Genomic DNA, 72,089 nt, shown 5'->3' with positions numbered 1-72,089 from the left:
TAACATCTCAGCTTTCAGTTTCATCATTTTACCAGGGAGGCCTCCCAGAACCTGAGTCCAGAAGAGTTCCTTCCATTGTATATTCCTCTAGCACTACCTATTACCTCTTTTGTAAGACTAACAGCCCTCAAAATTTTTCATTCAGTGATGTCTTCCTCATTGCATTTTAAGTTCAACATGAGCAGGACTTTGTCATGTTCACCTCTATCACATCATAAATATAGCAAAGAGTAAAACTATTGCAACATGACTAATGTATTGAACGATGCTTCAGCTTTCTTCTTACGTTCAATCACAGGTCATACGACTAAAGAACTTCCTTTTTAATCTCCTTTTCTATTCTCAATTAATTTCCTCTGCCTGCATCACCTCAAATCTCTGGGGTGAAATCCACTAATGAATTCCTTTTGCAGCTTAAGCCAATTCCAATCTTGAGCCAATCTCAGGTGAAGAAGCCTGTAAATTATCACTCTCAGTCCTCTCTTGTACTACTAGGTCTCATGAACTCTTCATTAACAACTCCAGCTTCTCTGTTAGCCCAAAAGCCTTTTGCTGCCTAGAAAACCCATGATTCATGCCTCAGGAAACAGCCTTCAAATCACAACATGTTCTGTATCTGGCTGGCCAACTCCCTGCAACTTATTTCTGCCTAGATGCTCCCTCATTCATTTCAATACGCTGTTCGGCCTGCTACCCCAGTTTCCCACTTAGAACAATGGCACACAGGACAGGAGCACATTGGCACATCAGAATGACTTATGTACTGCTCATTGTGTTGCAGAAGAGACCTCTGTGGGGGCAATAGAACAGATTTTCCTCTCACGTCACTGTAGTTGTGGTTTCCCTAAGCACCTACACTGTTTTACCTCATCTTAGGTAGACAATAATCCATGTAACTGACTGTGTATCCTAATTTTAAAAAATATTTCTGCCCACATTATTCTGCAGTTTTTATCTTGCTTACGTATTTTTGGAATGTTACTATTTTTCAAAAATTAATTTGGGATCAACCAACATTTCTTATTCTGCTGCTGTTCTAGAGAAAATCATTTTCCTCATTTCTGAACAAGAGAAAATGAAATACAGCTCTAAACAAATGCCACTGTAAACCAAGGTGGAGCCTTTGCACTTTCAGGCCACCATGATAACCTGGAGATTAGATTTTTCTGTGTCTTTACATCAATAATAAAGCCAAGCTTCTCCAGGGGTATCCACTAGGCTTGTCTCAATGGCTCAATACAGGTCCTTTTGTGAATGATTACCTCACCCTCATGGAAACACACTCTTGTTACAGAAACTCAGAATGATTCTATTTTTTCTTTTATATTTGTATATGTTTTTCCAATACCTCTGAAAAAAATGATCCAAAAAAAAATACAAATTTTAATTGTAGCCAGTCAATTCAGGAAGGACAAAGGTCAAAAACTTTCAAAGAAACCTTCAACCCCAACACACTAAACTTTGGGAGCACAGGTTGGCATCCAGAGGTAAACATTTGCTATAACTGATAACAGGAGAAGGATCCATTTATTCACCTGTTATCAATTACAGGCATTGTATTTAAAGATCAGATGTTTTATATTTATTTCTTCAAATTTCATTCATGGTGCCATAAGTGAAGGTATGTCTGTCCACCCTGAATATATTTTCACTCCCTCATCTCAGTCATTCCGAACAATTCACACACTAAGATTACCCATGCTAAATGGGGATTCTTTTTTACTAGCCAATGTAGTACCTCAAATCCTTCCTTCCTTCCCCCTATTTCATCAGCAGGCAATTCTTTTGATACTTTTGTCAAGGGGAAATTGTGTGACTCAGAGATCTAGTCCCCAAGAGAAACTAATAATGGGCTGGGTATTGTCTGTCTCAGCAGCATCAGTGGGTCCCTCTCCTGTGCAGCTAATTAGCTTCCTTTCCAATATGAAGAATCTTATATATAGCTTTGTCTTTGGGGTATTACATAAATGAAGATTAAGCTATCTGAATTTCTCCTTCTCCTAAAAATGCACATCCTATGCCTGAAAAGACAGGTAAAAGAGATGCTTTTAATTACAAAACTTTCCCTGTCGTGGTTGCTTCTCTCTATCCTTCTAAACTCCCTTTCAATTTCTTCTCTTCTGTAACATATTTGTGCCCAAAATCTTCTGCTTTCTGAAATATTTTATCTTTTTCTTCCACACTATCTCTTATTTTCAAATTTTAATCATTAAATTATATTATGTCTTATAAAACTAATCCCACATATAAACCCCTATGATAATTTCAGTTTGTCCCTAGTATGAAGTTCTTTAAAGATGTGTAGTTTTCTAACTTTCATGCTCTCCAATTCATTATAAACTTCATTTTCCACTCTGAAAAGGAGATGTCTGATCTCATCTATTTCCATCCTATTTGAAAACCAGATTTAGTTTTAAACCAGAGGAAGGGAATCTCAAGTCTTTACCTCCCACAGTCTGGTGTGATTCTCTCTCTTTTGGTATTACCTTCCTCCACATTGGAACACTCCAGCCAATGCATAGGCTGAGAGGCTATCTCAGATTCAGAAAGATTTGGCCTCATCCCAGGGGAGGGTACAGAGGAGCTGATGGCTATGAATTCTGAAATGGAACTGTTCCAGGTTGAAGAAATAAGAAAGGGAATTGGGAAGAGCAATGCCCAGTGAAAAAGAAGAAATAATATTTTAGGAAGTGAATGCTAATTTTATTTTAAACAAAATAAGAACTCAGGGAATAAGAGGGTTCTTCCAATAGGTTAGAGTGATCCTGTCAAACATATATGCTTCTAGATTTTTTTAAAGACTGTTTCTACCAAGAAAGCATAGACCACTATTGAGAAAGATCATTAAACTGGAATTTAGGAGATCTGCCTTCTGATTCTGACTTCTTGAATGTATTGTTAGCCATTTAACCACACTGTGTTGTTTCTCATTCTACCTGTAGAATCTCAAAGTTCTTTCCCACTTCTATACAAAACTATAATTCTGAACATCCTTTTTGTTTAATATAAGTCTGCATTTCCTGTTTGAAGATATGTGTCCCAGACCCTAAATGACTGACAAATTTTAAATCTCCAATAGGAAAGATGACAAACTCTATGGAAACTTGGCTTCTGAAGAACTCCTAGAAGCTTTCCAAAGTCATCAGTGTTTCCTAAGAAGGCAGAGAAATCAAACACATGGTCTTTTCCTCTAGACAAGCTCCTTTGGGTCATCAGGATTTCTTCAACAATAAAATGTAATAATTCCAAATGTTTGTAACAGAATGGGTAGGACTTTCTTCACTTATTTAAATACTCCCTTTTTTATGCAACTGAGTTTTCATCAACAAGTACAAGCTTGTGAAGGAGTACTTTAAAATGCAATTTCTCTCTATTTTTGTGGGGGCTAATATTTTATTTCTCATATTGACAATTTATTATGCTGTTTTTAGAAAGTTCATTCATCAAGTATTTCTTGAGCTTTTTCTATGAGACAGGCACTGTTTTAGGCAAGTAATTATGCACTGAACAATGCAAAAAGTTTCCCTGCACTCATGGACTTTAATTTTACATTTATGAAAAGCTACAAATATTAGAATAAGTAAAATACTGCCTGGAGGCTAAAGCATATTTTGATCACTTATTCCCTAATTCTTTTCGAAGAGAACTCACCTGTCGGTTAGCTGAACCACTGCCAGTGATATCCAACTATACATTCAATCCCACCATACCTCATTATCACACCTATTCACTCACAAGCTTAAACTCTTAACTTTTCTCCACATATCAGTGACTATTTCCTACAGCTTTTCTTTTACTTTCCATGTTTGCAGTGACAATATACATAAACAGTGTATGAAAACTCAAGTAAAATCTACTCTCTCAGGTGTTCATAATGCATCAATGTATATTGCTTTAAGCCTGAAGGTAACCTAAGTAAAGATGTACCATGTTCCACCAATGCTTCTTTTGATCATCATTTTATCCTGTTTTTTCTTTAGGATTCTTTCTTTTTTTTTTTTTTTTTTTTTTTTGAGACGGAGTCTCGCTCTGTCGCCCAGGCTGGAGTGCAGCGGCGCGATCTCGGCTCACTGCAAGCTCCGCCTCCCGGGTTCACGCCATTCTCCTGCCTCAGCCTCCCAAGTAGCTGGGACTACAGGCGCCCGCCACTACGCCCGGCTAATTTTTTGTATTTTTAGTAGAGACGGGGTTTCACCGTTTTAGCCGGGATGGTCTCGATCTCCTGACTTCGTGATCCTCCCGCCTCGGCCTCCCAAAGTGCTGGGATTACAGGCGTGAGCCACCGCGCCCGGCCGGGATTCTTTCTTATTCCTTCCCCTGACCCTTCTTTTATTCTCCAAATTTCTTTCCAATTCATCTTTGTTCTTCCCTTTCCTTTTTACTCTCTTTAAACATTCTATGGACTCTGCCTCCTTCACACTGATATTGAACGCCCATAGTTTCATATTTTGGATTGCGATTGTTTTATTTTAAAATGGCAAATGTTCATGTTATAAAGAGAATTTTTCAGTCTTTAGACTAATAGGTTCATGTAGTTTGGGATTTTCCTCTTTAAGAAAATTAATTATCACTCACACTCCAAGACAAACACCATTTCAGTAGCAATATGAATTTCAGTAGTAATAGGAATCTCCAAATATGACAAAGTAATTCAGACATTAATTGCTTTTGTTTTGGAATTGCTCTTATAAGATGAAATATCACTTTCATGATGAGAGTCCTAGAGTGCTTGGTTTATATATTGTATCTTAGTTTTAACAGGATAAAACACTTGATCCTAAGCAGTAAACATGATTCTTCAGCTTCAACTTCATTTCTTTATAAATAACTATTTATGAATTGGTGTTGAGCTTAGTAAGTCACCAAACACCTTCTGCTCAGCAGCATAAAGGACATTTCCATGAAACCTCCCAGGGATAATCTTATTTACTCTATAATGTTTCCCGGGTTCAATTCCTCTCCCAAAATCCTTTGTTCTTAAGCCCCTATGATCTGGGTGATCTAAATATGGGTAAGAAGTCCAGGGATAGCACTATGAATGAAGTGAAAATAGTAAAACATAGTTAAAAATGTACAGATGCTCTCTGACTTATAATAGGGTTATGTCCTGATAAATCCATCATAAGTCAAAAATGCATTTAATATTCCTAATGTACCTCACATCATAGTTTGGCCTAGCCTACCTTAAATGTGCTCAGAACACTTTCATTAGCTTATATAAGATCACCTAATACAAAGCCTATTTTATAATAAAATATTGAATAGCTCACGTAATATACTGACTACTATACTCAAGTACAGTTTCTTCTGAATGCATGTCACTTTCTCACCATTGTAAAGTCAAACAATTATAAGTCAAACTATCACAAGCCAGGGACCATCCATATGTATTTCATTCAGAAAATGCTGGAAAGAGCATTTAGGAGAATATCTAGATGAGAGAAGGTAGAAAGCCATGCACAAATTCACTGAGAGTTTAAAAAAATGCATGCATATTGTGGAGATAGAAATCAAATCTATTTGTTTCCATCTGCTGTATTCTTCCCAAAATATTATCTCTTCTTATCCCATTGTACTATATTGCATTTCTTTGACCATTTATTGTGTATCTCTTAATATTTCCCACTTCATCATTACTAACCTCACTCACTCTGAACTTGATGAGAGCACCTGAGCATTAATTTTTCTTATAATTATTTAATGATTACCAGAATTCGTTCAGTATGGCCAGCTCTGGTCAAAGTGAGGCAGGCAAGATGCTTTGTCAACTGCCTGGATGGAATGTCTCAAAAGGTTTCCATTTCATGGTAGCATTATGCAAAGTTCAAGACGTTTAATCAAGACCCTTCACTTACTTAACTATACCTCCTTGAGAATCCCATCTATGAAAAAATTCTAGTCATTATAAAAATGATTGATTAAATGAGGGAAGTAGTAGAGTTCTTCATTTCTTTAGTTGGTTTAGTCTCCTATGAGTCAATCCTAGTTTTCAAAATTCTTAATAAACCATTTATTCCTTCAACTTTCTATGCCATTTGATGTTTTGTAAAAAAAAAATATAATATGTATACAAAAAGATATTTCAAAATCTAGAAAGAGAGCTTTAGAGCTTTGTAAAGCTCTTTTAAAAATCAAAAGCAACTACTGTTAATTAACATGTTGTACTATGCAATTTCTTTACCATTATTACTCTTAGTATTTTTAAGAAAAGTCTTTCCATTGTTATTATAAATGCTTCTATTGATATTTATTTTAATAACTGTTATTACAGTCCGTCATGTACATACACTATACTTAAACCTAATGTTTGGTATTTAAATCGTTTCAAGATTTTATCACTGTCAACAAAGTATGATGAATATTTTTATGCTGAAAACTTCTGTAAAAATAGAATTCCAAGACTATTATTGCACCAAAAGGCATGGACTTAAAATTCTTGATACATGATTTCAAAATATTTTCTTTAAGGTTTGAATCAGTCTATATTCCCTCCAGCAGCGTATAAAAGTGCCAGTTTCTCTGATCCTTAGCCAGTTTGGGTAATAAAAATTGTAAAACTTTTTTTTCTTTTTTTTTGAGACAGAGTCTCCCTCTGTCGCCAGGCTGAAGTGCAGTGGCGCAATCTCGGCTCACTGCAACCTCCGCCTCCCGGGGTCAAGCTATTCTCCTGCCTCAGCCTCCCGAGTAGCTGGGACTACAGGCACCCGCCACCACCATGCCCAGCTAATTTTTGTTATTTTTAGTAGAGATGGAGTTTCCCCATGTTGGACAGGATGGTCTCGATCTCTTGACCTCGTGATCCACCCTCCTCGGCCTCCCAAAGTGCTGGGATAACAGGCGTGAACAACCATGCCCGGCCTGTAAAACTTTTTCCTAATGTAACAGAAACATAATAGTATTACATTTTATCATATTTCTTTGATTTCTAAGACACACATACACACACACACACACATATCTGTATATACAAATACACGTATAGCTTACATTTTAATTCTTCCTTCATTTCATTTGTTCATTTATTAGGTCTTGGAGATTTTGTGAAACTGTTTAAATTCTTTTTTATACTATGAAGATATCAACCTTTTGTCTCTACAGCATTTCAAATTCAAGTATGATTCACGTGTTAGTTTGGGGTAGATCATTATAGGCACATGTAGGAAACAGCTTTCAGAGATGCCTTAACCGTAATTATGCATTTGTATTCTAATTTTTATTTAATGTTATTATTGATTGCATTTTTAAAGATTCTGTAATTTTTAAACCATTTATTTGTATATATTGGTATACAATCTTGCCATTTTCTGGGATTTCATATTTCCTTATTTTTGTTTTTTACCTTTTTTGGCTTGAATTTTTTGAGTTTTTATGCATTCTTTTCCAGTTTCTTAAGATGCTAATAAGTTCATCTATTTGAGCAATTGAGAACATTTAAAGCAATAGACTGCCTCTGAGCACAGCTTTGTCCATATTACATTAACCTTTTATACCCTGGGTTCCCACTAGTTTTTAAATAATCTACTATCAAATAAAAGATTTGTTAATAATAAATTTTAAATCATTAACACTTAACGCATTATTTTCAGTCACACTAAGTTGATTCCTTCGTTTCTTTCAGGTTGCTTCACAGTCTTCCCTTCTATCTGATTCAGTGGACCAAGTAAATGACTCTCTGGTAACAGAATTTGTATTACTTGGACTTGCACAATCCTTGGAAATGCAGTTTTTCCTTTTTCTCTTCTTCTCTTTATTCTATGTGGGAATTATCCTGGGAAACCTCTTCATTGTGTTCACAGTGATCTTTGATCCTCACTTACACTCCCCCATGTATATTCTGCTGGCCAACCTATCGCTCATTGACTTGAGCCTTTCATCTACCACAGTTCCTAGGTTGATCTACGATCTTTTTACTGATTGTAAAGTTATTTCCTTCCATAATTGTATGATACAAAAGTTCTTTATCCATGTTACGGGAGGAGTTGAAATGGTGCTGCTGATAGTCATGGCATATGATAGGTACACTGCGATCTGCAAACCTCTCCACTATCCAACTATTATGAATCCCAAAATGTGCATGTTTTTGGTAGCAGCAGCTTGGGTCATTGGGGTGATTCATGCTATGTCTCAGTTTGTTTTTGTCATAAATTTACCCTTCTGTGGCCCTAATAATGTGGGGAGCTTTTATTGTGATTTTCCTCGGGTTATTAAACTTGCATGCATGGACACTTATGGGCTAGAATTTGTGGTCACTGCCAACAGTGGATTCATATCGATGGGCACCTTCTTTTTCTTAATTGTATCATACATTTTTATTCTGGTCACTGTCCAACGACATTCCTCAAATGATTTATCCAAAGCATTCTTCACTTCGTAGGCTCACATCACCGTAGTGGTTTTGTTTTTTGCTCCATGCATGTTTCTCTACGTGTGGCCTTTCCCTACTAAGTCATTGGATAAATTTTTTGCCATCATGAACTTTGTTGTCACCCCTGTCTTAAATCCTGCCATCTATACTTTAAGGAACAAAGATATGAAGTTTGCAATGAGAAGGCTGAATCAACATATTTTAAATTCTATGGAGATGACATAACACATTTGGTTGATGAGAGCACAGGATAAATGCCATGGACCATCAAGACTCCTGTGATCACCATGATCACTATGGAACGCGCACATTTTTAGTATTGCCTGAAAAAACTGAAAAATCTGCAAAAAGGATGCATTAAATCTAAGAATTGTATTTCAGATAAAGTTGCAACATTTTTTGTTAATCATAAAAAGTATATATTTCTATCTAATGTGTGTATCTAATTAACAGCAATGACTATCTTTAATTTTGATGTAGTTATTTTATATCTGTATATAAGCACATACACATATATATGACCTAGGTTTATTTATCAGTATTTTTATGCTGATAATAAGCATCACTGGAAATTAATTTTCTTATGGAAATTATGTGGATCCAATGGATAAAATATGAGTTTATATAAATTAGTAAATGCCAAAATCAAGGAAGAAACAATTTTTATTTTAATTGTACTTTAAGTTAGATAAATGGTAAGGTCAACAGCTTGTTACAACCCTTAAGTATTATTTTCAGGCTGATTGTCAATATGTTTTGTACAATGTTCTCACTTATAGGTGGGAATTGAACAATGAGAACACATGGACACAGGAAGGGGAACATCACACACCGGGGCCTGTTGTGGGGTGGGGGGAAGGGGGAGGGATAGCATTAGGAGATATAACTAGTGTTAAATGACGAGTTAATGGGTGCAGCACACCCACATGGCACATGTATACATATGTAACAAACCTGCACATTGTGCACATGTACCCTAGAACTTAAAGTATAATAAAAAAAATAGACTCTAGTACTCTGTATTATGCAAAATTTGTCTATGTTACACTTTTTTAACAACACAATCCTATTGCCCTTGAAATCTTCTTCAAAGCATTTCTCGAGTCACTCTTAAAAAGCATCTACAACCTAAAAGTATAGGAAGAGATTTATTTCCTGGAGAAGAGACTCCATTGAGATCTTAAAAGCACATTTAATGTGCCTGTGCTTAACTTAAGGTGCTTAGGACAAAGAAGGCGATTGACATCTTTCAGGTAAAACCTGTTAAGTTTGGTGGTCAAGGAACACAACTGAGACATCACTTGGATGTATTTCTATGACTATTTTAAGAAACATAAATTGTGGTGACTCACTCAGCTCACTTTTAACTACTGCATGGTAATTAAAGATGCAAAATAAAATAAGTTACAAGAAGTGAGGTTTTTTATTGGTTAAAGCAATTTTTCTATATTTTCTCCACAAGTTGGTCATAAAAGTTCTAAGCATTCCTCTTTTTATAAAATCGAAGCATTATTACTTACTCTCTTGTTAACCTATCTGGATTTTAATTTTGTAACTTTATTATATTTGTTTTGCTGTGATTCTTTAAAAAGCACCTTTAGACTCAGTGAGATAGCAAAAATATCCAAATAGGCCAAAAAATTGTGGCAATGTCCTCTCACTCAGGAAAATTCTGTGTGTTTTCTCTAATGGCCAAGGGAAAACTTGTGAGACTATAAAAGTTAGTCTCAGTACACAAAGCTCAGACTGGCTATTCCCAGATCTCTTCAGGTACATCTAGTCCATTCATAAAGGGCTTTTAATTAACCAAGTGGTTTACTAAAAAGGACAATTCACTACATATTATTCTCTTACAGTTTTATGCTACTATGCTTCAAGGGACTACAGCAATTTTCACAGAATTATATATAATTCTAATGGTTGAATTCCATGAATAATCTATGGCATGAAAGATTTTACCTGTCAACAGTGGCTGGCTCTTCATGGTTGCTACAATGAGTGTGTAAGATTCTGAAGAACTCCTTTAATAAGCCTAAACTTAATGTTCAACTTAGAATAAATACAATTCTTCTAAATTTTTTTGAATAATTTTTGAAAAGTCAGAAATGAGCTTTGAAAGAATTATGGTGGTGAAGGATCCCCTCAGCAGCACAAATTCAGGAGAGAGATGTCTTAACTACGTTAGCAAGAAATTCCTTTTGCTAAAGAATAGCATTCCTGAATTCTTACTAACAGCCATGATAGAAAGTCTTTTGCTACAGATGAGAACCCTCGGGTCAACCTCATCCTTGGCATATTTCATGTGAAGATATAACTTCAAGATTGTCCTTGCCTATCAATGAAATGAATTAATTTTATGTCAATGCATATTTAAGGTCTATTCTAAATTGCACACTTTGATTCAAAAGAAACAGTCCAACCAACCAGTCAGGACAGAAATTATCTCACAATAAAAATCCTATCATTTGTACTGTCAATGATTAGTATGATTATATTTATTACCGTGCTAAGCAGAAGAGAACTGAAGTGAATGTTCATGATTTATTCCACTATTAGACTTCTCTTTATTCTTAAAAATATTTAAGATCACTAAATTTTTATAGGACTTTAAAAACAGTAATGTGCTGCTTGAGTGTGTAGGACTAAGAAATGGGATTCAGAGTAGTAAAGAGAAAAGTAGAATTTCCAAGCACTATGAATTACTGTTCTTTAAAAAACAGCAAAAATCAAATAACAGTATTCCTCCAAAAAAGATGGCAAGTGTAAACTCTATACCTTCATGTCTCCCGTGGAATGTTAGTGATCAATTTCCACTTCTCCCTTTTACATCTTACTTGCCCATTAACTCTTATACCTAATCCAAAGATTGTTAATATGGCTATGCCTCACTTTCAGGACACCTTTTATTTGTTACTTCTCTTCACTGCAAAACTTCTTGAAACAGTACTTATTTTCTCTCCTCCATACACAATTGAAATGGCTCTCAACTCATGCCCAGAAGTCAGTGTTCAGTCTCTCACCTGGCAGATAGCAACTTACAAAGATGCCCCAACAATACCTCCTTGTGTCTAGACAGTCATCATTATCCTTTACCTTTTTCTGTATTTATTTCTGCTCCTAAAAGGGATCTCTATGTAAAGTATTGTTATACTAGTGCTTGTTATAATTATTATCAGCTCCCTCCCTTCCAATTCCAAGCTCCCTCCCTTCCAATTCACATTGAGTCCAGAGCTAAATTAAACAATCATTCAAAATTTTTCAGTAGTTCTTGTCTCTATAATAAAACAGAAATGCTTTAGAAAGCATTCCAAAATCTCTTACCAGTTTTATCTCCTATGAAAGTCCTTCACACTTTCTCTCATTTAAACTTTATTGCATTTTCCTCACTTTTTCTCACTTCACTTTTGAATTCCCTATTCTTTTATCCTCTGTTAATTTTTAAGTATTATATTTGTGATACTATTTTTTCTTTTTTTCTATTTTTTATCTTTCATTTCATTTTGGCCTATTTTTTTCTCTTAAGAACTTTAATATCACCAAATAACATGCGTGCTACAAACTGTTTTGTAGTTCAAAGAAAAAGGAGATAAACATAGAGTTATGGCATAGACTTAATCTGGCAGAGAGACAAGCATAAATAATGGTATTTTATATTAGGAATAAACCTAACATTAATGGAGACACTGAGAAGCTGAGATAACTGAATTATAAGGCATAGCCAGGGAAGTAGTGCGAGACAAAATTATGATCTTGTTGAATTCTGAATGTCTTTAAGTAATAGATTATAGAAAGTCACTGTAAGAGTGAGCAGAATGATATAAAATGAGGCTTTGAATTTGAATATAATAATTCTGACTTCCTTCTCCTTCTCTTCTTCAAGGTAACTGCAGAGGCTATTTCCTGGAATGAATCAACGAGTGAAACGAATAACTCTATGGTGACTGAATTCATTTTTCTGGGTCTCTCTGATTCTCAGGAACTCCAGACCTTCCTATTTATGTTGTTTTTTGTATTCTATGGAGGAATCGTGTTTGGAAACCTTCTTATTGTCATAACAGTGGTATCTGACTCCCACCTTCACTCTCCCATGTACTTCCTGCTAGCCAACCTCTCACTCATTGATCTGTCTCTGTCTTCAGTCACAGCCCCCAAGATGATTACTGACTTTTTCAGCCAGCGCAAAGTCATCTCTTTCAAGGGCTGCCTTGTTCAGATATTTCTCCTTCACTTCTTTGGTGGGAGTGAGATGGTGATCCTCATAGCCATGGGCTTTGACAGATATATAGCAATATGCAAACCCCTACACTACACTACAATTATGTGTGGCAACGCATGTGTCGGCATTATGGCTGTCGCATGGGGAATTGGCTTTCTCCATTCGGTGAGCCAGTTGGCCTTTGCCGTGCACTTACCCTTCTGTGGTCCCAATGAGGTCGATAGTTTTTATTGTGACCTTCCTAGGGTAATCAAACTTGCCTGTACAGATACCTACAGGCTAGATATTATGGTCATTGCTAACAGTGGTGTGCTCACTGTGTGTTCTTTTGTTCTTCTAATCATCTCATACACTATCATCCTAATGACCATCCAGCATTGCCCTTTAGATAAGTCGTCCAAAGCTCTGTCCACTTTGACTGCTCACATTACAGTAGTTCTTTTGTTCTTTGGACCATGTGTCTTTATTTATGCCTGGCCATTCCCCATCAAGTCATTAGATAAATTCCTTGCTGTATTTTATTCTGTGATCACCCCTCTCTTGAACCCAATTATATACACACTGAGGAACAAAGACATGAAGACGGCAATAAGACGGCTGAGAAAATGGGATGCACATTCTAGTGTAAAGTTTTAGATCTTATATAACTGTGAGATTAATCTCAGATAATGACACAAAATATAGTGAAGTTGGTAAGTTATTTAGTAAAGCTCATGAAAATTGTGCCCTCCATTCCCATATAATTTAGTAATTGTCTAGGAACTTCCACATACATTGCCTCAATTTATCTTTCAACAACTTGTGTGTTATATTTTGGAATACAGATACAAAGTTATTATGCTTTCAAAATATTCTTTTGCTAATTCTTAGAATGAAGAAAGGCATAAATATATTAGTATTTGTGTACACCTGTTCCTTCCTGTGTGATCCTAAGTTTAGTAGAAGAAAGGAGAGAAAATATAGCCTAGCTTATAAATTTAAAAAAAAATTTATTTGGTCCATTTTGTGAAAAACATAAAAAAAGAACTGTCACATCTTAATTTAAAAAATATATGCTTAGTGGTAAGGAGATATATGTCAACTTTTAAGAGGTTGAAAAACAAACGCCTCCCATTATAAGTTTATACTTCACCTCCCACCACTATAACAACCCAGAATCCATGAGGGCATTATCAGGAGTGAGTGGAAGAGTAAGTTTGCCAATGTGAAATGTGCCTTCTAGGTCCTAGACATCTGTGGTATAACTGCTCATAAGCAGTAGAAAGAATTTAGAGGGATCCAGGCTCTCATCATGTTGGCACAAAGTATATTACTTGGATCCATCTATGTCATTTTCCATGGTTAATGTTTAAAAGCACAGGCTTTAAAGTAAAAAACAAAGAGCTGGATTCAACTCTACTGACTCTTATTAATCATGATTTTGGGCACATTACGTAGCTTTCATGAGCTTTAGTTTCTACATTTATAAACAGGAGATTATACCTATTATGCATGGTTATTATGAAGGAAAATGACAAAATAGATATAAATCAAATAGCCCACTTCGAGACATATTAAGCATGAATAAACATTAGATACTATTAAAATCCTATATATTAACAAAGCCAAAAGTTTCAAACTTTACTTTTTCCCAACATTCTTGTGAAATATGACACATCCCAATCTTAACAGATGCTCATTTGGGATACTGTACTTGTGAGTGGAAGTGTGTATATTTGTGTGCAAGTGTGTACTCATATACTTCCACCTTACCACCCTAGAAAGGCATGATGAAAATTTAAGATAGAAGGAAAATATAAATTGAAAAAAAAAAAAAACCTTAGCAAATGATTCTGACAAATATCTTCTCTTTCCAGGGAGAATCACTGAGCCAGAATAAAATTGAACACTAAATATTCTAAGAAAAAAGGAATCTAGTTTGTCAAAATGTGACTTGAATTAATAGATAAGGAGAGTCAGATGATAAAAGGGTCAAAATTATGTTTATCTTAGGAAAAGTAGAATAGAAAATTTATAAGCAGATTAAAAACACATAATAAAAGTAGTAAATAATAATGACAGTATCTCAAATCAGTGCAGGGGGGAAAGGCCTACTAATGTGATGGTGGGATAATTGGATAGCAATATGGGAAAAGATATATTTAATTTATTTGCTACACCAAATGCCAGGACAATCTCTAAGTGAATTCAAGACATAACTCTTTTTTCAAAAAAACTATGCAAATATTAAAAGAAAACAAGTTAATGTTTTTATAATCTATGAATATGGTAAAGATGGATAACATTGACTATCAAATTAATTTTTAATGCGTAATAAAACTATGAGAAAATTTAAAAGTGGGAAGAAACTACTTGTAACTCACATAATAGACTAGCACTTCTAACACATAGGGAACTTCTAAAACAAAACCCAAAATATTAATAGGAAAATGGGCAAAACAGTTAAACTTACAGTTCATACATAAGGAGAATCAGTCTTTTTTTTTTTTACAGTTGTAGGCAAAAAACTTTTATTTTTCATTTATTTGTAAAATTTACCCCTAATTTATTCATAATTCATTTAACTGCTAAGGGCATTAATGTGTACAACGCCATGGGAGAAACCAGTATATTCAGAATTTCTCCTGAAATTTGACCAGAAGTTATGGGCATCCCTCCCCTGGGAAGGAGGCAGGCAGAAAAGTTTGGAATCTATGTAGTAAAATATGTTACTCTTTTATATATATACATATATGTGTGTATATGTGTATATATATATACACACATATATACATACATACATACATACATACATACATACATACATATTATCTGAATTAGGCCTGGTCTTTTTTAATAGTTTAAGTTCTGGGATACATGTGCAGAATGTACAGGTTTGTTACACAGGTATACACGTGCCATGGTTGTTTGCTGCACCCATCAATTCATCATCTACATTAGGTATTTCTCCTAACGTTATCCCTCTCCTTGCCTCCCACCCCCCGACAGGCCCTGGTGTGTGATATTCCCTTCCCTGTGCCCATATGTTCTCATTGGTCAACTCCCACTTATGAGTGAGAACATGCGGTGTTTGGTTTTCTGTTCTTGTGTTAGTTTGCGGAGAATGATGGTTTCCAGCTTCATCCATGTCCCTGCAAAGGACATGAACTCATTCTTTTTTATGGCTGCAAGAAATGCAAATCAAAACCACAATGAGATGCCATCTCACACCAGTTAGAATGGCAATCATTAAAAAGTCAGGAAACAATAGATGCTGGAGAGGATGTGGAGAAATAGGAATGCTTTTACACTGTTGGTGGGAGCGTACATTAGTTCAACCATTGTGGAAGACAGTGTGGTGATTCCTCAAGGATCTAAAACTAGAAATACCATTTGACCCAGCAATCCCATTACTGGGTATATACCCAAACGATTGTAAGTCATTCTACTATAAAGACACATGCACAGGTATGTTTATTGCAGCACTATTCACAATAGGGAAGACTTGGAACCAACCCAAATGCCCATCAGTGTTAGACTAGATAAAATGTGGCACATAGACCTGGTCTTAAAATCAAGAACAGAGATTGTTACTTTTACATCCATTCCTAATTGATAAACCATTCAGTTATACCACATCTTAGCTTCTGGACTACAATGACCATATTTGGGGTTTTCTTTCTAATTTCATTATAGGTTCAGAGGGTACATGTGCAGGTTTGAGACAAAGGTATATTGCATGATACTAAGGTCTGGAGTACAAATGATTCCACCTCCCAGGTAGCAAGAATAATACCCAATATGTAGTTTTTCAACTCTTTCCCCTCTTCCTCCATCCTCCCTCTGCTACTCTGTGGTGTCTGTTTCTCTCATCTTTATGTCCATGTGTACTCGATGCTTAGCTCCCCCTTGTAGGTGAGAACATGTGGTATTTGGTTTTCTGTTTCAGTGTTAATTCACTTAGGATAATGGCCTCCAACTGCATTCATGCTGCTGCAAAGGATGTGACTTTCTTCTTATTAGCTGCATATATTTTGTGGTGGATTTGTACCACATTTACTTTATCTAGTCCAAAGTTGTTGGGCACCCAGGTGGATTCCATGTCTTTGCTATTGTGAATAGCACTGGGACAACCCATACAAGTTCATGTGTCTTTTTGGTAAAACAATGTATTTTCCTTTGGGCATATATGCGGTGATGGAATTGCTGGATCGAGTGGTAGTTTAACTCTTAGTTCTTTGAGAAATCCCCAGACTGTTCTCCACAGTGGCTGGACTAAGTTGCATTCCCACCAGCAGTGTAGAAGTGTTCCCCATTCTCTGTAGCCTCACCAGCACATGTTAAACTATCTTTAAATATATGAAAAAAATGTTCAAGTCTCTCAGATTAAGATGCATGCAAAGTAAAATGATACTTAAATATCAGTTCTAACCTATAAAATATCAAATATCTGACCTCAATATTTGATAATCCAACCTGTTGATGAAGCTGTAGAGAGAGGCACTCTTTTTTTTTTTTTTTTTAATTATACTTTAAGTTTTAGGGTACATGTGCACCTTGTGCAGGTTAGTTACATATGTATACATGTGCCATGCTGGTGCGCTGAACCCACTAACTCGTCATCTAGCATTAGGTATATCTCCTGATGCTATCCCTCCCCCCTCCCCCCACCCCACAACAGTCCCCAGAGTGTGATATTCCCCTTCCTGTGTCCATGTGATCTCATTGTTCACTTCCCACCTATGAGTGAGAATATGTGGTGTTTGGTTTTTTGTTCTTGCGATAGTTTACTGAGAATGATGATTTCCAATTTCATCCATGTCCCTACAAAGGACATGAACTCATCATTTCTTATGGCTGCATAGTATTCCATGGTGTATATGTGCCACATTTTCTTAATCCAGTCTATCATTGTTGGACATTTGGGTTGGTTCCAAGTCTTTGCTATTGTGAATAATGCCGCAATAAACATACATGTGCATGTGTCTTTATAGCAGCATGATTTATAGTCCTTTGGGTATATACCCAGTAATGGGATGGCTGGGTCAAATGGTATTTCCAGTTCTAGATCCCTGAGGAATCGCCACACTGACTTCCACAATGGTTGAACTAGTTTACAGTCCCACCAACAGTGTAAAAGTGTTCCTATTTCTCCACATCCTCTCCAGTACCTGTTGTTTCCTGACTTTTTAATGATTGCCATTCTAACTGGTGTGAGATGGTATCTCATTGTGGTTTTGATTTGCATTTCTCTGATGGCCAGTGATGATGAGCATTTTTTCATGTGTTTTTTGGCTGCATAGATGTCTTCTTTTGAGAAGTGTCTGTTCATATCCTTCGCCCACTTTTTGATGGGGTTGTTTGTTTTTTTCTTGTAAATTTGTTTGAATTCATTGTAGATTCTGGATATTAGCCCTTTGTCAGATGAGTTGGTTGCGAAAATTTTCTCCCATTTTGTAGGTTGCCTGTTCACTCTGATGGTAGTTTCTTTTGCTGTGCAGAAGCTCTTTAGTTTAATTAGATCCCATTTGTCAATTTTGTCTTTTGTTGTCATTGCTTTTGTCCCATCGATCCCACAGAAATACAAACTACCATCAGAGAATACTACAAACACCTCTATGCAAATAAACTAGAAAATCTAGAAGAAATGGATAAATTCCTGGACACATACACTCTCCCAAGACTAAACCAGGAAGAAGTTGAATCTCTGAATAGACCAATAACAGAAGCTGAAATTGTGGCAATAATCAATAGCTTACCAACCAAAAAGAGTCCAGGACCAGATGGATTCACAGCCGAATTCTACCAGAGGTACAAGGAGGAACTGGTACCATTCCTTCTGAAACTATTCCAATCAATACAAAAAGAGGGAATCCTCCCTAACTCATTTTATGAGGCCAGCATCATTCTGATACCAAAGCCAGGCAGAGACACAACAAAAAAAGAGAATTTTAGACCAATATCCTTGATGAACATTGATGCAAAAATCCTCAATAAAATACTGGCAAAACGAATCCAGCAGCACATCAAAAAGCTTATCCACCAAGATCAAGTGGGCTTCATCCCTGGGATGCAAGGCTGGTTCAATATATGCAAATCAATAAATGTAATCCAGCATATAAACAGAGCCAAAGACAAAAACCACATGATTATCTCAATAGATGCAGAAAAAGCCTTTGACAAAATTCAACAACGCTTCATGCTAAAAACTCTCAATAAATTAGGTATTGATGGGACGTATTTCAAAATAATAAGACCTGTCTATGACAAGCCCACAGCCAATATCATACTGAATGGGCAAAAACTGGAAGCATTCCCTTTGAAAACTGGCACAAGACAGGGATGCCCTCTCTCACCACTCCTATTCAACATAGTGTTGGAAGTTCTGCCCAGGGCAACTAGGCAGGAGAAGGAAATAAAGGGTATTCAATTAGGAAAAGAGGAAGTCAAATTGTCCCTGTTTGCAGACGACATGATTGTATATCTAGAAAACCCCATTGTCTCAGCCCAAAATCTTCTTAAGCTGATAAGCAACTTCAGCAAAGTCTCAGGATACAAAATAAATGTACAAAAATCACAAGCATTCTTATACACCAACAACAGACAAACAGAGAGCCAAATCATGAGTGAACTCCCATTCACAATTGCTTCAAAGAGAATAAAATACCTAGGAATCCAACTTACAAGGGATGTGAAGGACCTCTTCAAGGAGAACTACAAATCACTGCTCAAGGAAATAAAAGAGGATACAAATAAATGGAAGAACATTCCATGCTCATGGGTAGGAAGAATCAATATTGTGAAAATGGCCATACTGCCCAAGGTAATTTACAGATTCAATGCCATCCCCATCAAGCTACCAATGACTTTCTTCACAGAATTGGAAAAAACTACTTTAAAGTTCATATGGAACCAAAAAAGAGCCTGCATCGCCAAGTCAATCCTAAGCCAAAAGAACAAAGCTGGAGGCATCACGCTACCTGACTTCAAACTATACGACAAGGCTACAGTAACCAAAACAGCATGGTACTGGTACCAAAACAGAGATATAGATCAATGGAACAGAACAGAGCCCTCAGAAATAATGCCGCATATCTACAACTATCTGATCTTTGACAAACCTGAGAAAAACAAGCAATGGGGAAAGGATTCCCTATTTAATAAATGGTGCTGGGAAAACTGGCTAGCCATATGTAGAAAGCTGAAACTGGATCCCTTCCTTACACCTTATACAAAAATCAATTCAAGATGGATTAAAGACTTAAACGTTAGACCTAAAACCATAAAAACCCTGGAAGAAAACCTAGGCTTTACCATTCAGGACACAGGCATGGGCAAGGACTTCATGTCTAAAACACCGAGAGAGGCACTCTTATGCATTGTTGGTGAGAATACAAAATGGTACAACTCTTGGCAATATCTTAAAAAATTTACATGGTACTGACTTTTGGTCTAGCAATCCTACTTCTATCCTAAAGATATATTGGCAAAAATACAAAATAATTGATGCACACAAGTCTATTCATTGAAGCATTGTTTTTCATAGTAAAGAACGGAAAGTAGGCCGGGCGTGGTGGCTCATGCCTGTGATCCCAGCATTTTGGGAGGCTGAGGCGGGCAGATCACTTGAGGCCAGGAATTCAAGACCAGCGTGGCTAACATGGCGAAACCCCATCTCTACCAAAAATACAAAAATTAGCCGGGTGTGGTGGTGCACACTTGTAATTCCAGCTACTTGAGAGGCTGAGGTGGGAGGATCGCTTGAACCTGGGAGGCAGAGGTTTCAGTGAGCCCAGAACGTGCCTCTGCACTCCAGCCAGGATGACAGAGCAAGACTCCATCTCAAAAAAAAAAAAAAAAAAGGAAAGTAACCAAATGACAATTAGTGAGTACTACTTGCAAAACTTGTACGCAATAGAGTATGAAGCAACTATAAAATGAGTGAGAAATATCTCCAAATACTACTCTAAAGTAATCTACAAGGTATACCTTAACTGAAAAGAAACAAAAAAGTGACACCAGAATGTTATTTTTATGTTAAAACAGGGATAAATACATTGGATTTACATGCATATATAAGTATATATTTTATAAATATTTAAATAAGCATACTTAAAATGGCAAAAACATAATCCATATATAATTTTCTTATGGCAGGAGGAGGAAACAGGGCAAGGCACAGGGATAAAAGTTATTCTGAATACATCTTATTTTATATTTTTGACTTTGAAATCATGTAGCTGTTTTATGTAACTTAAAAATGTAATTAAATTAACAGAAAAAAATTACAACTGCTAAAAATCAAGATCTGGCATTTTAATTAAGTTATAAAACATCGGAGAAAAGAATTGTTTCATAGGACACTAACATACAGACAAATTCATTTGGAACCCAATGAATTAATGGGCCTAAGATAACAACCAATAGAAGCTAAAATGACGAGTAACTGTTTCAGAAGAAAACATATATGGAATGAATCAGCTGAAAATACCTGAACCTACTGATCAATTTTTATATCACATGAAGTGAATACACATAAAGTATAATATGGAGCACATAGAACCAACTAGAAATGAGCCTAATTGGTAAATATTCTCTATTTTATGATAATATACAGGAAATATGTCAAAGAGAGAAACATGCAAGAACACCGTAGGGTTTAATAAGATAATCACAAGGTATGGAATATTCAACAGGATGAATATCCTGGATTATTCAGCAAATACACAGAGCTAAAAAGCAGGAGAAAGGAATTCATATATATTTTTAAAAACTAAAAAGATATATTAGCCAATGCAACTTTGAAACTTCTTTAGATCCTGATTCAAATAGAGCAAATTTAACAAATATATTTGAAACTATTAAAATAATTTTAAAATGACTAAGTATTTGATTATATCAAATATAGACAATAATAACCTTGAATGTACATGGATTAAATGTCCACTTAGGGGCTGGGTGTGGTGGCTCATGACTATAATTCCAGCACTTTGGGAGGCCAAGGCAGAAGGATTGCTTGAGGTCAGAGGTTCAAGTGCAGCCTGGTCAACACAGTGAGACCCTATCTGTACAAAAAACAAACAAAAATAAAAAATTAACTAATTTTAAAAAATATATATTTCTTCTAAATTCTCCACCTGAAAGATATAGACTGACTGAATGAATTTTAACTATGACCTGACTATGTGCTTCCCTGAACAAATGCACTTTACCTGTAAAACACATATTAACTAAAAGAAAAGAGATGGAAAAAGGTATTCCATGAACAGAAACCAAAATGAGTAGGAGTAGCTATACTTATGTCAGACAAAACAGACTTTAAGTCAAAACTAGCTTTAGAAAAAAGACAAAAATGCTTATTATACAACGATAAAGGAATCAATCCAGAAAGAGGATATAACAATTTTAAATATATATGCAGCCAACACTGGAGCAGCCAGATTCATAAAGCAAATACTACTAGGTCAAAACAGAGAGGTAGACTCAAATATAATAATAGTGAAGGACTTCAACACCCCACTTTCAGCATTAAACAGATCATCTAATAAGAAAACCAATCTCGCAGCCCTCACCCTGGAGAGTCCACAGGGACCAGGGGTTGGTCTGAACCCCCAGCACAGAGCACCTGCCTCACGGAAGAGTGGCTGCATTTTTCTTCCTGCAGTTTTCAGTCCTCACTTCTCCTTACCAAACAGGGCCGCCTGGCCTGGGACTCCTGTACAACTACCCTGCCCCCCACCTGACCACTTCAATAAGAAGTAGCCCAGCATTTCTCCAAGGAGGAAATACCAGAGTCAATTCACAACCACTGCAATTGTAGTGGTACCACCATAACAGCCCTTGGGCTGCAGAAGGAACTAAGAGTCTAATCACTACAGTGGCACCTTCAGCACACCACAGCCACCATACAGAGAGGAATCCAGCCCCCTCCCCTGGGAACCCCCACCACCCACTCCACCAGGCACAGCACCCAGCTCATAACTGCAGATCAGTTGCCCCACCCACAGCTGAGCTTACCTACTGGCAGTGGCCCAGACTTTCCCTAGGGAGAGGCTCCCAGAGGCAAACGACAGCCTCTCTGCCCCTGTCACAGCAGCAGTTCTATCCATGCTGTCCTCAGGCTTGGAAAGAAACAAAGCGCCTGAAGGCTGCACCTGAACTTACAGCATGCCACAGTTCCCATATGGAGAGGAGACCAGTCTCTTCTCCCAGTGAGCCCTAAACCCCCTGATCCCCAACAAGCAGAGCCCTAACCTCACACCAGCAGTACAGCTGCTCCATCCCCCAGGCTGAACATTCCCAGTAATAGCAGCTCCACCTGGAGATGGAGCCCCCAGGGTCAACCAAAAGCCCCTCTGCCACTGCCTCTACAGTGGTACTACCCCTGCTACCCTTGAACTAACAAAGGAGCAAAGACCCCAGTGCTTTATCCACACCTCCAACAAGCTGCAGTCGACCACAAAGAAGAAACAAGTCTGTCTCCCATGGGTCCTACCCACACCCCCTGCTGTTCACCATGAATGATAGAGTCAACAGTGTGAAAACGACCATACTGCCAAAAGCAACCTACAAATTCAATGCAATTCCCATCAAAATACCACCATCATTCTTCACAGAACTAGAAAAAACAAGGCTAAAATTCACATGGAACCAAAAAAGAGCCCACACAGCCAAAGCAAGACTAAGCAAAAAGAATAAATCTAGAGGCATCACATTACTCGACTTCAAACTATACTATAAGGCCATAGTCACCAAAACAGCATGGTACTGGTATAAAAATAGGCATATAGACCAATGGAATAGAATAGAGAACCCAGAAATAAAGCCAAATACTTTCAGCCAACTGATCTTTGACAAAGCAAGCAAAAACATAAAGTGGGGAAAGGACACCCTATTCAACAAATGGTGCTGGTATAATTGGCAAGCCACATGTAGAAGAATGCAACTGGATCCTCATCTCTCACCTTATAAACAAATCAACTCAAGATGGTTCACAGACTTAAATCTAAGACCTGAAACCATAAAAATTCTAGAAGATAAGATTGGAAAAACACTTCTAGACATTGGCTTAGGCAAAGACTTCACAATCAAGAACCCAAAAGCAAACACAACAAAGATAAATAGATGGGACTTAATTAAACTGAAAGCCTTCTGCACATCAAAATAAATAATCAGCAGAGTAAACAGACAACCCACAGAGTGGGAGAAAATCTTCACAAACTATGCATCCAACAGAGGACTAATATCCAGAATCTACAAAGAATTGGAACAAATCAGCAAGAAAAAAAACCAAACACAAGGATGACAGTGGAAATACAAAAACAAGACATAAATATTCTGAATAGTGATAATAAAACAGTGCATACCAGAATACAAACTGTTTCCAAGTTACAATGGTTCAACCATTTTTCAGCTTTATGGTGGTGTGAAAGTGATATCCATTCATTAGAAACCATGCTCCAGGATGGGCGCAGTGGGTCACGCCTGTAATCCTAGCACTTTGGGAGGCCGAGGAGGGCGGATCACAAGGTCAAGAGATCAAGACCATCCTGGCCAACATGGTGAAACCCCGTCTCTCCTAAAAATACAAAAATTAGCTGGGCATTGTGGTGCGTGCCTGTAATCCCAGCTATTCGGGAGGCTGAGGCAGGAGAATCACTTGAACCAGGGAGTCGGAGGTGTTGCAGTGAGCCGAGATCGTGCCACTGCCTCCAGCCTGGCAACAGAGTGAGACTCCAGCTCAAAAAAAAGAAAGAAACCCGACTCCGAATTTTGAATTTTGATATTTTCCTGGACTACCAATATGTGGCACAATGCTCTCTCACAATGTTGTGCAACAGCGGTGAGCTGCAGCTTCCAGTCAGCCAAATGATAATAAAGGTAGATAATCCATCTTGATATCTTCCTGAAGAACATAATGCCTGCCTACCATCAACAGGCATCAATACTTTCTACCAGCTATTCTCAACCCTCATGATCGGAAGAGACAGAGACTGACTGTGTCAAAGTATTAGTCCCATCATTCAGCAATTAACCTTAGCTCAATGCTTCAAAAATTCTTCAGGCCCTGTGTAATTTCAGCTACGTACATTAATGATAAGTACCCATACAACCATTCTGTTTCTTATTTTCAGTACCATATTTAATAAATATCAGTTATTCAATACTTTATTTAGACATTTTGTTAGATTATTTTGACCAACTGAAGCCTAATCTAAATGTTCTGAGCATGTTCAAAGTAAGCTAGGCCAACCTATAATTTTCGGTGTGCTAAATGCATTTTTAACTTATGATATTTTCAGTTTACGGGGGTTTGTTGAGACAAAACTTCATCATACATCAAGGAGCATCTGTATATGGGATATAGTTAAAGCAGTGATCAGAGGAAAATCTATAGCCTTAACACATTTATTAATAAAAGTGTAGGAATTAAATTATCAGCTGAAAAATGTAAAAAGTATCTAAAAGAGTAAGCAGAAAGTACAAGAAAGAACCCAAAGTAGAAAAAAGTGAAAATTAATAAAATAAGAAGCCAAAAAACAGATCAAATCAGTAAACCAAAAATCTTGTTCTTTAAACAAATCAACAAAGTTGACAAAAAAATTAGATCTCTTAATCATGAATAAAAAAAAAGAGAAAGCACAAAAATGAATAAGGAATGGTGAGAGAAATAACTATTGATAATCAGCAAATAAAAAATCATTAAAAACAATGTTGTTCACATCTATGAAAAACATTGAAAGCTAGAGGGAATGGGTAATTTTCTAGAAAAATACAATTCACCACAACTGACTTCAAAAAAAAAAAAAGAAGTACAGCACTTATGTGAGCAATTTCCATAGAGAAATACAGTTGTCATGGAATTATAACACACACACAAACACTAGGTTTAGATGTTTTCACGGAGAATTCCACCAAACCTTTAGAAATCAGATCGTCCAAAGGCAAATTAACAACCCTCAGCCATTTGCGGCAAAATATTACAATTGAGGCAAGATATACTGTACTGAAAACTTGAGGAAAAAGCAGGAGAGAAAGTTCCTTTGGGAAATTCGAATACTCAAAAGTGCTTACATACAATGAAAAATTTGGAAATCCATAAGCATGGCCAAGGTGGGACACATGCTCAGAAAAGGCCTGAGAAGACACTAATAACTCACCTTTAGTAATTCCTAGGCTCACAGCAAGAAAAAATGAAGGCTAAGGCAGAATTATACATGGCTCCGCTAAGTGTTGAGGGAGCCCCAATACAGAGTCAGTAAGCAAAGTCTGGGAGATGTTTTTCATATTTTTTTCTTTTTTGGCTCCTTGCAGTCAAGGAAATCATTTTTAAATCACTAAATGCTAAATGAACACAAGCTAAAGGAACCGAGCCTTCAAACATCAAACATAAAAAAGAATGCAGATATTACAAAACCAGTTTACAAAAGTTACTAAACAAATAAAAACTACATTCCACAGTGGGTAACAAAAATAACCTTGAAGAAGGGAAAAATTTGGTTTCCAGAATAAACACATTATAATATCCAAAATGTCCAGTTTTCAACAAAAATTAAGAAGCATGCAAATAAACACAAAACTATGGCCCATTTACAGAAGAAATAAATGAGACTCTCCCTGAGTAAGCAGATATTAGAAATATTAGACAAAAACTTTATATAACTGTCGTAAATAAACTTAAAGAGCTAAAGAAACCCAAGAGAATGACATATAAATAAATAAGAAATATGAATTTTTTAAAAGGTACAAAAAAATTCTGAGGCTGAAAAGTACAATAACTAAGTAAAAAGTTACTTTTTACTTAGGGTTCCAATAGAAGATTTGAGCAGCTGGAAAAAAGAATCAGTGAACTTGATAGATCAAATGAAATGATTCAGTCTGAAGAGCAGGAAAATGAAAGAATGACAACAAAAAAGAATAGAGCCTAAAGACCTGTGTAACAACATCAAGAATGCCTACATACAGAATCCTGGTGGGGAGTGAGGGGCAGGAAGACTATTTGAAGAAATGTGTTTGAAAGCTTCCCAAATTTCACTAAAAACAAATATATACATTCAAAAAGCTCAGTGAACTTCAAGGAAATATACAAAGATATTCACACCAAGACACACTATGTTTCAAATTGTCAAAAGGCAAAGCGAATGTTTGAAAGCAGCAAGAGAAAGGCAACGCGTCATTTACAAAGGATCCTCAATAAGTTTGACAGCAGATAGTGCATTATAAGCCATGGATGCCAGAAGAGCTTAGGAAAAAGGCAACGCGTCATTTACAAAGGATCCTCAGTAAGTTTGACAGCAGAGAGCTCATTATAAACCATGGGTGCCAGAAGAGCTTAGGATGACATTTTAAAGTTCTGAAAGAAAAAAACACTGTCAACCAAAAATTCTATAACTTGGAAGATGCCCCTTCAAGTATTAAGGATAAATTACACATTCCCAGATTAAAAAAAAAGAAAGAGAGAGAGAGAGAAAGAGAAAGAAAGAAAGAAAGAAAGAAAGAAAGAAAGAAAGAAAGAAGAGAAAGAAGAAAGAGAAAGAAAGGAAGAAAGAGAGAGAAAGAGAGAGAGAGAGAGAGAGAAAAAGAAGGAAAGAAAGAAAGAAAGAAAGAAAGAAAGAAAGAAAGAAAAAAGAAAGAAAGAAAGAGAAAGAAAGAAAGAAAGAAAAGCAAGCAAGCTTTAAAAGTTCATGTTTGGTAGGCTGTACTTCAAGATACACTTTAAAAAAAAAGACTCCTTCACATACAAACTAAAAAACACTAGAAAGTAACTCAAAACCACATAAAGAAATAACTCCAGTAAAGATAACTACATAGGTAAATATAAAAGCAATTATCACATTTTTGTAAGTCTTTTTTAATATTCTATATGTTTTAAAACAAATGTGTAAAATAATGACTATAAATCTATGTTAATGAAGCATGATGTATAAAGATGTGGTTTGTGAAATTACCAACATAAAGAAATTCATAGGAAACTAAATAATAATAGAGATTTTGTATACTATTGAAGTTGTTTCAATTTACTCTAAATTGTTCCAAATTAAGAATGTTAATTGTAAATCCCCATGGTAACCACTAAGTTAATATCTTTTGAAAATACAGAAAAGGAAAGCAGAGGGTAAACACAGTGATATGCTACAAAATAGCAACTAAACACAAAAGAAGGCGATAATTGAGGAAATTAGGAACAAAGGAGGTATAAGACATACAGAAAACAAAAGCAAAATGGTAGGAGTAAGCCCCTCTTTATCAGTAATTACATTAAATACAAATGAATTAAACTCTCCAATCCAAAGAAAGAGATTGACAGAATGGATTTTTTAAAAATGATCCAACTATATTGTCCACAAGATACTCACTTTAGATCAAAATACACAATGAGTTGAAATGAAAAGATGGGAGAAAATATTCCATGTAAGTAATAACCAAAGGAGATCTGAGGCAAATATACTTATATCAGACAAAATAGACTTTAAGTCAAAAACTGTTACAAAATACAAAGAACAGTATATATTGATTTCAAAATTAATTAAGAAGATATAACAATTATAAATATATGTACACCAACTAACAGGGCTCCAAAATATATAATGTAACCATTGAGAGAATTAAAGGGAGAGACAGACAATTCCACGAAAATTGTTGGGCATTTGAAAACCCAACTTTAAATAAAAGATAAAACATCCAGAGCAAATATCAAGGGAGGAATTAGAGGATTTGAATAAAACTATAAGCAATAACTATAGATAACACTTCTCTCAAAAACTGCAGAATACACATTCTTCTCAAGTGAACATGGAACATTCTCCAGCACAGATGATACGTTAGGCCATAAGATAAGCTCAATAAACTTAAAAAGATTGAAATCATGCAAAGTATCTTCACTGGCCACAATGGAATGAAATAAGATATCAATAACAAAAGAAAAACTAGAAAATTTACAAATATTTGGAAATTAAACAACACAGTATTTACCAACCAATGAATCAAAGAACAAATCATGAGGGAAATTAGAAAATGTTTAGAGATGATTGAAAACAAATATATAACAAGATGGGTGTGATATATCAAAAGCAGTGCTCAGAGTTGTAACACCTACATTTTAAAAAAGAAACATGTCAAATCAATAACCAAACTTTACTCAATAAACCGTAAAAGGAAGAGCAAACAAAATCCAGAGCTAGCAGAAGGAAGGAAATGAAGATTAGAGCAGAGATAAATGAAATTGAGAATTAAAAAATTATACAGAGATCAACAAAATTAACAGGTGCTAGTAGAAAATATTAACTTTCTTTGTATTAACAGGTGTTAGTAGAAAGTAGTAGTAGGTGCTAAGATAAAAGCCATAATTAAACCTCCTGGTGAATGAACACACCATCACCTACAATCTTACCAAAAATAGAACCAAGCACGTGTCCTAGTCAAACCTCTGGATTCAACTGTCATTTGGATAAAACGCAAAGGATAGTGAAAATGTCGATCTTCACTGAGAGTCTCACCAGCAAATTTCACAGTGTGGACACCAAGTGACAAAAATCCCAAATTTTTCAACAAATATATTGTATGGGAAAGAAAACTTTGAAAAGAAACCTGTATGTTAGAAGGGATTTTAAAAACACGACAAATGAAAACAAATGGGCAAGACTAAATCATAGTGTCTTGGAATGCATGCAGGAAGGACACAGCCGTGAAAATGCAAGGACACCTCTACTGGAACAGTCATGTTTATCGTTACTTTTCAGGAGAAAGGTGGCTGCAACTGAGGAGAGTCACATGCTTCAGGGCTGGCAAAGTCCTATATCTTGACTTATGTGATGATTACAGGGATGTTTACAAAAATCAAACTATAAGTTTGTTTTGTGCCATGTTTTGTATTGTGTGTGTGTGTGTTTTGTTTTTCAACTTAAAAATAAATAAAATCAAAACCAAGGCTTCATTATCAAGTAGCACAAAGTCTCCAATCTATAACCTCCTTTGTCTGGATATCTGCATTTAACTACCATTGCCAGAGCTAATCCTGACAATGCATTCATATTTTTAACACTGAAACACAGTAAACAGGGAAAATTTTGCTCCTCTAAAACAGGGCATCTTCAGGCAATCAGAACAACTCAGAAAGTTTCTGTCTGTTGCATAAAACTCCCCTGTGCAAAGAGTTACACAAAATGCTGTCATAGTAAAGGTAGTTAACTAACGGCACTAATTGTTCTTGGGCAGTGGCCAAGTGGAACTTCAGAGACCTGGCATTGCCAGCCAGAAATCACTTGTCACGGGAATTGCCTCCTGGAATCACTTTGGTTGTCCCAGGGTAACGTAGGGAAAGTGGTTAATGGGTCACTTGGGGGTGGCATCTTCATCAGTAAATTACATTTACTTTCTCCTACTAAGAATTTTATTTTTGGCCATGAAGCCAGAAGTCAGCTCTTAAATAACAAGGGAAGCAAATAATCATTGAATAAAAATAGCAGAAAGAAAAAGCTGTGCAAAGAAATTTATGTTATTAATTTGTTATATATGTATATTTTTATCATACTTTAAGTTCTAGGGTACATGTGCACAATGTGCAGGAAAAAAAATTTATGTTTTTAAAATTTATTCTACATTATGAATTCTACATTAGAAAAATAAACCATAGCCTCATCACAGGCACTTAAATACACTGAAGCTGCCAAAACAATCTATCGTTTTGCCTACGTACTTATCAACTTCCTCATAGCAAACTGGGAGAAAAAAGCAATGGAATGAATAAAATGATAGCCACAAAAATCGAGGTGGGAGAAATACTTATTATATGTCCATAAAAAATTTTAATTAATGCAAAGTATTAACACCAATGATTGCAGTAATACAGATCTTACAAATGATAGTTTTAGTCTGAACAGGACTATCCAAAAGTTAATTTCTATAGTAACAGTTTTTAAATAAAATTTCAATTCCTGAAACACATAAAATGGTCCATGAGTATACAACGAGTGAAAAAAAACAAATTCAGAGCAAACATAAATTAAGAAGTATCTAATATTCAAACATAGTCAAAGAGAGGGAGATTTCTGGATAATCACTTAAGCCCCTGGTTAAACATAAATGCACATATGTTAATGTTTACTGAATAACTTATCGGTGCCAAGTGGTGTATTAATGATTCATTTTTATTTTTCACTAAATCTTTTCTCTAAAGTTGGCGTAGCCTGCAAGTAAATGCAGGAAATCTGACCTAGAACCTGCACTTCTTACCATTTTGCTCATATTTATTCCCTGTGCATTTTTGTAACATGTATATGTTATATATATAGAAAGAGAGAGAGGCAGAGATGGAAAGTAATTTATGGAGTTTGATGTTATGTCAGGGTAATTACATGATTATATAATTAACAGAGGTTTCTTTTTAAATCAGCTATATCAATAGAAAAATAAATGTAGGAATCAAGAGACTCATTCTGTCCATCTGTGATAGTTCCATCATGATACTGCATTGTCAAGTCATTGCCCCAAAAATATGGTTTAGCTCAACACTGAGTGACTATAGGAAACCAGAAACCAGGCTGGGCGCTAAAGATGCAAAGATGAATGAGACATCATCTCTGCCGTCCAAAAGCTTACTGTCTAGTGGGAGAGTTACACACGTAAGGACAGTAATCTAATAAGAGCTAATAAGTGAAAACTAAGATAAGTTAATAATACAAGATTACAGGGAAGGTTTCCAAAGTCAATGAGGCCTCAAATGAGTCTTGAAAGTGTGCAAGGATTAACCAAATGAAGAAATGTGTAAGCTTTTCAAACAAAAAGGAACAGCATGAGCAAATGCAAGGAGGCCTAAAATAAAGAGATGTGTAAAGAGGTGTAAGCAGCTTTGTACTGCTGCCTGATAATTAGAAGAATATCGGGAGTAACAAGAGCTATAGAAGAGAGTCACAATTACGGAAAAATATTTATTAAATTATAAGAAATTTATAGCATAAGGAATAGTCGGACCATTAAATGTTTTAATAAAGATGATGCTTCTTTTTTTAATATTTATTTTTATTATACTTTAAGTTCTAGGGTACATGTGCACAACATGCAGGTTTGTTACATATGTATACATGTGCCATGTTGGTGTGCTGCACCCATTAACTCATCATTTACATTAGGTATGTCTCCTAACGCTATCCCTCCCCCCTCCCCCCACCCCACAACAGGCCCCGGTGTGTGATATTCCCCTTCCTGTGTCCGTGTTCTCATTGTTCAAGTCCCACCTATGAGTGAAAACATGCGGTGTTTGGTTTTTTGTTCTTGAGATAGATGATGCTTTAAATTGACCACTCTAGCTGCATTGTGGGAGGAAAAAAGATTTTAGAACAAGACTAGAAACAGAATAATTAGAAAAATGCAACTACAATGCAGATGAGTGATGATCAAGGTCTGAACTGAATAGTGGAAATAGAGATAAGGAGGCAAATTCAAGAAATGTGTGTGACAGTAAAATTAACATGACCTGGTGTTTGATTGACTCTGTAAAGTGAAAGGATGAATAATCAACAAATAATATTTATTCTACCAAATGCCTCCATGCCGCTCTGATGACAGGATAATATGTAAGCTTTTCTATATCTCAGAAACTATATGACATGACGAAAAGTAAAAAGGGGATGGGGGTAAGGAGGTATCCTGAATTGACTGAGAAATAAGGAGGTATTCCACAGAGAATATAAAAAAACATATACTTAGTGTTCAAGGAATAATAAAAAAGAGAACATCTATGTGTCCACCATACAGGATATGAAATAGAACATTTGCCGGCCATGGTTGCTCACACCTGTAATCCCAGTACTTTGGGAGGCCGAGGTGGGAGGATCACTTAAGCCCAGGACACAGGTTGCAGTGAGCCAAGATCACACTATCGTACTCCAGCCTGGGCCACCATGTCTCAGAAAAATAAAAAAACTAGATGTCTTGGAGGATTGGAAACAAAATAGAACTTTACTAGTGCCTTAGACACCCATTGGGTGCTCCTTGCCAATTGTGTTCTCCTTTATTTCCTGCTGGATATGACCACTGTCCTTCCATTGCATTGTATGTGTTTTTTAATAGACTTTAATGGTTCTCAAGTGATGCATTATTTAGTTTGGTTCTTTGAAACTTATATAAATGAAATTATTTTGTAGAAGTTCTTTCACCTTTATCAGAAGGTACTTTCACCTTGATTCAATAAGTTTGCATATTACAACCTTGTTGAATGTTGCTGTAATTCATCCATTCATATTGCTATATGATATTCCACTACATGAATATGTCGGACTTCATTCCTCAGATCTATTGTTGATGAACACTTGAAATTTTTCCAGTTTTTAACCATTACAAACAATGCTGCTATGAACATTCTTTTGTAAATCACCTGGTTCATATGTGCAAGATATCCTCTGGGGTATATATTTAAAAGTAAAATTATTGAGTTATTCAACATTACCATGAAATGCTACACTATTTTTTTTAACAATCCTACCAATTCACACTTCTACCACGAACAGATAAGCATTACCATTGGTCTTCATTTGTAGGAACCATATTTGTCTTTTGCTCTGGGGGCTTTGTTTTGTTTTGCTTTGTTTTTTGCTTAGAAGTGCTTTGGCTATTTGGGATCTTTTTTGGCTCCATGTGAACTTTAGGATTTTTTTTTAATTTTGTGAAAAATAACGTTGATAATTTGATGGGAATTGCATTAACTCTATAGATTGTATGGGTGATATGGTCACTTTAGCTATTGATTTTTCTAATCCATGAGCATGGGATGTTTTTCCATTTGTTTATGTCATCTATAATTTCTTTCATTAGTATTTTGTAGTTCTCCTTGTAGAGATCTTTCATTTATATAGTTATGCATTCCTAGGTATTTTTCATGGCTATTGTAAATTCAGTTGAGTTCTTAATTTGGTTCTCAACAAATTAATCTCAACAAACATTCAAACAGCTTGAATGTTTTTGGTGTATAGAAATACAACTGATTTTTGTGGCTTGTTTATCCCAAGACTTTACTGAAGTCGTGTATCAAGTCTAGGAGTCTTCTGAAGACTTTAGGGTTTTCCAGGCCTACAGTCATGTCATCAGTGAGCAGAGATCATTTGACTTCTTTTCTAATTTGTATACCTTTTATTTCTTTCTCCTTTCTGATAGTTCTGGCTAGCACTTCCAGTAATGTATTGAATAGGAATGATGAAGGTGAACATCCTTGCTTTTTTCCAGTTTCTAGAAGCAACACTTCCAACTTTTGCCCATCCAGGATGATGTTGGCTGTGGCTTTGTCATAGATGACTCATTTTTTGAGGTATACTCCATCTATACCTATATTGTTGAGGGTTTTTATCATAAACAGATGTTGGATTTTATCAAATGCTTATTCTGCATCTAATGAGATGATCATAGGGTTTTTGTTCTCAGTTCCATTTATGTGGTGAATCATGTTTATTGATTTGTCTATTTTGAACCATTCAAGCACCCCTGGAATAAAGCCCACTTGATCATGATGAATTATCTTTTTGATGTGCTGTTAGCTTCAGTTTGCTAGAATTTTGTTGAGTATTTTTACATCTGTGTTGATCAGGGATAAGGATTTGTAGTTTTCTTTTGTGTTCTTTTTAAAAATTTTCCTTGTTAATTTTACTGCACAGTATTATTTTAATGATGAATAAAGTGTTGAGCTGGACATGTGTACCTTGTTCCTCGTGTTAGAATGAAACTGTTTAATATGTCATGATTATTTATAATGTTGAGAGTAGTTTTTGTGTATATATTAAGATATTTACATCAGTTCTCTTCTATTCCTAGCTTGTTATTATTACAAATAGTTTCAAATGTGAACAAGTGCTTTACCCGCAGCTATTGAAATAACCATATTTTTTTCTTTTATTCAGTTAATGTGGTTAATTTCATTGTTTGGTTTTCTAATTTTAAACCATACATTCTTGAAATTACTGCACTTAGTCACGATGTATTTTTCTTTGGAGTATATTGTTGGATATTTGCAAACATTTTTGTTTAGAATTATTATGTAGTATATTAGTCTGTAATTTCATTTCTTTTAATATCCTTGTATGGTTTTATTATCATGGAGGTACCACCATATAAAACAAGTTGGAAAGTGTTATGTCTTCCCAATTCTCTAAAAATATTCATGTAACATTGGCATTATTTCTTTATTAAATATTTGGTAATATTTCTTTATTAAATATTGCATCCACCTAGCCCTGGAGTTCTTTCTACAGGAAAAAAAAATTTTCTAAATAAAATTTCTACAATGAAAAAAAAACTACTCAGTTTTTCTAGTTTTTTTCTGATCATTTCATAAAAGTAGGTGTTTTTCATAGGAACTTGACCATTCCTTATGATTGTCAAATTTATTAATATAAAGTTTCATATTTTATATTTATTTTATCAGATAAATAAAATTATATGTTTTGAAATATATATTCATTGTAAAATAGCCATGTTAAGCTAACATATGCATTACCTTACATGCTTATCTTTTTTTATGAGAACACTTAAAAATCTACTCTTAGCAATTTTGAAGAATACAAGTACATCCCCTATGGAGAACAGTTTGAAGGCTCCTCAAAAAAGTAAAAATAGAGCTACCATGTGGTCCAGCAATCCCACTGCTGCATATATACCCCCCAAAAAAGAAATCAGTATATCGAAGAGATATCTGCACTCCCGTATTTGTTGCAGCACTATTTACAATAGCGAAGTTATGGAGTCAACCTAAGTGTCCATCAACAGATGAATGAATAAAGAAAATGTGGTACTTATATACAATGAAGTACTATTCAGCCATAAAAAGGAATGAGACCCTGTCATTTGCAACAACATAGATGAAACTGGAGGTCATTATGTTAAGTGAAATAAGCCAGGCACAAAAAGACAAATACTATGTGTTATCACTTATATGTGGAATCCAAAAAGCAAACAACTGAACTCATGGAGATAGAGAGTAGAAGGAAGTATACCAGAGGCTGTGAAGGGTAGTGGGGGTTGGGAGAGGTGGGGGATGGTTAATGGGTACAAAAAAAGAAAGATTTAATAAGACCTAGTATTTGATAGCACAACAGGGGGATTGCAGTCTAAAATTCAATTATACATTTAAAAATAACTGAAAGAGTATAACTGGATTGTTTATAACACAAATAATAAATGCTTGAGGGGATGAATATCCAATTTTCCATTATGTACTTATTGTACATTGCATGCCTGTACCAAAATATTTCATGTACCCCATAAATGTATACACCTGCTATGTACCCACAAAAATTAAATTTAAAAACAATACATTGTTATCCACTATAGTCACCATATTGCACAATAGATCTGTTGAATTCATTCCTCCTGTACAATGCAATTTTGTACCCTTCGACCAACATCTACCCAATCCTCCTGGTAACCATCATTCTACTCTGTACTTCTATGTGTTCAGCCTTCTTAGACCTCCACATACAAGTGAGACTATGCAGTATCTGGCTTTCTGTGCCTGGATTATTTTACTCAGTATAATGTCCTCCCGGTTCATTCATGTTGTCACAAATGATACTTTTTTTATTTTTTAAGGTTGTATACTATTCTATTGTGTATGTGTACCACGTTTTCTTCATCCACTCATGTGTCGATGGATACTTAAGTTAATTCCACATCTTGGCTGTTGTGAATAATGCTACAATAAATATGGGAGTACAGATAACTCATTGACACACTGATTTGATATCTTTTTAATATATGCCCAGAAATAGCATTACTGGATCATATGGTAATTCTATTTTTACAGAATCATTTATACTGTCTTTTACAATGGCTGAAATAATTTACATTCTCAACAATTACAAGGTTTTCCTTTTCTCCACATCCTCTCCAACACTTGGTATCTTCTGCCTTTTCTGTAACAGCCATTCTAACGGATGTGAAATGGCATTTTATTGTAGTTTTAATATGCATTTCTCTGATGATCAGTGATAATTAGCATTTTTATATATCTGTTGGCCATTTGTATGTCTTCTTTTGAGAAATGTCTATTTAGATCCTTTGTCAATTTTTCATTAGGGTTCCCTGTTTTCTTATTATTGAGTTGTTTGTGTTCCTAAGATATTTTGGACATTAGCCTCTTATCAAATGTATAGTTTGCAGATAATTTCTCCCATTTTGTAGGTTATCACTTCACTCTGTTGACTTTCTTTTGCTGTGCAGAAGCTTTTTAGGTTGATGCTATTCCATTTGTGTTTTGTTGCTTTTCTTGCCTGTGCTTTAGAGTCATATCATAAAATATTATTGCCCAGACCAATGTCTTGGAGTTATTCCCCTGTTTTCTTCTAGGAGTTCTATAGTGCTAGGTCTTACATTTAAGTCTAACTTATTTTGAGTTTATATTTTTATATGGTATGAAATAAGGGCCTAATATCAATCTTGTGGACATTCAGTTTTCTCAACACCATTTTTTTGAAGAGACTGTTCTTTCCCCATGTGTGTTCCTGGCACCTTTGTTGAAAGTCAATTGACTATAATATGTAGATTTATTTATGGGCTCTTTATTCTGTGTAATTGGTCTATGTGTCTGCGTTTATGCCAGTACCATGGTGTTTCGATTGCTATAGCTATGTAGTATAATTTGAAGTCAGGTAATGTGATATCTCCTGCCTTGCTTTTTTTGATCAAGATTCTTTTGGCTTTTCAGAGTTTTTTGTGATTCCATACAGATTTGAGAGTTGTTTTTCTATTTCTGTGGGAAAATGTCATAGGAATTTGGTAGAGATTGCATTCAATATGTACATCACTTTGGATAGTATGAACATTTCAAACATATTACTTTTTCCAATCCATGAACATGAGATATCTTTCCATTTATTTGTGGCTTCTTCAATTGCTTTCATCAATGTTTTGTAGTTTTCAGTGTAAAGATCATTCACCTCTTTGTTTAAATTTACATCTAAGTATTTTTTGTTGCTATTATAAATAGGATTGTTTTCTTGATTTCTTTTTTTGTATAGTTTGTTGTTGATGTGTAGAAATGCTACTGAATTTTGTATGTTCACATTGTATCCTGCAACTTTACTAAATTCATTTATGAATTCTAAATTTTTTGGCAGAGTTATTGGTGTTTTCTATATATAAGATCATGTCAACTGCAAACAGAAACAATTTAACTTCTTCCTTTCCAATTTTCATGCCTTTTATTTCTTTCTTTTGCCTAATTGCTCTGGCTAGGACATCCAGTACTATGTTGAATAGAAGTTCTGAGAGTGGGCACCCTTGTATGAAATTTTCCACAACATCTCTTATCTTTTTATTAGCTATATATTAATACGGATGTTTCTTCTTCATCAGGAGTTTGAAAAATATGTCTTTTCTCTATATTGTTCTTAATCAGTCTTCCTAGAAGTATTTCAATTTCAAAAAGTAGCAACAACTGTGGGAGTTCAGTCAGGCTGGTGGGAAAAATTTTAAAGATAGTTATAAGAAATCGACACAAACCTTCATGGAAGGCTGGGGGTGTTGTATAGCTTCAGTAATAGATCTGAATGAAGGCGGCCTAATCCTTCCTTGAGTAAATAGCTTAAAGTAGGTGCAAAGGAATGTAAGGGAGTTTATCTAAATAACTTGTTTACTCATGTGGTCCTGAAGCCAACCTTTGATCATTCACAGGCAGGATGGCTCTCTCTCGGGGGAGGGTGACCAGGTTAATTACCCTCTATTTGTGTTGACTAAAAGCCCCTGTCATTTAATGTTTTTTCAATAAATGCTGGCAGGGCTAGCTAGTCAGGGCTCGTGGCTGCCAGAACTCTTTCTGTGCACGGCCCAGCCCCCTAGCGGCTCTTTCACTGAATAATTGGTGTCTGAGTACATTATTCATCCCTCGTGCAGCTGGGGTCTGCAGGACAGACCCCCACAAACAACAATTTGCAAAAGCAAACTTCCCTGTTTTGTTTTTTTCCCAAGATGATAAATTAGAGGCTTTTAGTGTGCCTCGGCCACTTAGAAATAGCAAGAGAGTGCACAAAGGTCAACTCTGTGAGCTCTAAGTCAAGAAGGAAAATGGGAATCCACCAGAATCATGAAGGACATCATAGATCCCAAGAAGGAGAATGTGAGCAAACAGTCAACATGACAGCAACCAGCTTATAAAAGTGAGCGAAGTCCTAGTATGTGAGAGAGGCAGAGAGCCTCCCTCTGTAACTGACATTTTCACTGTGAATCTGAGCAACCCCAGCCAAGTTGTTGCATTTTGTTTCTCCCAAGGCCTGGAGTCAACATGGGGAGAGGCTTGGAGATGCTGTGAAGCAAAGACACTGGGAACAGCTGCAGACATTTTCCCAGACCAGGAAGTAAGAGCAAGATGCCATTTTCAATCTGGATGCATGCAAAGTCAGCTTTTTTTTTTCTTTTTGTGACCCAGCAGAATGCCTGCACAGGCATTTTAGTCTCAGGCCAAAGATTGGAACAACTGCTTTGGGTCTTGGTAGGGACCTTCACAGCCATATTGTGGGAAACACCTCAGCAGTATGTGCTGGAATTGTGCTTTCCCCCATCGCAGCCTCGGGGCAACAGAAAAGCTGCTACAGCTGTAATTTCTCCCAGGTGATGAAACTTGCAGCCAGGGCCAGCTTGGAGACCTACAACCAGTCTGCAGGTGTCATTGCTGGGTGCCCCAGCCTGTTCCCCTGACAATGTGATACAGCAGGGCTTTCTCTGCTTCACCCCCAGGCAGAAATTCAGGCATTGGAGCACCTGTCTACCTGGACCAGCATCCTGAGCTACCCCACCGTTTGTAAACATAGGTTGTGGTGCAGTGGGGCCCTCTCCAGTCTATGGCCAGGCAGATTTCCAGGTATGTGGAGCACCCACTTGACTGGATCAGCAGCCTGAGCTTCCCCAACCTTCCTGTGCTGAGATTATAGTGCAGTGAGGCCCTCTCATCTCCACACATAGGCAGACCTCCAAGCAATTAGAGCACCTGCTCCTATGGAGAACTTAAATTTACAAGAAAAAAAACCATCAAAAATTGGCCAAAGGACATGAACAGACAATTCTCAAAAGAAGACATGGATGTGGCCAACAAACATATGAAAAAAAGCTCAAATCACTGATCATTAGAGAAATGCAACTCAAAAGCACAATGAGATACTATCTCAAACCAGTCTTAATGGTGATTATCAAAAACTCCAGAAACAACAGTTGCTGGTAAGGCTGTGGAGAAATAGGAATGCTTTTACACTGTTTGTGGGAATGTAAATTAGTTCATTCACTGTGGAAGACAGTGTGACAATTCCTCAAAGATCTAGAACCAGAAATGCCATTTGCCCCAGCAATCCCTTTACTGGGTATATGCCCAAAGGAATATAAATCACTCTATTATAAAGATACATGCACAGGGCTGGGTGCAGTGGCTCACACCTGTAATCCCAGCACTTTGGGAGGCCAAGGCCGGTGGATCACCTGAGGACAGGAGTTTGAGACCAGCCTAGCCAACATGGGGAAACTCCATCTCTACTAAAAATACAAAAATTAGCCAGGTATAGTGGTGCACACCTGTAATACCAGCTACTTTGGAGGCTGAGGCAGGAGAATCGCTGGAACCCAGGAGGCAGAGGTCAAAGTGAGCCAAGATCATACCATTGCACTCCAGCCTGGGCAACAAGAGCAAAACTCCATCTCAAAAAAATATATATATATACATATACATACATATATATACATATATATACACATATATATACATATATATACACATATATATACATATATACATATATTATATATGTAAATGTATATATATGTGTATATATATACACACATATATATACACATATATATACATATTATAACTACATATATATACACACACACATACATATACATGCACACATATGTTTATTGCAGCACTATTTACGATAGAAAATACATGGAATCAACCCAAATGCCCATCAATGATATATTGGATAAAGAAAATGTGATATATATTCACCATGGAATACTCTGCAGCCATTAAAATAAATGAGATCATGTTCTTTGCAGGGACATGGATGAAGCTGGAAGCCATCACCGTCAGCAAACTAACACAGGAACAGAAAACCAAACACCACATGTTCTCAGTCGTAAGAGGGAGTTGAACAATGAGAGCAAACACATGGATACATGGAGGGGAACAACACATACCAGGGCCTCTCAGGGGGACAGGGGTTAGGAGACCATCAGGACAAACACGTGGATACATGGAGGGGAACAACACACACCAGGGCCTCTCAGCGGGACAGGGGGTAGGAGACCATCAGGACAAACACGTGGGTACATGGAGGGGAACAACACACACCAGGGCCTCTCAGGGGGACGGGGGGTAGGAGACCATCAGGACAAACACGTGGATACATGGAGGGGAACAACACACACCAGGGCCTCTCAGGGGGACAGGGGGTAGGAGACCATCAAGACAAACACGTGGATACATGGAGGGGAACAACACACACCAGGGCCTCTCAGGGGGACGGGGGTAGGAGACCATCAGGACAAACACGTGGGTACATGGAGGGGAAAAACACACACCAGGGCCTCTCAGGGGGACAGGGGGTAGGAGACCATCAGGACACACACGTGGGTACATGGAGGGGAACAACACACACCAGGGCCTCTCAGGGGGACAGGGGGTAGGAGACCATCAAGACAAACACGTGGATACATGGAGGGGAACAACACACACCAGGGCCTCTCAGGGGGACAGGGGGTAGGAGACCATCAGGACAAACACGTGGATACATGGAGGGGAAAAACACACACCAGGGCCTCTCAGGGGGACAGGGGGTAGGAGACCATCAGGACACACACGTGGGTACATGGAGGGGAACAACACACACCAGGGCCTCTCAGGGGGACAGGGGGTAGGAGACCATCAGCACAAACACGTGGGTACATGGAGGGGAACAACACACACCAGGGCCTCTCAGGGGGACAGGGGGTAGGAGACTATCAAGACAAACACGTGGATACATGGAGGGGAACAACACACACCAGGGCCTCTCAGGGGGACGGGGGGTAGGAGACCATCAGGACAAACACGTGGGTACATGGAGGGGAACAACACACACCAGGGCCTCTCAGGGGGACGGGGGGTAGGAGACCATCAAGACAAACACGTGGGTACATGGAGGGGAACAACACACACCAGGGCCTCTCAGGGGGACAGGGGGTAGGAGACCATCAGGACAAACACGTGGGTACATGGAGGGGAACAACACACACCAGGGCCTCTCAGGGGGACAGGGGGTAGGAGACCATCAGGACAAACACGTGGGTACATGGAGGGGAACAACACACACCAGGGCCTCTCAGGGGGACGGGGGGTAGGAGACCATCAGGACAAACACGTGGGTACATGGAGGGGAACAACACACACCAGGACCTCTCAGGGGGACAGGGGGTAGGAGACCATCAAGACAAACACGTGGGTACATGGAGGGGAACAACACACACCAGGGCCTCTCAGGGGGACAGGGGGTAGGAGACCATCAAGACAAACACGTGGGTACATGGAGGGGAACAACACACACCAGGGCCTCTCAGGGGGACAGGGGGTAGGAGACCATCAGGACAAACACGTGGATACATGGAGGGGAACAACACACACCAGGGCCTCTCAGGGGGACGGGGGGTAGGAGACCATCAAGACAAACACGTGGGTACATGGAGGGGAACAACACACACCAGGGCCTCTCAGGGGGACAGGGGTAGGAGACCATCAGGACAAACACGTGGGTACATGGAGGGGAACAACACACACCAGGACCTCTCAGGGGGACAGGGGGTAGGAGACCATCAGGACAAACACGTGGATACATGGAGGGGAACAACACACACCAGGGCCTCTCAGGGGGACGGGGGGTAGGAGACCATCAGGACAAACACGTGGGTACATGGAGGGGAACAACACACACCAGGGCCTCTCAGGGGGACAGGGGGTAGGAGACCATCAAGACAAACACGTGGGTACATGGAGGGGAACAACACACACCAGGGCCTCTCAGGGGGACAGGGGGTAGGAGACCATCAGGACAAACACGTGGGTACATGGAGGGGAACAACACACACCAGGGCCTCTCAGGGGGACGGGGGTAGGAGACCATCAGGACAAATAGCTAATGCATGCAGGGCCTCATACCTAGGTGATGGGTTGATGGGTGCAGGAAACCACCATGGCACACATTTACCTATGTATCAAACCTACACTTTCTGCACGTGTATCCCAGAACATAAAATAAAATTTAAAAAATATATACACTGATTCATGATCTCCTTTCTCTCCTTCTGAAACACTCTTTAAAACTTTTTAGCATTTCCCCCTCTGTCTTCCATGTCTCCTAACTACATGTTTCTTATTTTCCATTTCCTTATTCCTGTGTTCATTTTGGATAGCCCCTTCTGACCTATATTACAGTTTACTAGTTCACTCTTTAACTGCTTCTAACATACTAATATTCTGTTGAAACCATTCATTTGGGTTTAAATTTCAATTATGTTATTCTCTATGGACATTCTATTTGTTTTCTTTTAATCTTCTTGGCCATTCTCTAGAGTTTCCTGTTCCATTATGATATTTTTAATTTTTTGTTTTACTTTAAACATACTAAATATAGTTATTTTATTTTCTGTATCTGATACTTTCAATAACTGCAGTCTTTGCTAGTCTTTTTTCTGTGCTCTTGCTCATAGTTTTTTTCGTTTGTTTTCATGATTAGAAAAACAGAGAGAGAAGAAGGAGAGTAAAGGGAGGAGGAGGAGGAGGAGAAAAGAAGAAAGCAGAGAAGAAGGGACAGAGAAAAAAAGGAAGTTGGTTCTAACGTTTCTCTAACAACTGGCTTCAGTGAAACGCTCCCACCTTGTGGATTTTTAGGTTATTGAAATTAACCAGTCTTCTGGGTGCAGCACACCAACATGGCACATGTATACATATGTAACAAACCTGCACTTTGTGCACATGTACCCTAAAACTTAAAGTATAATAAAAAATAAAATAAAAAGCTACACAAATTAAAAAAAAAAAGAAATCAACCTAATTCCTAGATTACCACCTCTTGATTCAAATGCTTTAAATCTAGGCTTTTCATATGAGTCTTTCTTTTTAGTTATTCTGTTTATCTTCAAAACACTCCTGCTTTGAATCATTCAAAATCTACCTCCCTCCCTCTGTTTGACTACCATCAATTTTTTTGCTCATTCCTAATGCATTAATCTATTAGCTGTGAATATCCAAAAACCCTCATTTCACTGAATCTTTGACAGACCCCTTTGCATCCTCTTGTTCTTCTAATTATTTCCTCAGAAACTTTATGTTCTCTTTTCTTTACAAGCATGTCATAGTTTATATACAATGTGTGTATTGTTTTTATATATACCTATATATAGCCTCTTTTTAAAAGCACTGTACACCATGCTTTGAAATATATTCTAAAATCAGGTAGCATGAAAATGGAAACATAACATACTAAAACATATGGGATGCAACAAAAGCAGTTATAAGAGGGACATTTATAGCAATAAATGCCTACATCAAAAAAGAAAAAAAGATCTCAAATAAGCAACCTAATATTATGCCTAAAGGAGCGAGAAAATTAGAGAACAATACAAGCCCAAAGATAGCAGAAGGAAACAAATAACAAAGATCAGAGCAGAAATAATATAATAGAAACTGAAAATTTCAATAAAAATAAGAATTGTTTTTTGAAAAGATAAACAAAATTAACAAATTCTTACATAGACTAAGAAAAAAGAAAACAAACTCAGAAATGAAAGAAGAGACATTACAACTGATACCACAGAAGTTAAAAAATCATAACATACTACTATAAATAATTATTCACCAGCAAATTAGATAACCTAGAAGAAATTGATAAACTCGTACCAAAACTGAATCATGAAGAATTCAAAATTTAGAACAAATCGTGAATAAGGAAATTAAATCACCAATGAAAGGTCTCTCATAAAAGAAAGACCCAGGATTGAATGGCTCGGTGGCTGGATTCTAACAAACACTTAGATAACTAACACCAATCCTTCTCAAACGCTTCCAGAAACATGAAGAAGAGGAATACTTCCAAATTCATTTTTCAAAACCAGCATTACCCTGATACCAAAACCAGAGAAGGACACTATAATAAAAATAAATTGCAGACCAATACTCCTGATGAACTTAGATGGAAAAACCCTCAGCCAAATATTAGCAAATATTATTTTTAAAAAAACACAGCAAAAGAATTCACCATGCTTAAGTGGGATTCATCCCTGGGAAGCTTATTAGTCTTATTTGATTCGTGTAATCAGAAAATTTCTATGTCTAGTGAAGAGAAATGAGAGCAATAGAGACTCATAGCACCTCAACAAATTTCCAGGCTTGAGCCAGTTAACAAATACGAGTCCTTCAAATACAAAAAAGACTGTGAAAGAAAATAGAACAGATCAATGAAACTAAGAATTTGTTCTTTGAAAAGATAAACAAAACTGACAAACCATTAGCTAGACTAGAAAAACGAGAGAATACTCAAAGCAATAAAATCAGAAATGAAAGAGGAAATATTGCAACTAATACCACAGAAATACAGAGGATCATAAGAGGCCACTATAAACAATTACAAGCCAACAAATTGGATAACCTAGAAAAAGCAGATAAATTTCTAGAAAAATGCAACTTACCTAGAGAAAGTCAAGAAGAAAGATAAAATCTGAACAGAACAATACTGAGTATGGAGAGTATATCAATAATAAAACATCTCCCATCAAAGAACATCCCAGGACCAGAAAACTTCATTGCTGAATTCTAACATTTTAAAAAATAATAATACAATCCTTCTGAAATTCTTCCAAAAACTTGAAGGAGAAAGAGTATTTCCAAACTCATTTTAAAAGATCAGCATTATTGTTTTTTTTTTTAAAGTGATGTTCCCCTTCCTGTGTCCATGTGTTCTCATTGTCCAATTCCCACCTATGAGTGAGAACATGTGGTGTTTGGTTTTTTGTCGTTGCAATAGTTTGCTGAGAATGATGGTTTCCAGCTTCATCCATGTCCCTACAAAGGACATGAACTCATCCTTTTTTATGGCTGCATAGTATTCCATGGTGTATATGTGCCACATTTTCTTAATCCAGTCTATCATTGTTGGACATTTGGATTGGTTCCAAGTCTTTGCTATTGTGAACAGTGCCACAATAAACATATGTGTGCATGTGTCTTTATAGCAGCATGATTTGTAATCCTTTGGGTATATACCCAGTAATGGGATGGCTGGGTCAAATGGTATTTCTAGTTCTAGATCCTTGAGGAATCGCCACACTGTCTTCCACAATGGTTGAACTAGTTTACAGTCCCACCAACAGTGTAAAAATGTTCCTATTTCTCCACATCCTCTCCAGCACCTGTTGTTTCCTGACTTTTTAATGATGGCCATTCTAACTGGTGTTAGATGATATCTCATTGTGGTTTTGATTTGCATTTCTCTGATGGCCAGTGATGATGAGCATTTCTTCATGCGTCTGTTGGCTGCATAAATGTCTTCTTTTGAGAAGTGTCTGTTCATATCCTTTGCCCACTTTTTGATGGGGTTGTTTGTTTTTTTCTTGTAAATTTGTTTGAATTCATTGTAGATTCTGGATATTAGCACTGGGGCCTGTTGTGGGGTGGGGGGAGGGGGGAGGGATAGCATTAGGAGATATACCTAATGTTAAATGATGAGTTAATGGGAGCAGCACACCAGCATGGCACATGTATACATATGTAACTAACCTGCACGTTGTGCACATGTACCCTAAAACTTGAAGTATAATAAAAAAACAAAAACGAAAAAATAAAAACAAAAATAAAAAGGCAAACAAGGACACTATAAGAAAAGTATGGGTCAACCAATATCCCTGATGAACATAGATACAAAAGTCCTCAAAAAAAAGTGCTAGCAAACAGAATTTAGCAACACATTAGGAGAACATTTACCATGATAAAGTGGATTTATCCTCCAGATGGTTCAGCATACACAAATCAAATGTGATAAACCACATTAACAGAATGAAGGATAAAAAAAATAGCTATCTCTATATATGCAGAAAAAGCATTTGACTAAATTCAAAATCCTCTCATGACAAAATCTCTCAACAAATTGGGCGTAGAAGGCATGTACCTTAACACAAAACAGGACATATATAACAAGCTCACAGCTCACATCATACCCAACAATGAAAAAGTGAAATCTTTTCTGCTAAGATCAAGAACAAGACAAGGATATTTATTCTCACTACTTCTATTCAACTTATTTCTGGAAGTCCTAGCCAGAGCAATTAAGCCAAATAAAGAAATAAAAGATATTCAAATTGAAAAGGAAGAAGTAAAATTGTCTCTGTTTGATGACATATTATATATAGGAAACCCTAAAAACTCCACCAAAAAGCTATTAGAAATGATAAATGAATTCAATAAAATTGCAGAATTCAAAATCAATGTATAAAACTCAGTAGTTTCTTTACACTGACAACAAACTATATGACAAAAATAAAGAAATCAATCTCATTCACGGTAGCATCAAAAAAACCGTATTTTTTTTTGTTTAGGAGCACATTTAGGATTGTACTTAGGAGTACATTTAACCAAGGAGGTGAAAGATCTGTATTCTGAACACTATAAAACATTGATGAAAAAATTGTAGATGACATGAATACATGGAAAGATATTTTATGTTCATGGGTAGGAAGAATTAATATTCTTAAAATGTCCTTACTGCCCAAAGTGATTTATAGGTTTAATGCAATATTTATCAAAATTTCAATGTCATTCTTCACAGAAATAGAAAAAACAATTTGAAAATTTATATGGAACCACAAAGGACCCTGAATAACTAAAGGACTCTTGAGCAATAAGAACAAAGCTGAAGGCCTCACAATCTGACTTCAAAACATATTACAGGAAAAGAACAAAAGAAGGAAGAAGAGGGTAGAGGAGAAGTGCAGCAAGGGTGGAGGGAGGTGCCCGCGCTGGGTCGGAGGAGCAGGAGGAGTATGGAGGGAAGACTCCTGGGTGGCATGAAGCTCTTGCACCTCTAGGCACTGCCCAGCCCTGTGTCAGCCAGGGCTGAACCCCCACAGGATAAGGAAGCCTGTGTGTGTACCAACAATCAAAGCTACATCTGTGACACAACAGGACACTGCTATGGGCAGTCTCAGTGTTGTAACTACTACTATAAACATTGATGGTTCTGGTTGGCATGGACCATCACCATCATCCTGAGCTGCTGCTGTGTCTGCCACCACAGCCAAGCCAGCCCTCAAGTCTAGCAGTAGCAACATGAAATCAACCTGACTGCCTATCCAGAAGCCCGCAATTACTCAGTGCTACCATTTTATTTCACCAAACTATTTATTACCTTCTTATGAGGAAGTGGTGAACTAATCTTCACCTGTTTCCCTCCCTGTCTGTCCATTGTAGATGAGCTCTGAGCCGTTTTCCTGTGAAGATTCTTTGAATTGTGGCCATTCTATTCACATGAACTCTCACATCTGGAGCACAGATGGCCCTCTCAAGGTAATTTATTGTATGCATTGACTGTTTACCAAACAAATGTCTTACTATGTACTCAGGTATATTCAGCAGCATTGTCGACTGCAGTCCCCAGTGCTTGCCAGAAGATACTGTATTCAAAGTAGAAGTTTCACAGTGATGAGCAATCACTGCAATTTTCCCATTGCTCCATGGACTCTCGGAGGCCGGTGTTCTGTTCCCTGTAAATAGAAATGTACTCTGAACCTTTCTGCCTCCCTCAGCTGTTCCTAGTCCTTGGTATCAGCCCCTGGAGATGTCCACAACCACTTAGGACAAAAGGCAAAAGTGGAATTTCAGACAAAACTTTGATAGGATCTTCAGTGATAAACTTGGACTAACTGTGGCCCAGGTATCAGCACTCCCAAGAATTGCCAGGAGGAAGCTTTGGCAGACACCACAGGTATAGCAAGGCCTATCTCCCTCCGCTGAATCCAACAGGGGCAAGCAAGCTGGCATGTGGCTTGAGGTGACCCGAATATGTCAGCACCCCTCAGATGTCCTTCTTTGCACTTTTAAAAAAAATCTCAGAATTTGCTGGCAACATGGCCAAATAGGAACAGCTCCAGTCTGCAGCTCCCAGTGAGATCAATGCAGAATGCAGGTGATTTCTGCATTTCCAACTGAGGTACCTGGTTCATCTCACTGGGACTGGTTGGACAGTGGGTGCAGCCCACGGAGGGTGAGCCAAAGCAGAATGGGGCTTCGCCTCACCCGGGAAGTGCAAGGGGTTGGGGGAATTCCCTCCCCTAGCCAAGGGAAGCCCCGAGGGACTGTACCATGAGGAACGGTGCACTCCACCCAGAAACTATGCTTTTCTCACGGTCTTCACAATCCACAGACCAGGAGATTCCCTCCAGTGCCTCTGCCACCAAGGCCCTAGGTTTCAAGCAGAAAACTAGGCAGCTGTTTGGGCAGACACCGAGCTAGCTGCAGGAGTTTTTTTTTTTTCATGCCGCAGTGGCAACTGGAATGCCAACAAGACAGAACCATTCTCTCTCCTGGAAAGGGGGCTGAAGCCAGGGAGCCAAGTGGTCTGGCTCGGCGGGTCCCACCCCTACAGAGCCCAGAAGCTAAGATCCACTGGCTTGAAATTCTTGCACAGCAGTCTGAGGTTGACCTAGGACACTCGAGCTTGGTGGGGGGAGGGGCTTCCACATTGCCAAGGCTTGAGTAGGCAGTTTTACCCCCACAGTGTAAACAAAGCCACCAGAAAGTTTGAACTGGGTGGAGCCCACCACAACTCAGCAAGGCCACAGCAGCCAGACTGCCTCTCTAGATTTCTCCTCTCTGGGCAAGGCATCTCTGAAAAAAGGGCAGCAGCCCCAGTCAGAGACCTATAGATAAAACCCCCATCTCCCCGGAACAGAGCACCTAGGGGAAAGGGCGCCTGTGGGCACAGCTTCAGCAGACTTTGAGCATCCTTGAAAAGCCTGATGGCTCTGAAGAGAGCAGCAGATCTCCCAGCACAGCATTCGAGCTCTGATAAGGGTCAGACTGCCTCCTCAAGTGGGTCCCTGACCCCGTGTATCCTGACTGGGAGACACCTCCCAGTAGGTGCCAACAGGCACCTCATACAGGAGAGCTCTGGCTGGCATCTGGTGGGTGCCCCTCTGGGACAAAACTTCCAGAGGAAGAAACAGGCAGCAATCTTTGCTGTTCTCCAGCCTCCGCTGGTGATACCCAGGCAAACAGGGTCTAGAGTAGACCTACGGCAAACCCCAACAGACCTGCAGCAGAGGGGCCTGACTGTTAGAAGGAAAACTAACAAACAAAAAGGAATAGCATCAACATCAACAAAAAGGACAGCCACTCAGTGACCCCATCAGAAGGTCACCAACATCAGAAACCACAGGTAGATAAATCCACGAAGATGGAGAGAAACCAGAGCAAAAAGGCTGAAAATTCCGAAAACCAGAACGCCTCTTCTCCTCCAAAGGATCACAACTCCTCACCAGCAAGGGAACAAAAGAAAACTGGATGGAGAATGAGTTTGACGAATTAAGAGAAGTAGGTTTCAGAAGGTAGGTAATAACAAACTCCTCCAAGCTAAAGGAGCATGTCCTAACCCAATGTAAGGAAGCTAAGGACCTGGAAAAAAGGCTAGACCAATTGCTAACTAGAATAACCAGTTTAGAGAAGAACATAAATGACCTGATGGAGCTGAAAAACACGCCATGAGAACTTCATGCAGCATGCACAAGGATGAAGCACTGATTCGATCAAGCGGAAGAAAAGATATCAGAGATTGAATATCAGCTTAATGAAATAAATCAAGAAGACAAGATTAGAGAAAAAAGAATGAAAAGAAATGAACAAAGCCTCCAAGAAATATGGGACTATGTGAAACGACCAAATCTACGTTTGATTGCTGTACCTGAAAGTGTTGGGGAGAATGGAACCAAGTTAGAAAACACTCTTCAGGATATTATCCAGGAGAACTTCCCTAACCTAGCAAGGCAGGCCAATATTCAAATTCAGAAATACGAAGAACATCACAAAGACACTCCTCAAGAAAAGCAACCCCAAGACACAAAGTCGTCAGATTGAGCAAGGTTGAAATGAAGGAAAAAATGTTAAGGGCAGCCAGAGAGAAAGGTCAGGTTACCCACAAAGGGAAGCCCATCAGACTAACAGCAGATCTATCAGCAGAAACTCTACAAGCCAGAAGAGAATGGGGGCCAATATTCAACATTCTTAAAGAAAAGAATTTTCCACCCAGGATTTCATATCCAGCCAAACTAAGCTTCATAAGTGAAGGAGAAATAAAATCCTTTACAGACAAGCAAATGCTGACAGATTTTGTCACCACCAGGCCTGCCTTAAAGGAGCTCCTGAAGGAAGCACTAAACATGGAAAGGAACAACTGGTATCAGCCACTGCACAAACATACCAAATCGTAAAGACCATTGACACTATGAAGAAACTGCATTAACTAACAGCAAAATAACCAGCTAGCATCATAATGACAGGATCAAATTCACACATAACAATATCAACCTTAAATGTAAATGGGCTAAATGCTCCAATTAAAAAACACAGACTGGCAAATTGGCTAAAGAGTCAAGACCCATCAGTGTTCTGTATTCAGGAGACCCATCTCACGTGCACAGACACAAATAGGCTCAAAATAAAGGGATGGAGGAATACTTACCAAGCAAATGGAAGGCAAAAAAAAGCAGGGGTTGTAACCCTAGTCTCTGATAAAACAGACTTTAAACCAACAAAGATCAAAAGAGACAAATAAGGGCATTGCATAATGGAAAAGGATCAATGCAACAAGAAGAGCTAATTATCCTAAATATATATGCACCCAATACAGGAGCACCCAGATGCATAAAGTAAGCTCTTAGAGACTTAAAAAGAGACTTAGACCCTCACACAATAATAGTGGGAGACTTTAACATCCCACTGTCAATACTAGACAGATCAACGAAACAGAAAGTTAACAAGGATATCCAGGACTTGAACTCAGCTCTAGACCAAGTGGATCCAATAGACATCTACAGAACTCTCCACCCCAAATCAACAGAATATACATTCTTCTCAGCATCACATTGCACTTATTCTAAAATTGACCACATATTTGGAAGTAAAACACTCCTCAGCAAATGCAAAAAAAAAAATGAGAATTATAACAGTCTCTCAGATCGCAGTGCAATTAAATTAGAACTCAGGATTAAGAAACTGACTCAAACCCACACAACTACATGTAAACTGAACAACCTGCTCCTGAACAACTACTGGGTAAATAAAGATATTAAGGCAGAAATAAATAAGTTATTTGAAACCAATGAGAACAAAGACATAACATACCAGAATCTCTGGTACACAATTATAGCAGTGTGTAGAGGGAAATTTATAGCACTAAATGCCCACAAGAGAAAGCAGGAAAGATCTAAAATTGACACCCTAACATCTCAATTAAAAGAACTCAAGAGGCAGGAGCATACAAAAAGCTAGCAGAAGACAATAAATAACTAAGATCAGAGCAGAACTGAAGGAGATAGAAACACAAAAAAACCTTCAAAAAAAATCAATGAATCCAGGAGCTGGTTTTTGAAAAGATCAATAAAATAAACAGACCACTAGCCAGACTCATAAAGAAGAAAAGAGAGAAGAATCAAACAGATGCAATAAAAAATGATAAAGGAGATACCACCACTGATCCCACAGAAATACAAACTACTATCAGAGAATACTATAAACACCTCTACACAAACTAGAAAATCTAGAAGAAATGGACAAATTCCTGGACACATACACCCTCCCAAGGCTAAACCATGAAGAAGTTGAATCCCTGAATAGACCAATAACAAGGTCTGAAATTGTGGCAGTAATTAATAGCCTACCAACCAAAAAACAGTCCAGGACCAGATGGATTCACAGCTGAACTCTACCAGAGGTACAAAGAGGAACTGGTACCATTCCTTCTGAAACTATTCCAAACAACAGAAAAAGAGGGAATCCTCCCTAACTCATTTTATGAGGCCAGAATCATTCTGGTACCAAAATTTGGCAGAGACACAACAAAAAAAAGAAAATTTCAAGCCAATATCCCTGATGAACATCGATGCAAAAATCCTCAATAAAATACTGGCAAACCAAATCCAGCAGCACATCAAAAGCTTGTCCATCACAATCAAATCGGCTTCATCCCTGGGATGCAAGGCTAGTTCAACATACGCAAATCAATAAACATAATTCATCATATAAATAGAACCAATGGCAAAAACCACATGCTTCTCTCAATAGATGCAGAAAAGGCCTTCGACAAAATTCAACAGCCCTTCATGCTAAAAACTCTCAATAAACTAGGTACTGATGGAACGTATCTCAAAATAATAAGACCTATTTATGAAAAACCCACAGCCAATACTGAATGGTGAAACACTGGAAGCATTCCCTTTGAAAACCAGCACAAGACAAGGATGCCCTATCTCACCACTCCTATTCAATGTAGTATTGGAAGTTCTGGCCAGGGCAATCAAGCAAGAGAAAGAAATTGTCTCTGTTTGCAGATGACATGATTGTGTATTTAGAAAACCCCACGGTCTCAGCCCAAAATCTCCTTAAGCTAATAAGCAACTTCAGAAAAGTCTCAGGATACAAAATCAATGTGCAAAAATCAAGCATTCCTATATGCAAAAAACAGACAAACAGAGAGCCAAATCATGAGTGAACTCTCCCATTCACAATTGCTACTAAGAGAATAAAATACCTAGGAATCCAACTTACAAGGGATGTGAAGGACCTCTTCAAGGAGAACTACAAACCACTGCTCAAGGAAATAAGAGAGGACACAAACAAATGGAAAAACATTCCATGCTCATGGATAGGAAGAATCAATATCATGAAAATGGACATACTGCCCAAAGTTTTTATAGACTCAATGCTATCCCCATCAAGCTACCATTGACCTTGTGCACAGAATTGGAAAAAACTACTTTAAATTTCATATGGAACCAAAAATGAGCCCACAGAGCTAGCACAGTCCTAAGTAAGTAGAACAAATCTGGAGGCATCACGCTGTCTGACTTCGAACTATACTACAAGCCTTCAGTAACCAAAACAGCATGGTACTGGTACCAAAACAGATATGTAGACCAATGGAACAGAACAGAGGCCTCAGAAATAACGCCACACATCTACAACCATCTGATCTTTGACAAACCTGACAAAAACAAGCAATGGGGAAACGATTCCCTATTTAATAAATGGGGTTGGGAAAACTGGCTAGCCATATGCAGAAAACTGAAACTGGATCCCTTTCTTACACTTTACACAAAAATTAACTCACAATGTATTAAAGACTTAAACATAAGATCTAAAACCATAAAAAACCCTAGAAGAAAACCTAGGCAATACCATTCAGTACATAGGCATGGACAAAAACTTCATGACTAAAACACCAAAAGCAATTGCAACAAAAACCAAAATAGACAAATGGGATCTAATTAAACTAAAGAGCTCCTGCACAGCAAAAGAAACTATCATCAGAGTGAACAGGCAACCTACAGAATGGGTGAAAATTTTTGCAATCTATCCATCTGACAAAGGGCTAATATCCAGAATCTACAAAGAACTTAAACAATTTACAAGAAAATAACAAACAAACCCATCAGTGGGTGAAGGATATGAACTGACATTTCTCTAAGGAAGACATTTATGCAGCCAACAAACATATGAAAAAAAGCTCATCATCACTGGTCATCAGAGAAATGCATATCAATACCACAATGAGATACCATCTCACGCCAGATAGAATGGCGATCATTAAAAAGTCAGGAAACAACAGATGCTGGAGAGGATGTGGAGAAATAAGAATGCTTTTACACTGTTGGTGGGAGTGTAAATTAGTTCAACCATTGTGGAAGACAGTGTGGTGATTCCTCAAGGTTCTAGAACTAGAAATATGATATGACCCAGCAATCGCATTACTGGGTATATATCCAAAGGATTATAAATCATTCTACTATAAAGACACATGCACACATATGTTTATTGTGGCACTGTTCACAATAGCAAAGACTTGGAACCAACCAAAATGCCCATTCAATGATAGATTGCATAAAGAAAATGTGGCACATATACACCATGGATACTATGCAGCCATAAAGAAGGGTGAGTTCATATCCTTTTCAGGGACATGGATGAAGCAGGAAACCATCATTCTCAGCAAACTAATCCAAGAACAGAAAACCAAACACCCAATGTTCTCACTCATAAATGGGAGTTGAACAAAGAACACATGGACAGAGGGAGGGGAACACAACACACCGGGGCCTGTCTGGGGGTAGGGGCTGGGGGAAGGTTAGCATTGGGTTAAATACCTAATGCAGATGATGGGTTGATGGGTGCAGCAAACCACCATGGCACGTGTATATCTATGTAACAATCCTGCACGTTCTGCACATGTACCCCAGAACTTAAAGTATAATTTAAAAAAAAATCTCAAACAACTCACTGAAGTGTCTCAAAGCTGAACAAGTTTTACCAAAATGAATCCTTCTCAGTTAACTGATCAAATGGATGAATCCTGACCCTCTGAAGTCTCTTTCCTGAGTTAGAGCAGGGAACTGCTCTGAGTGTTAACTGTTGGATTCACTGCAATGTCCTACCATATTTTACAAGAAGATGAAAAGGCAACCTGCAGACCTAGGCTTGATTCCCAAGTCACAGTGTGACCCCTGCTACAGGAGGTTACCCTCCTCAGGAAGAGATAGAAATAGGGAATTTGAAGGAATAGTGAGGGGACCAGGGAGATTTGATTGAGTCTGGTTTCCAGGTGAATTAAAAGGAAGGGTGTCATCCAGGGTTTGTTGCTACAGTCAAAAGAATAAATAAGTCAACGAAGAAATACCTTCATTGTCTGTGGTTTTCATGCAGATATACTCATGGAGGTTGTATCTTTCCAAAAACAGACAAATCCAAGGCTGTGAACAAGCATCCGCATTTGAATTCCATTAAACCAAAATCTATGTTGAACGAAGTGAAGTCTGTACACAGCATTGCAAATGTGAACACATTCCTGTGTGAGGCACATCACCATTTGTCAGTTATTGTGAATATGTGTATTTTTAAGCAATAAGATGCAGCTGGTCAGTTTTCTGGGCAATCTTGGCGATGCATTTCCTGTGCTGTGGTTGTTCTCTAACCACTGTGAGAAACCCAAATAAAAATCGATCCCCCCCCAAAACAAATACGTATCACAAAACCATAGTAATCAAAACAACATGACACTTGCACAAAAACAGACACATTGACCAGGGGAACAGAATAAGGAGCCCAGAAATAAACTCATGCATTTATGACCAATAAATTTTTGACAAAGGTGCCCAGAAAACGTAATGAAGTATAGACATTTGTTTCAATAAATGGTGTTAAGAAAACTAGATATCCACATGCAGAAGAACACGAATGTGTATGGTGTGTATCCTTATCTCACACCATACACAAAAATCAATTCAAAATGGATTAAAGGTTTAAACATAAAACTGTAAAACTACTAGATGAAAACATAGGGGAAAAGTTCCACAATGTTGGTTTGGTCAAAGATTTCTTGGATATAACCCCCAAAGCACAGGCAACAAAAGCAAAAATATATGGGATTGCATCAAACTAAAAAGCTTCTGCACAGCAAAGGAAACAATATGGTGAAGAGACAACCTACAAGTTGTGAGAAAATATTTGCAGAGCATACATCTGATGAAAGGCTAATCTCCAAATATATAAGGGACTCAACTCAATATCAAGAAAACAAATAACCAAGTCAAAAAATGGGCAAGGTCCTAAATAGACATTTCTCAAAAAAAATACAAATGACTAACATAAAAAAAGTTTGTCATCCTAATTATCAGGGAAATGCAAATTAAAATGACAGTGAGATGCCACTTCATACCTGTTAGAATGGCTACTATCAAAATCATAAAAGATGACAAGTGTTGAAGAGGATACAGAGAAAAGGGAACCCTCGTACACTGTTGGTGGAAATGTAAATTAATACTATTATGAAAAATAGATAAAAGTTACTCAAAAAACTAAAACTAGAATTACTATATGATCCAGCAATCCCACTTCCTTGTATATATCCAAAGGAATTTAAGTCAATATGCTGAAGAGATATCTCCAGGCTCATGTTCATTGCAGCATTATTCACAATACCCAAATATGAAATCAACACAGGTGTCTATCAACTGACAAATGGATGAAGAAAATGTAGTGTATATATACAATGGAATACTACTCAGCCTTAATAGGAAGGAAAACCTGATATATGTGACAACATGAATTAACCCAGAAGATATCATGCTAAGTGAAATAAGCCAGGCATGAAAAGACAAATATCACATGATCTCACTGATATGTGGAATCTAAAAAAGTTGAATTCATAGAAGTAGAGAATGGAATGGTGATTATCAGAGGCTAGGAGTTGGGGATAGACATGGAAAAGGTAGATGTTGATAAAAGGGTTCAAAGTTTCAGTTAGACAAAGTTTCAGTGAACTATTGCACAGAATGGTGACTGTAATAAATAACAAGGTATTGTATGTTTCAAAATGACTAACAGAGTAGATTTTAAATGTTTTCACCACAAAAAAGATATGTATGTCAATAAGATAGACCTAATCTTTCCACAATTTAAACATGTATCAAAACATTACATTGTACCCCATAAATAGATACAATTATTATTTGTCAATTTAAAATTTTTCACTAATTTATATTGTTGTTGCACCAACTCCTTTCCACCAGGCAGATTCTCATAAAGACTATTTTCTCTCTTACATGAAGCATTTCCTACACGCCTCTTAATCACGGTAGCATTGACATCATTCCACCAGATTCTATCTCCAGTGTTAAAATAATCAAGAACCCAGAAATCTCCACCAGGGGGCAACCAATGCGTATCAAAGTTTCCCACTTTCCTTTAGATTTACTTATGGGTAACTTATGGGAGAAAATACTTAAGTACTTCCCTTTTTAAAGAAAAAAATTATATGAATTCTACAAAATTATGGCAGAAAATTTAAGAAGAGCAGATGCTTCCCAACTCATTCTAAAGGGCCAGCATTACCCTGATTCTGAAACGAAAAAGCTTTACAAAATCCAAGATCCATTCCTGACTAAAGATAAAAGAAATTTTCAGCAAACTGTGAATACAGAAAACTTTCTCAGCCTGTTAAAGAGTACCTATGAAAAAAATTATAGCTAACATTATACTTAATGATGAAATATTTAATATATTTCATAACAGGAACAAGTCAAAGATGTCTGCTCTAATTCTACTCAGCATTCAACAAAATGAATATAGTGAATTCATACTAGAATTTTAAAAGCAAATGTCTTTATTCACTGCCAACATAATCATCTATAAAGAAAATCCTACATAACCTATAAAAAACTGATGGAACTAATAAGTTTTGCAAGTTTACAGGATATAATGTCAAACAAAGATCTATTATGTGCCCATAAGCTAAGAATAAACAATTGTAAATTGAAATAAAAATGTCACTTAAAAGGGCATCAGAAATATAAAACTTAGAGATAAATATAAAGTACATATGCATAAAGTACCTGTTCACCAAAAACTACAAAACATTGCTGAAAGAAATTAAATGGGCATAATATAGATGTAGAGATGTGTTGAATTTATGACTCATTTTGAACAAGGAATATATTCATCATATATTCATCAGTTAAGAATTATGTTACAGGTCTAATAACATTCAAATCAATACATAATGTCTCATAGTTCCTGAATCTAAAATATCAAAGAAAGAAACATAAAGCCATATCATGTTTAATGAGAAGGGCTTATTATATCATTTATGAGATCTTCTTGTAAATCACTAGCTGTTTGCATACTCTCTTTAGTGCTGCCTTCATCTCCTTATTCCTGAATGTATAGACAACTGGATTCAGAAAAGGAGTGAGAACTGCATCAAAAATAGCCAGAAACTTGTCCATCTGTGAATTAGGGTGTGGCCGTGTATACACAAACATGGGTGGACCAAAGAACAAAAGGACCACTGTGCTGTGAGCTGAAAGAGTGGAAAGGGCCTTGGATGAACCACCTGAGGAATGTTTCCAAACAGTAAACAGGATGAAGACGTAGGAGATTAGAAGTATGAAGAAAGTACCCACACAGATAAACCCACTGTTAACAGTGACCGTGAACTGCAATCTGTAGGTGTCGGTACAGGCTAGTCTGAGAAGCCGAGGAAGGTCACAGTAGAAGCTGTCCAACACATTAGGGCCACAGAAGGGTAAATTAACAAGAAATGCCAGTTGGAACAGGGAGTGACTGACACCAAGGGTCCAGGCAACAGCCAGAAATGAAAGGCACATTCTTGGGCTCATAATGGTCAGATAGTGGAGGGGCTTAATAGGGCCACATATCTGTCAAAGGCCATGGCTATGAGCAGCACCATCTCCACACCACCAATGACGTGGATGAAGAAGATTTGAGCGATGCAGCCTCCAAAGGAGATGACTTTGCGCTTTCTGAACAGGTCATAAATCGTCTTGGGAGAAGTGACAGAGCAGGCTCCTAAGTCAATGAAGGAGAGACTGGCCAGTAGAAAGTACATGGGGGAGTGTAAGTGAGGGTCAGTGGTCACAGAAAACACAATGAGGATGTTTCCAGTAATGCTTGCCACATAGAGCACAGAGGAAAACACTAGGAGGAGGAGCTGGATCTCCCATGAATGAGTGAGTCCCAGAAACAAAAACTCAGATACCACTGAGTGATTCTCTCCATCCATTGGTCCAGCCAACTGGGCTGTGGCTAAAATTATGAGAACTAAGAAAATGGGGAGGAAATTGTGATTATGAAGATAATAATATGTACTAAAATCATTAATATTGCAATGTCACTATGAATAAATAGTATACAGTTATTCTGTTCCTCACATATTAAAAACAAAAAATCAACATAATATTATCACAACATGTGAGCTGCAACCTGATTTAAACCCATCATCAATACTTTCAGTGTAATGTCTGATCTAAAATTAACAGATTAGGTAAGAACAAGATTCCTGACTATCCATGAAATTCATCAGGTGTTTAAATGACCTGTGATATTAACTATTCCTCATTTCCAACATATTCCATTTGTACTTATACATATTCTTATAATTTCCTTCCCTTCCCAGTTTGCACCCACAATTCTCTGACAGAAAGTAGACATAAGAGGAAAACATGATTAACAGATGGATTATCACTGCAGTAAGAGGTGCCTGGGACGGACTTAGTTGAGGTAGGCTGTGGATTGAGAGAATATAGAGACCGGGGTATGTGAAATCGGAAAGCCCACAACTGTAGCAGAACAGAGTAAGTGGACTTTCACAAGAAATAGAATCACCACCATTATCTACCACATTTTCTCATGCTTACTGCTATTTAAGTGCCTCAGTTTCTATAAATCTTTCACAATTACAAAGCCCTAAATGGCTTCCCATCCTGCAATGATTTCATAAGGAGCCTATGCCACCTGTCATGTAAGGCTTTTTCCATGCCTAATAAATATGTTTTGGAGGGATTTCACCAGTGTTTCTGCTAAGATACATGCATAAAATGGCCACAGAGGTTGTGAGAAATCTCTGCAGTTTCTCTTTGTCTATACACATGAAAGTATTGAAGACCAGCACTTGGATTAGTTAAGATAATGTTTTAATTCATCACTGTCTCCTCCTCCCCTTGGTACCAGCTTTTATGTTCATTGCATTCCCCACCCTTTTAAGTACTCAGTACCTCCTGCATGGTAACCTATTCTGATATTTGATATTATCATGCTTAATTTGACTGAATCCATTTGGATATTTTATCTTTAAGAAATTTGTAGTTTTATACTTTTAATTTATGATAAAATTAGATTAATATCAAACATTAACAAGTGACTTTTAGGAAGGTATATGAGCTTTCTTATTGACTTCAAACTATAAAGTACAAACTGTGACACTAGAAATTTAGTCCTTTAACACATATTGTATTTATATGTGAAGTGGACGGTGAGCAGAAAACAGTGTTATATTTCTCTGTGTCCAGATGGATACTCACCTCAATCATTTTCCTATAGTAGAAAGTAGTTCCTGAAAACACTTAATAGAGATTATTTTAGAAGTTGCTGAGGTACAAATAAAACTGCTATGCTGACATCATACTTTTTTGCACCAACAACTCCAGTTCTTCTGACACAAAGGACCATCTTCCTAGTGCCATAATTTATCTTAGACCCCAAAACTCACAGAGGCACACATCATCTCTCTAATACTTGCTCACCACCACTGGCATGAGTCTCTCTCTATCCTCTTCTACGTGAAGTGATTATACTGTCACCTCTGGAGCTAACTGTCCACAGTCTCAAGATGCACACTTTTTACAACCAGAAGCCTATGGACTGGGTGAGGGAGCAGAAACAGCCACAGGTACTGCCCATCAGGGTAATGTAAGTCAGCGTGCAAACAACTGATCAGATGAACATGAATAGCAAGGTGCCGAGGCACTGGGAAGAGGGACCGGAAAACTCTATAACTGTTGAAAAAGACTCAAGCCCTTGGGAAGGGAAATGCCTACGGAATTATATAAAAACCATTTAATCCAAGTTGGTCATCATTCAGATGAAAAACATGAGGCCCAGAAAAGTAAACTGAGTTTCCAGAATTCACACAATTGATAGAATAGGAACCAGAATTCAGGCCTCTTGCTTCCTATTCCAGAAAGACAAATTGCAATAATAATCAAATAATATGAGCAATCATCCAGTAAAAATAATCTGGTAAAAACAGCAAAACTCAAAAGAGTGATTTTTCCTGGTTAAGACCAAAACTAACCATAGATTGCTATACATAGTATCTATTATAAATACTGAATTATATAGCAGCCTGACAATAAATACATAAAATGTGTACACAAAGATTATTGAACCTGTACAATACAGTAGTAAATAGTAACTTTATATTTGCAAAGTGACTGATCATTACTATCAGAATTTGTACCCATTCTTCATATTTTGTTGGTCATATAACCAGTTACTACAACTGCAAAAACAACCTAAGTTCATGTTTCTGTGAAGTCCATCCTTTTGGTCTTTAAATTTTATTATCCTCAAAGGTCAATTATGATCTCAATCTTTTCTTGTAATTTTACTGACAATTCTCCTTCACACTGATTAGTTCTTTCTCTAATTCCTGTAAATGGAAAGAACCAAAAAAAGTTGAAAAAACATGTATTGTACATATAACAAACAATCATATGTGGTATACAATATATATCAAATGAGTATTAAGATAAACATTCAAAGAGTTTTAAAGAAAAAAGTGTTATAGATATTGGAGGGCAGAAGATACAATTGCCATTAAGAACAGGTGGAGGAGGTTATGCCAAGGACATTGACCTGACCCTTTAGGAATTAGTGAAAATTGAATAGGAGAAGAATGAGGTACACAATGTGTGAAAAATACCTAAATTGATATAACAGGAGGAGACCTTTTCATATCAATTATCATTACTTCTGTGTATATAACCATATTAGATACCCACAAACAAATAGAAAGTGGATAGTTCTTGATTGACAAGTAAGACTAATAATCCCAGATCATAGTAAGGTCTTAACTTCAAGTCAATAATCTTTATTACTTATGGTTCATTCCTCTCCCTCATGTTTTCCAATAATTTTAAAATGCATAATTAAAACAATTCTCATTTAAAAACATAGTAGCCATGACTAATGATCTTCCAGTGGGAAGGTACTAAGACTTTACAACATGTTTCTTGCTGGGGATAAGACAGCCTACAGCCAGCATTCAACTCATTTTTCTAAAGTCTATGGATCAATTTGAAATACAGAAAAAGTAGAAGAGAGATAAAGTTAAAAAAAGATTAAAAATATGGGAAGAATGGGAGAAAGGGGAAATTAGAAGATATAAATAATGATTTAAAAATAAAAGAGCCTCAAAGGAGAAGAGAAACTGCTAAGCAAGACTAAGGTAGGATGAAATACAGTAGTCTCTGTTTCTGAGAACACAGGTTAAAAAGAACATAAATAAAATAAATTTATCACCTTTAATACACTCATTCAAGGATGCTACTGAGTTTGACTCTGGGAATTTCTCACCTTTAACACACTCATTTGGGGATGCTACGGACTTTGACATTGGGTTGCATTTAACGGGGGAGAGAAAGGGCAGTTGCTTCTATTATCTGCCCTGTTGGACTCACAGAGTTTCTTTGAAAAGCACAGATGATAATAAATGGAAATATTGCCTTTTATACTATACAATAATATACACATGCAATTCACTGGAAAAAGTATACTTGTTACTATGATTTGAGGATACTACCATATACTAATCAAGAGAAACACATGTACAGAACAAAGAAGCCACATGAAATTTTTACTAGTGTGTGTTTTCCTTGTGTTCTACCACCCCAGGAGCAGCTTCTGCTACTGAAGGTCACAGTAGAGTTATTTCCAAAAGTTGTGGGTCTGCAGGGTGGACTTATCACATAGCTGTTTGCCAAAATTCAAAAGTCCAGAAACCGTTTCCAAATTTTCACCTCTTTTATCTTCAAATCCTAAAACTATGAAAATTCACAAACTTAGCTCCATACATTATGGTAGAAAGGTTAATAATTTGGACTTTGAGGTTGACCAGGCCTGATTTTTGAATAAATTCACAAACTTACCTCCATACATTATGGTAGAAAGGTCAATAATCTGGACTTTGAGGTCGACCAGGCCTGATTTTTGGATCCAGGCTGCAACACTCACTTGCTGTGTTAACGTAACAAAGTTCCTAGACCATGCTGAGCTTCAGTTTACTTGTTATTGAATTAGGGATATAGCGTTCAAAGGAAGAAGTTCTAGTATTTGATTGCACAGCAGAGAAATTATAGTTATTGAACTGGGGATATGTAGATAGACATAATAAATTCTAGTATTCAATTGTACAATGGAGAAATCATAGGGAACAATAATTTATTATATATTCTAAAATAGCTAGCAGAGAAAAATTATAATGTTCCCAACACAAAGAAAAGATAAATATTCGAGGTGATGAATATCCAAATTACTCTGATTTGATCATTACACATTGTATACATGTATCAAAAATATCACATGTACCCCAAAACATGTACAACTATGATACATCAATAAAAAACAACAAAAAAACCAAAAGAATAGAAATCAAAAATAAATACATAAATACATAAAATAGGGATAATAATACCTCCCTTGCTTGCTTGCTCCCTTGCTCCATTTGTAAGAAATAAGTGATATAATATAGGTAAAAATACTTAACCTCATACCTACCACATAGTATAGCACAATAAACGTTATTTATTATAATCTGAGGGCTACCTACATAAGTGACTTTCAAGTATAGAAAATTATTTCTCAAATTTTAAATACTCCCTGATTCTCAGGTATGGTAATTAGACCTGGCTTTAGGTAAAGCTCTCATGTCTACACTTGGATTTAATCACTTAAGTATATTTCCCAGCACCCCCCGCAAAAAAAAATTGCTCCTAGGTGGACACACTAATCAAAGACTTCCTGAGAAATGCAGGAAGAAGTTTTGTCCTCTGACCACGCTACGCCCTTTCCTTGATGGTAAGCCCCATAATCTAAAGCCATAAGTTTCAATTCCTCACATAAAAAGAAAAAAAAAGTCTTTTATGACCACTTCAGATAACACTGGATATTTCCCTTGTCATTAGGAATGAGAAATGGGAGGAAGGTAAATTTGTAGACAGGAGAATTGGTAGATGCTTGAAAGGATTTCTGAAAACTGTGCCTATTCAGGTGTACAAATGTGTTGACCAGCCAAGGCAAAGCAGTCAAACCATACAATACCTTATCCTCAGGAAAATGGACTTTTCTCCCAAATTGCCTTTTTCATGAAAAATATAAAATTCTCCAGTTTCAACCTCATGTTAAATTTCACATGTGAAGAAAACAGTCATGCACATCAGAAAATTAAATGGCGAGTCAAGACCAAATTCCTAGTCACAGTTATGTTCTGTTTCCAGTATTACCTTCTCACTTATTCATTTTGTTAAAGTGGAGCCAAAATAGAAGTGGGTGTCACACATCAAGAAAGACTGAAGTCGTACAAAGCCGATCCTTATCCAACGTGCATTAAAATATGCATCAGGCATGTGTGATGCATATAGTAGAAGTGGAACAAATCAGGCCAGGTGCAGTGGCTCACGCCTGTCAGCCCAGCACTTTGGGAGGTCAAAGCAAGCAAATCGCTTGAGATCAGCAGTTCAAGAAGTGTAACAAATCCTCTACAATATAAGTAGAGTGAAAAGAGATAGCTACAGTGATGAGGGAAGGCACTATAGTGATGTGGCATTTGAGTATAGCCATAAAAGAGGATAAATATTACAATACATGAATATAGGGTCTAAAGAAGTCTTTTCAAGTAGATTGTAAAATATTTCAAAAATGGTAAGTTTGGTGTATGTTGAAGCATACAGATTGTCTACATCCTAAAAATCATTTTGGTGAAGAAAGGAAAATAAGAAAGGTAGTCAAGATTCATTTGTTGCCTATCATTAGAAACTTCTCAAAGGTATATGAGAATTATTAAATAAATTTAGGGAGCCAGTGAAGGTATGGGTCCCGGGAATTGAGGATGAAGCCAGTAATTAGGGAAGATGCCCCATCTATAAATGCGATGTATCAAATGGAGGAAAAGAAAAACGGAGGGAAGGAGTTCCCTTAAGAGAAGATTGAAATAGAGCAGACTTGGGGGGCTACACAGAGGAACTGGGACTACACAGTTCCAGCTTTAAGGCTATGGAAACAGAAATAGAAATACTGGTAAGTAAAAACCCAAAGGATTGGTGACTTATCACAGCTGGAGTGAATACGAAGGAGCATGAACTCAAAGAAAATATCAAGATTTAAGCACGAATACATAGGACAATGGTAGGTCCATTTTTAGAAATTAGAAAGTTGAACATAAAATATGTCAGGTGGAGAAAATAATCACGTGTATTTTAAGCAAATAAGAGTATTAGATATTGAGATGCTCAGGTGAAAACATATGACAGGATATATGGGGGAAAAGTACAAATTCAACATGTAATTGTATAGTAATCCATATAAAAATAATGGACGGATGTGTAAGACTGCATAAGGTCCCTGAAGGAAATAATATACAGGAAAAAAGATTAAAAAGCAAAGACCCAACTATAGAAACTATCCACATTGATTATGTAAAGTAGGAAAAGGAACCAATAAACTAGACAGAACATCACAGAGGTAGGAGGACAAGTGCTGGCCTAGAGGAGCCAACACAGAAGCAGGTATCAAGAATAAAGGAGGAGAAGAGAGAACAAAGAGAGAGAGAAGAGAACTTCTGTGGCAGAAGATCAAGTGGGATGGTAGAATAAAGGAGAAGAAATACAAGAAAATTGAAATAAAATTTACAGAAATGTTCTACATTGTAAGTGGGCAGTTTTGACCTGGCACATTGTTGGCACACATTATAAATGTCAAATGTATTAATGAATGAATGAATGGATAATATAATGAATGTGATGGAGTTGTCAAAAGCTGAATTAATTAAAAGTCCCCACGAGAGGTTAGATGACAAAATTTTCAGAAACTTTCCATGCCACTCTGTTGTGACATCAACAGTGCTGGACCCTTGAAATCAAACCAAAAGGATTCCACCATGAGAATGAAAAGGGCTGAGAAGGGGAATGCTGGGTGACACAGAAGGTGACAAAGGGCGAAAGGTTTCTAGGCATTTGATAGACTGATGGACGTCCGAGCTGACCATAAGGCACAGGCCACACAGGAAGGAAAATGAGACCCAACGCGAAGAAAAGTAGGGCTAAACAGTCGGGAAAATGTGGGAAGAAGGATGAATAGTCATACTATCAACTCAGATTCCTCCCTGACATTCTTCTACAGCTTTATTCTCGTCCTTTGGGAGCCGAGATGTTCATTTTCCTACATTCTTAGCTGCCTACACACGGCGACTTTTCTCCACGGTGCCTGATCCCTGCTGCATCCTCCTTCTCTAGTGGCAACAGCAAATGGCCACACAGAAGGCAGACATTGCACCCAACTGAGGAGAATGTAATTCACTCATTGCCAGTCACAGACCTTGGCTCACCGATTTACTAAGTATAGATTTTATTTCTATCCCTCACCTACCTGTTTTGCCAAGGGAACTAAGAAAACAGCATCATCAAAAATTCAGATAGGTATAGTTCTCTCAAGATGAACCAGATCCAGTACGGCATCACTGCAGACATACACACAGAGCTGCATAAAACAGGAAGAGAGCTGCTAATCACAGCCCCAGAGGGTAGTGGCCAAAGTGATGCCTTGGAGATCCGAGAATGCCAGACTGAGATCACACGGCCTGGGGAATTACCGCCTATGGTCATTTTGGTTTTCCCGGGATGGCCAAGCCCAGAAACTGTTAATTGGGTGAAATAAAGCATATTTGATTTTCTTATGACAAAAAAGGCCTTTTGCCATTGTCTACAGATGATACTTTAAATCTTTATTTTATGACTAAAAGTGAATTCCAGAGCAACATTAAATGTTGTCCCTTTAAATTTTTAATCATTTACATAACGATTACCATAATATTCAATTTAAACATAAAATGTAATTGAAAGTATGAGATTAATATGTGGACATGAAATCATATAATATTCCATGGAAAAAATAGAATGTATAAGGCAAAGAGGTTTAAAGTAACATCAAAACTAACGCTCACTATACAAATTCTATGAAATCCTCATAATTACACTGTGAAGCAGGTGTTGTTAGAGCCACATAATCTCAAACAAATTATTTATTATCTAAAATTACATAGATATTAAAAGGTTAGGCCATATATGAATTTAGGATTCTCTCAAAAATTTTTTCTCTTTCTCCTACATCAAACTTCCCTAAATTATAGAAAAGTCACAATGTTACCAAACATATTCACAAAACACATATAATCTTGAATCCAAATTTCAGTTACAGCAGAAAAAATAAAACTCTAGATCAATCTCAATCGTGTAAATAAATTCAGATTTCCAATCTAAGAGTCTCAATTTGAGATACTTCTTTCTCTCTCTTCTTTCAAACCAGGAGAAATATAAATATGAGCCACAACCTTACAAAAGCTAGAAAATATTTCCAATTCCACACAACAACAAATGAAGAAAACCTTCTGGACATCAAAAGTTTAAACCAGTCAAGACTGAACACCAAGATAAAGTGCATGCCTCTGAAGAGCTTGAGCTAGTCAAGAAGCCCAGAAATCCCTAAAAGAGGTGTGTATACTGAGGACTGAGGATCAAAACCTGTGATCTTTACTTGGAACAGAAATATTGCAGCATGTGAACCCTCCACAGAGTGACAGAGGGAAAGGAGTTTAAAGGGAAACATGCAAATGTATCACCTTTGGAATAATTAGGACACGTGTGTGGTGTAATGAAAGAAGGCAAAAAGATGGGGAAGAAGCCAGACAGATGGCAATTTTCATTCTATTATGAAAAGAAAAGGATAAGTCACAAGTCACATGACCAAATTAACAACTATGAATCCACTCTAAGCCATAGTCAATCCTATAGCCAAGGAGTCATTCTAACAGATGAGAGTGTTTTGGAGACAAGATTCCAAAACTCGTCTGCCTTCCATCATACTTACTACCCCCAGCTCCTCCTCCACAATATCCTTTCACAAGTATCTAGAATATTCAAAGACTAATAATATTATATAATTATTTATAATAATTGTATTACAAAAATAAAACTTGATGACCTTTATAAAAATACTAGAAGAAAAAGGGAAAATTACATAAGGTACAGAACATACAAATTATACCATGAAGCAGTAAAAAATAGGATCAAATTTTCTGTTTTTTAAAAATATGCCTTCTCTAAAATGTTTTCTCTCTGAAATGATATTTAGAAGACATAATTGAAAATAAATACAAAATAAAGTGATAAAAAATAATCTGGCAAAATTCAGGATGTAATGAGTAAAGACAACCATGAAAGAAATGAAGATCAATAAAAGCAGGAGAAAAAGTGGGAAGTGGAGAGAATAATGCTGCTAAAAACACAGATAAGAATATAAATGACAGGCTTAAATATATCCTGAGCAAAACGAAATAGAAAACACAAGAAGGTGAAATGTAACATTAAAGTCAGGTCCAACAAATGAGAAATTAGTGTGAAAGAGCTCACAATATCTGGTTAAAAAATTCAAAGATAAAAGAAAACTTTTCTGAAATGAAGAAAACATTGAATCTAATGGTTAAAGGGCTTATCTTTATCCAGAAAAAATGTGTTATAGTATGACCACATCAAGGCAGATGCAACTGAATTTACCGGACTTCACAAACACAAAATAAACAACCCACACACACAAAAAAATAGAGTCCCCATGAGGCTTTAATGAAGACAACTATTAGAGGCCAGGCGCAGGGGCTAACACCTACAGTCCCAACACTTTGAAAGGCCAAGGCAGGAGAATCACTTGAGCCCAGGAGTTCAAGATAAGACCAGCCTGGGCAACATAGCAAGACCCCATCTCTATCAGAAAAACTTGAAAAAGAAAACTATCCACTAAAAATGAATAGAGATAACATGATACAAGTGAGCATTCTGAAGCCTAATATCAAAATGTTCTGGGGTTTGCGGTTAAAGAACAGAATGCAGATGTTACAAACCATAACTGTATAAAGACTAATTATATTCATAACAAAAATAAGAAGAGAAAGATAGTAGAAATATATTCTGGTCCATTCAACTTTCACAGTGGGAGAGAATCAACAAATTATGTTATGGGTGATTAAATATTATTTTAAAAGATAAAGGTCATTCTTAGAAAAATTAAAAATAACAAAATCAAATAAAGTTGAATGACGACGGTGGGAGAGGAAAGTGGGTTTAAGGGGTAAAGTGGAACTATATTAAAAGAGTCAATGGAGAGGACCCTTGGAAATAACACAAAAATTAAAGAACTAAATATAATTTATACAGCACATAACTAAAATAAACTATAAATCTTCAAATTAAAAGAAAATATGTACATACAAAATATCACATAGAGAGAAATATTAATACCATGAAAATATTAAAATAAAAGCATAAAATTAATTCATTTATTTACCCTATTAGTATTTTTTGAACACCTATGTGCCAGGTATTGTGCTGAATGCCAGTAAGATATAGTTCCTGCATCTTGGAGTTTTCGTGGAGGAGACAGAGATTAATCAAACAATCACACAAATGTAAAATTGCAACCATAAAAATTACTCTGAAATACAATGAAAATTACTATAAGAGAGGGATTTGATGTGAGTCAGAGAAGTTTCCCCTAAGAAAGCAACACTGAAGCTGAGATCTAAAGGGTAAACAGCAGTTAACTGAGTGGAGAACAAAGGTTTTCCTGCAGGGGGAACAATCTGCTCCCCGAGGCCAGAGTGGGGCCTTGGGAGTTGTGCCTGAAACCACATTGTGAGGAAGTGAGGGGAAGCATTGTGCAGATAATGCTGAAATAAGTAGTGGAAGATGCTTCCTAAGAGAATGAGAAATCCAAGACTACTAAGCAGAAGAATGATTTGACCAGATTTCACATTTGTAAATATCACTAAGGTTACAATGTATAGAATGGATTTTAAGGAATTCAAATTGGATACAGGTGAGTCAATTAGAAAGCAACATGCTTGCCAAGGCAAGAAATTTGCTTACTTAAACTAGATATGGGAGTTTTGGAAATAAGTAGATAAATTTGTCATATATTTGAGATAATAAATCACCAGGACTTGATGGTAGACTTAGTTGGAGATGCCCTCACTAGTGCACCATCTAATGCTTCAAGTCTAATAATTATTCAGTTCCTCCAGAGCCACCAATCCAATGGTTCTACCATATTTATGCTGTCATTCACTTTACTGATATCCTTCTTACCTTACCTCTTTTCCCACTTTATATTCCATGATCAATACCTTGCTCCCTCGTAATGATTGTACTCACTCTTCCAAACAACAATCCTGATAAATCCAACTCTCTGCCTTCTACATCTTGATACCACACAGCTATATGTGGCTAGATAAAACAATCACACTGACAATCATCCTATGCTTTCTGAATCCATCACTCTTCTACTTTTTCAGATCTTTTCTTTCTCCCTCATCCTTACCATGTAATGAACTCATTTTGCATGTCAAGGGCTAAAAGTTGAATATTTTAAAAGTTCTCACTTTCCCACTACTATATAAACCAACAAATATGTTTAGTCTGCATTCACAAATAACATAACAAATGAGCTCTTCATATTTCTATCTGTGGTGAATTAAGATGACTAGAAATTTTGTGGCACCATCCCGTTGAAAACGTGGGGACATATTCTTTCTCCTTGAACCTGGGTGGGCTCTTTGACTGCTTTGACCAATAAAATACAGTGAAAGTAAAACTTCCAGTTTTGATGTCCAGATGTTAAAAGCCTTGAAGCTTCCATTTCTACATCTTGGAACCAACGTGTGTGGGGTGCTGAGTCAGTATCGAAGAATTCTGCTTATTCTGCTTGCATTAGTCCATTTTCATGCTGCTGATAAAGACATATCCAAGACCGGGTAATTTATGAATAAAAAGAGTTTCATGGAATCACAGTTCCATGTGGATGGGGAGGCCTCACAATCATGGCAGAAGGTGAAAAGTATGCATTACATGGGAGCAGACAAGAGACAATGAGAGCTGAGTGAAAGGGGAAGCCCCTTGTAAAGTCATCAGCTCTCATGAGACTTATTCACGACCATAAGAACAGTATGGGGGAGCCACCCCATCATTCAATTATCTCTCACCAGGTCCCTCCACAACACATGGGAATTATGGGAGCTACAATTCAAGATGAGATTTGGGAAAGGACACAGCCAAACCACCTCATTCTGCCTCTGGCACCTCCCAAATCTCATGTCCTCACATTTCAAAACCAATCATGCCTTCCCAATAGTCCCCAAAAGTCTTAACTCACTTCAGCATTAACTCAAAAGTTGGCAGTCCAAAGTCTCACCTGAGACAGGGCAAGTCTCTTCCACATATAAGCCTGTAAAATCAAAAGCAATTTAGTTATTTTCTAGATACGATAGGAGTACAGGCATTGGGTAAATGCAGCTGTTCCAAATGGTAAAATTTACCCAAAACAAAGGGACTAAAGGCTCCAAGCAAGTCCGAAATCCAGTGGGACAGTCAAATCTTAAAGCTCCAAAATGATCTCCTTTGACTCTATGTCTCACATCCAGGTCATACTCATGCAAGTGGTGGGTTCCCATGGTCTCAGGCAGCTCCACCCCTGTGGTTTTGCAGGGGAGAGCCTTCCTCCTGGTTGCTTTCACAGGCTGGCATTGTATGCAGCTTTTCCAGGCACACAGTGCAAGCTGTCGGTGGATCTACCATTCTGGGGTCTGGAGGACAGCAGCC

General features: G+C 37.2%; 1 long non-coding RNA gene and 4 pseudogenes across 1 annotated transcript, besides 2 other annotated features; 3 read left to right on the top strand and 2 right to left on the bottom strand.

The window, feature by feature from the left end:
* On the top strand, positions 8,056 to 8,732 carry OR4G2P (olfactory receptor family 4 subfamily G member 2 pseudogene; annotated as a pseudogene).
* Positions 12,300 to 13,217, top strand: OR4F4 (olfactory receptor family 4 subfamily F member 4; annotated as a pseudogene).
* Positions 29,187 to 29,387: a silencer, noted in NCBI's record as "peak2459 fragment used in MPRA reporter construct". NCBI's record gives its function as "represses an SCP1 promoter by STARR-seq MPRAs in K562 erythroleukemia cells {active_cell/tissue: K562}" and the evidence as "EXISTENCE:reporter gene assay evidence [ECO:0000049][PMID:32103011]".
* Positions 29,767 to 29,967: a silencer, noted in NCBI's record as "peak2458 fragment used in MPRA reporter construct". NCBI's record gives its function as "represses an SCP1 promoter by STARR-seq MPRAs in K562 erythroleukemia cells {active_cell/tissue: K562}" and the evidence as "EXISTENCE:reporter gene assay evidence [ECO:0000049][PMID:32103011]".
* WBP1LP5 (WBP1L pseudogene 5) lies at positions 47,496 to 48,002 on the top strand (annotated as a pseudogene).
* OR4F28P (olfactory receptor family 4 subfamily F member 28 pseudogene) lies at positions 58,458 to 59,395 on the bottom strand (annotated as a pseudogene).
* On the bottom strand, positions 61,568 to 63,677 carry LOC105376730 (uncharacterized). The gene is made up of 2 exons (XR_932746.2): positions 63,321 to 63,677; positions 61,568 to 61,822 (listed from the first exon to the last, which is right to left on the bottom strand). It is a non-coding gene; the product is annotated as an uncharacterized LOC105376730 (long non-coding RNA).
* Positions 63,678 to 72,089: the final 8,412 nt, after the last annotated feature.

The sequence above is a fragment of the Homo sapiens genome, chromosome 15 (genome assembly GCF_000001405.40).
Source record: "Homo sapiens chromosome 15, GRCh38.p14 Primary Assembly".
Lineage (NCBI taxonomy): Eukaryota > Metazoa > Chordata > Mammalia > Primates > Hominidae > Homo > Homo sapiens.
Note: the sequence above shows the minus strand (reverse complement) of the source record. Positions and strands in the feature narration are given on the sequence as shown.